The sequence below is a fragment of the Rutidosis leptorrhynchoides genome, chromosome 3 (genome assembly GCF_046630445.1).
Source record: "Rutidosis leptorrhynchoides isolate AG116_Rl617_1_P2 chromosome 3, CSIRO_AGI_Rlap_v1, whole genome shotgun sequence".
Classification (NCBI taxonomy): domain Eukaryota; kingdom Viridiplantae; phylum Streptophyta; class Magnoliopsida; order Asterales; family Asteraceae; genus Rutidosis; species Rutidosis leptorrhynchoides.
In genome coordinates this window covers 593,752,884-593,824,972 of record NC_092335.1, presented here as the reverse complement: position 1 = coordinate 593,824,972, position 72,089 = coordinate 593,752,884, and the positions used below count along the sequence as shown (strand labels likewise).

Genomic DNA, 72,089 nt, shown 5'->3' with positions numbered 1-72,089 from the left:
AATATTAACAGATTTAATTAACAAATTTACATTATTAATTTATATTACAGAATTTAATATAATAGATAAATAAATAAATAATATATATACGTAAACATTAATTCAGATATATATAAAAATTGATTTAAAACGCGTGCTAAACTAATCCCTATCACTATCTGAGCAATTCCATTAAGCAAACAATTTGCAAATTCTATTTAGGGTCGTTTTCCATCTGTTTATGATTGATAAATTCGTATGATTCAATTCCGATAAGTCACAATAACATCCAAAAGCTGTTAGAGATCGTTATCAATTTTTTTCCTTCTGTTCTTAACAGTAAAATCTGTCGACTGCAATCCATATATAATCTAATCAACTTCAGTATTATTCAATAAATAGGACCTCCTATCATCCATAAAAAAATTATACATTTCAATTATTTGCTTTCACATGGGCGAATTTAATCAGAAAAGAAAGAAGAACAAGTAGCAGCTCTGTTCTTGTTCCAACTGTAGTGACCTGAACTTTTCCATGTTTATATATATATAATGAAATTGATATTTACATGATTAAGTGTTTCCAACATGTTAAGCAATCAAACTTGTTAAGACTTGATTAATTGAAATAGGTTTTATATAGACAATTGACCACCCAAGTTGACTGGCGATTCACGAACGTTAAAACTTGTAAAAACTATATGATGACATAGATATGGATATATATATATATATATATATATATATATATATATATATATATATATATATATATATATATATATATATATAGTTATCATGATATTATGATAAGTATGTATCTCATTAAGTATTTTAACAATGAGTTATATACATAAAAATGAGACTATTGAATTAAGAAACTTGAAAACGGTATATACAACGATTATCGTTATAACAACGTCTTACTAATTACATATGAATCATTTTAAGATATTGACATACTATATATAAACATGTTAAATGATATGTAAACATATCATTAAGTATAATAACAATGATCTACGTATGTAAAAACAAGACTACTAACTTAAGGATTTCGAAACGAGTCATATATGTAACGATTATCGTTGTAACGACATTTAACTGTATATATATATCATATTAAGTTATATTGATACATCATTATATCATGATAATGTAATAATTTAACATCTCATTAGATATAATAAACATTGTGTTAACAACATTTAATAAGATCGTTAGCTTAAAGGTTTCAAAACAACACTTACATGTAACGACTAACGATGACTTAACGACTCAGTTAACATGTATATACATGTAGTGTTTTAATATGTATTCGTACACTTTTGAAAGACTTCAAGACACTTATCAAAGTACTTCTACTTAACAAAAATGCTTACAATTACATCCTCATTCATTTTCATCAACAATTCTACTCGTATGCACTCGTATTTGTACTCGTACAATACACAGCTTCTAAATGTATTTACTATTGGTATATACACTCTAATGATCAGCTCTTAGCTTCCCATGTGAGTCACCTAACTCATGTAGGAACCATTATTTGGCAACTAGCATGACTTATGAGCAAGGAAACAAAACTAGAACTCCTTTTAACCCCACTCACCCTTCACCACTCACCACCTACTCCATTTCACTTCCAATTCTCTTTCTAATTCTCTCTCAACACCTACATACACTTATGAACGAATTTTTACAGTAACTAATCATCATCTTCATCAAAAATTACTTCAAGAATCAAGCTATAATCATCATAGGAAGAACACTTCAAGAACACTTCAAAAATCCTTTCAAGTTTACTAGTTTACTTCCAAGCTTTCTAATCCATTCCAAGTAATCATCTAAGATCAAGAAACCTTTGTTATTTACAGTAGGTTATCTTTCTTATTCAAGGTAATATTCATATTCAAACTTTGATTCGATTTCTATAACTATAAACTATCTTAATTCGAGTAAAAAATCTTACTTGAACTTGTTTTTGTGTCATGATCCTACTTCAAGAACTTTCAAGCCATCCAAGATCCTTTGAAGCTAGATCATTTCTTATCACTTCCAGTAGGTTTACCTACTAAACTTGAGGTAGTAATTATGTTCATAACATCATTCAATTCATATATATATATATATATATATATATATATATATATATATATATATATATATATATATATATATATAAAACTATCTTATTCGAAGATTTGAACATGTAATCACTAGAACATAGTTTAGTTAATTCTAAATTTGTTCGCAAATAAGGTTAATACTTCTAACTTAAAGTCAACTAAACACATGTTCTATATCTATATGATATTCTAACTTAATGATTTAAGACCTGAAAACACGAAAAATACCGTAAAACTGGATATACGCCGTCGTAGTAACACCGCGAGCTGTTTTGGGTTACTTAATTAAAAACTATGATAAACTTTGATTTAAAAGTTTTTCTTCTGAAAAAATGATTTTTCTTATGAACATGAAACTTTATCCAAAAATCATGGTTAAACTCAAAGTGGAAGTATGTTTTCCAAAATGGTCATCTAGACGTCGTTCTTTCGACTGAAATGACTACCTTTATAAAAATGACTTGTAACCTATATTTATGACTATAAACTTATACTTTTTCTGTTTAGATTCATAAACTTAAGTTCAATATGAAACCATAGCAACTTGATTCACTCAAAACGGATTTAAAATGAAGAAGTTATGGGTAAAACAAGATTGGATATTTTTGCTTGTTGTAGCTACGTGAAATTTGTAACAAATCTATACAAATCATATCCTAGCTAACTCATATTGTATTATACATGTATTCTAATATATTATGTAATCTTGGGATACCATAGACACGTATGCAAATGTTTTGACATATCATATCGACCCATTTATATATATTATTTGGAACAACCATAGACACTCTATATGCAGTAATGTTAGAGTTAGCTATACAGGGTTGAGGTTGATTCCAAAAATATATATACTTTGAGTTGTGATCTAGCCTGAGACGTGTATACACTAGGTCATGGATTGATTCAAGATAATATATATCGATTTATTTTCTGTACATCTAACTGTGGACAACTAGTTGTAGATTACTAACGAGGACAACTGACTTAATAAACTTAAAACAGTAAAACATATTAAAAATGTTGTAAATATATTTTGAACATACTTTGATATATATGTACATATTTGTTATAGGTTCGTGAATCGACCAGTAGCCAAGTCTTACTTCCCGACGAAGTAAAAATCTATGAAAGTGAGTTATAGTCCCATTTTTAAAATCTAATATTTTTGGGATGAGAATACATGCAGCTTTATGAATGTTTTACAAAATAGACACAAGTATGTGAAACTACATTCTATGGTTGGATTATTAAACCGAATATTTCCCCTTCAAGTATGGTAGCCTAAGAATTAGGGAAATAACCCCTAATTGACGCGAATCCTAAATATAGATCTATGGGCCTAACAAACCCCATTCTGGAATTTGAAATGCTTTAATACTTCGATTTATATGGTGATTGCGATTGCCAATTTATGACATACTTGCGAGTATGCGGGGAATATTCTATATGCATTATGTTAATGTCGGTTACCAGGTGTTCATCATAGAATGATTTTTATACACTTGCGAGTGTAGGATTATTGAATAAATAAAATCTTGTAGTCTATTATATTAATTTGATAATATATAGGTTAAACCTATAACTCACCAATATTTTTGTTGATGTTTAAAGCATGTTTATTCTCAGGTGATTATTAAGAGCTTCCACTGTTACATGCTAATATATGGACAAGACTTGGTGTCAGCATGCTTGTATAATATTGTTTAAAACTGCATTCGAGATTTACTTTGTTGTAACATATTAATATTGTAAACCAATATGTATTGGTAGTGTGTAAGTGTGATATTTTTAGATTATCATTTCTGATAATCTAGGTGGTGTCCTTTTAACCTTGTCGATAAAATAAAGGTTATGGTTTGTTTTAAAAACGAATGCAGTCTTTTAAAAATGTCTCATATAGAGGTCAAAACCTCGCAACGAAATCAATTAATATGGAACGTTTATAAGCAATATGAACGGGACATTTCACCAATTTTGCAAAACTTCGAATTCTTGTTTCATTTAAAAATATATTAATGCAGTTCTGTTCAAAATCTTTTATTTAAACTTCCTGGAAAGATTCAAATCCCAATTGTTCGTATCGGGTTCCGATTTTAGGGTCAAAGTTTTGGTTTTCAAAAGTCAACCGAAGTGTTCATGTTTAAATTGGAATCTGTTTTAATGTTTCTGTTGAAGTTAATGATTCCTAAAGTTTGTATACACGATTTGAAAACTAATTCGTATATAAATTTTTATTTAAAACAGTCTCCATGTCGAAATCGAATTCCTTATTCTTCATTTTTTTTGTTAAACAGCAACTGCTGTTTTGTTGTTATTTTTTTTTTCATTGTTGCTATTAATTTGGAAATCAATGAGAGTCGTATAAGTCCAATTAACATACCTAAAGCCAACAAATTACTGCACGTATTGATTATTGGTTGATCGAATTGAAACTGATGAAGGAGAAGAAGGGTAATTGACTGGTAACGGGTTATATAAAATTCGGTTATGATTTAAAACAGAAAAACAATAGCAGAGCAACTGGTTGGGTGTTTGTCGGGTGAACGAGAGGTCGGGGGTTCGAGCCGGGGCAAGGGCAATTCTTTTTAGAAACGTTTTTTTGAAGGGTATACACTTTTACTCTTACTTCTATTATTATTATTATTATTATTATTATTATTATTATTATTATTATTATTATTATTATTATTATTATTATTATTATTATTATTATTATTATTATTATTATTATTATTATTATTATTATTATTATTGTTGTTGTTGTTGTTAATATTGTTAGTATTAAAATGATTACAAGTGTTATTATCATTTCCAACACAAGTAGTAAATATCATTGTTATTATTATTATGATTATGATTACAAAAATAAATATTATTATTATTATTGTTAAGATAAGTATTATTATAACTATCATACTACGATTTATTATTATTATCATTAAAAATTAATATTATCATCATATTTACAATTGTTAGTAACATTACTATCATTATAAATATGATAAGTGTTATTATTAATATTACAATTATTATTATTAAAATGATTATTATTATCAAAATGGTTATTAATATTATTATGGTTAATTTAATTATTAGTATTACTATAATAAAGCAATTACATATTATTATCATGTAAATAGTTGTTATTATCATAACTAAAATTATTGTCATTTTTACCAAAAATTGTTATTTTGATATCATTACAACTACATAATTATTATTATTATTATTATTATTATTATTATTATTATTATTATTATTATTATTATTATTATTATTATTATTATTATTATTATTATTATTATTATTATCATAACCTTAATTACAATTATAATATAATAATAATTATTATTGTTGTTATTACTAATATTATTATCAATATAAGTATTATTTTTAAGTAATATGATTATTAATATTATCATTATTAATATCAAAAACTACCCTTTTAAGCAAATAAATATTTTGTACATAAAATATACTTATTACATATACTATAATTATATTAAAATTTCACATAACTATATCTATCAAACCTACTAAAATTATTTATATAAATACTTACAGATAACAAACTATCGATTTTTAAATATAACATTAAACAAGTATGTATATAACTATGGATATATTAATATAACTATGGATATATTAATATAACTATATATATTAATCATTTTGAATAGATACACAAATTAAATATACATAAAATATACATTAAGAATATAATAAATAAATTTGTTCAGTTACGATTATATGTTTTAATATATATACAAATGATATAGGTTCGTGAATCCGAGGCCAACCCTGCACTGTTCAATGTCGTCATATATATTTTTACTACAAAATATAGTATTATGAGTTTCATTTACTCCCTTTTTAAATGCTTTTGAAATTATATATTTTTGGGACTGAGAATACATGCGTTGATTTTATAAATGTTTGACGAAATAGCCACAAGTACTTAAAATTACATTCTATGGTTGGATTATCGAATCAAATATCACCCCTTTTAGCTTGGTAGCCTAAGAATTAGGGAACATACACCCTAATTGACGCGAATTCTAAAGGTAGATCTACGGGCACTAACTCCCCCCATACTGGAAAATGGTATGCTTTAGTACTTCGAGTTTATATTATAAAGATGAATTTATGTTTTGGGGATATTCTATATGCATGATGTTAATGTCGGTTACCAGGTATTCAATCTATATGAATGATTTTTAAACACTTGCGAGTGTATGATTATTGAATAAAGAAAATCTTGTGGTCTATTAAAATAATGGAAATGATTGTTTATGATAAACTAATGAACTCACCAACCTTTTGGTTGACACTTTAAAGCATGTTTATTCTCAGGTATGAAAGAAATCTTCCGCTGTGCATTTTGTGACGACCCGAGAATTTCCGACCAAATTTAAACTCTAACTTTATATTATTCCGTGTAACAACCCGTCAAAATCTCTATTGACGCGGCACGTTAATCATTGATTTCACAATGAGGTTTTGACCTCCATATGATACGTTTTTATAAAATATTGCATTCATTAAAATAAGTGACTTTCTAAACATAGAAAGTTATAAACATGTGGGTGAGTGCTTAGGTATAAGCAAATCCCCAAAATACATAAGTTTTTATCATACAGTTTGACATCACAGTCAAATTATTTATTACACAACGCAGTTTTATTTCGAATGCAATAAACTTTATACAAAGCATGAGAGACTTCATGCAGGCAACAAGCACATCACAGCGGAAGCAGTCTAAGGACCTGAGAATAAAACATGCTAAAAGTCAACACGAATGTTGGTGAGTTATAGGTTTAATTGCTCGAGTCATAAATATATATAAAGATAGACCACAAGATTTCATCAAAAGTTTATCAATAGATTCTACGTAATAGAGCACCCTGGTAACTAAAATTTAACGTTATAATGATAATTACCCCATTCGTTTTAATACACGTAAACCAACGTGTCATAAACTCAAATAACATACGTCCGTTAAAAGGCTAGCGCTCTACCTCGGACGGGGATGTCAAGCCCCATGGATCCATATACAATTATTCGCGCCTACCAGTCCATATCCTATGTACTGGCAGCTACTAGTTACCAAAGCTAAGGGATTTTTGGTTTAACTCAGTGTAGAATTTAGTATGTACTTGTGTCTTATTGCGTTTAAAATAAATTGCATGTATTCTCAGCCCAAAAATATTTAAAGTATTTAAAAAGGGAGACTATAAACTCACAGTTCAATATTGAGACTCAATATTGTAGGCAAATTGTGTAGACGTAATGATGGTAGACTACTGTATGGTTGGACTTGGATTCAAGAACAATACCCCGAACAATACCCAATATTTCCTTAGCTTAAAGCGGTTTGAAACCCGAATTAAAACACCCTCGAATATACCTTATTATTATTAAACTTAAATTATAATTAAAATTATAATTATAAATATAATTACTGATTACAGAGAAAATAAAGTGTATATATTTCGTCAAACAAACTGGCCTTTTATAGGCACATTTCTTGAATTTGGTCCCCATGCGATCGCATGGGTTTTCAGTGCTTTTGTCATGCAATCGCATGGCTAGGCTGGACAGCTCATTTTTGCTTTGTTTTCTAGTTCGTCGACATCAAATACCGTTTACTGTAGCAAATAGTGTTTACTGTAGCAAATAGTGTTTACTGTAGCAAAGTCGTTTTCACTGTAGCAATTCACTGTAGCTACTGTAGCAAAGTCGTTTTCACTGTAGCAATTCACTATAGCGTTTTCACTGTAGCTACTGTAGCAAAATCGTTTTCACTGTAGCAAATAGTGTTTTACTGTACAAAGTCGTTTTTACTGTAGCAAAGTCGTTTTTACAGTAGCAATTAGTGTTTTACTTGTACATCTTATAATATATATATGTAGCGACCCCGACAAATCGTCAAATGACGGCGTCATCTACGTATGGTCCCAATACATGGTTGTAAGTCTTTATAACGAAGTTTGATCGAAAAATATGTCGCATTCATTTCATAAATAAGGATGTTTCAAAGTTTACAAAAGTAGTTTCCATAACAAGTACATAATAATGTTTAAAGTTTGTATGAAACACGTGCGACACAATTAAAAGTAGTCAAAAAGACGCTCCACGTATGCAAGTATACTCGACATCCAATGCAAGTATCAAAAAGTATGAGCGGAAGCATGTATCACCTAAGTTCAAGGACCTGAGAAAAACATAGAGAATCTGTCAACGAAAACGTTGGTGAAATCATAGGTTTAAATAAGTAAGTGAGTAATAGTAAGTTGAACCACAAGATTTGCAACATCGATAAAGTCATAGTACATTCTAAAAGTTAATATTCACGAGCACTCAATTATCAAAGCTTAACATTCCGTCCGTTGAACCCCGTAATAATAGTGTTAGAACATACACTGTTTCCCGAAAATATATTTCACCCGTAGACGGTAGCGAACCGTCCGAAGTGAGGGTTTGTCAAACCCATATGGCCATATAACATAAGTTCTCGCTTACACCATCTGATGTAACTAATGATAATCGAATTGAGGATTTGTGTTCAAACTCGTATGTAGAATGTTTGTTTTCCCTGTACTTGTGTTCACGTAGTTTAAAAGAACGTTTATGTTTTCTCATCCCAAAAGTAAGTTCAAAAAGAGTAAAAGTGGGACTATGATCTCACCTTGTATGCACGAATCAAAAAGTACTTCGACAAGTAACGTGTGCAAAGAACAATGCTAGTCTTGACCTAAAAAAATAGGTTGTATCAATAACGATAGTCACGAAGGGTCAAAGATGTTCAATTAGTCCTATGGCTCAATACAACTCGATTAATATAGCATGTGAATCAAATCATCAAGTTTTATGCAAGACACAAGTATAAAAGCATGTTAGAAAGATTGCATAATTAATTGGTTAAGTTTGAAAAAAAGTCAAACTTGGTCGGTCAAAGTCAACGAAAAAGTCAACATGCTCGGGTCGGGTCCCGAACAAATTTTCTATGCTAATTATTCATATATAAGCATGTTAGAACAAATTGCATGTGAATTGGAGGTCTAGAACGTGCCAAACATTTTTCACATTTGGGACAAGGAGGTCAGAACCTGGCCCCCTTATATGTCGCGCCGCGACAGGAAGGGGCCGCGCCGCGGCAAAGGCCGGGTGCTGGTGCCTGGCCAGTCCCAAATGTTCAAGTCTCAATCCAAAACCTTTTTGTGCATAAAACACAAACCGCTAACACTTAGGACTCGCACCTTATATCGTTGGAAAGCTCTTCTGACGTAGAATGCAACTAAACACAATTCATCAATCAAAAACCTCATTTGTAACAACCGAGTTTTCAAACCAAGTGATCATTCAATGCACACATTAATGCTTCAAACTCACCAATGCACATTTAATGATTCGGGCATTCAATGCATACATATGACATGCCATTTTGTAGGTAATTGAGCATACAACACAACCTAACACTTACAATTAGCATTTCGTGTCATTTAAAGCATCAAAAGTCCATTTCTGGTTCATGAAACCCTAACTCAAATTCACCAAATTTCATAATCAAGTTTAGAAGGTTTCTTTAACCAAACCATACATCATAACGAAGCTAGTAACACTAGGAATAAGATTAAAACATGAACTCTTAGCATCAAACAACATATGAACACTCAAAATTCAAGATTAAGCATGTGAACTTTCAATATGAACTAGTTACATCAAAATAGCAAGAACAAGCATACAAAACACATAATCATACTAGACTTGAGCCATAGACACTAATTAACAACTTTATAACTCAAAAATCTCAAGAACACATAAAATTAGTGATTTTAGAAAGTTACCCAAAATTGATGAAATCGGTATGGAATCGAAGAGGAGATCACGAGGAGTTCAAATATGTAATTTGTTTTGATTGAATCCTTCTTGAACGAATTTGGATGATGATTTCCTTTTGATGAAATTAGAGAAAAATATGGAAGTATTTTAGAAAAAGAGAAATGAATGGATAATGGTGAGGAGGTGGTTGACTTAGTCAAAAGCTAGTCACCACTTTGGTGTTTTGGCGAAACTAGTCCCTCGAGTTCGGTTGCGGGTGCGTTAAATTACCTAAACATGATAATTTAAAACGCGTATTAACGAGATGTGTTATAAACATATAACGGAACTTAAATAGTTAAACGTAAAATTGACGGAAAAAGGCGGGATGTTACATTACCTACACCTTAAAAGAAATTTCGTCCCGAAATTTAGGTAGGCGTAGTGGTCGTTGTTTCTTCCTCGGAATCTGACGTTTCCGGAACCGGGAATAGATGAGGGTGTTTCTTTCGCATTTGATCTTCTCTTTCCCAAGTAAACTCGGGTCCCCTTTTAGCGTTCCAACGGACCTTAACAATCGGGATCCGGCTTTGTTTTAATTCCTTCTCGACGTAGTCCACAATTTCAACCGGTTCCTCCACAAAATGGAGTTTGTCATTAATAGTAAGTTCCTCGAGAGGGACGACGATATCGGGCTCGGCAAGACATTTCTTCAAGTTAGATACATGAAATGTAGGGTGGACGGAGCTTAGTTGAGGCGGAAGATCTAAACGATACGCAACGGTTCCAACACGCTCTAAGATTTCGAAGGACCAACGTACCGCGGATTTAGTTTTCCACGTTTCCCAAAACGGATGACACCTTTCCAAGGTGCGACTTTTAACATGACACGGTCACCGACTTGAAATTCGAGGTCTTTGCGTCTTTTGTCGGTATAGCATTTTTGGCGACTCCGGGCCGTCCGAAGCCTATCTCGGATTTGAAGAATCTTCTCGGTGGTTTCGTGAATGAGTTCGGGCCCGGAAATTTGCACGTCACCCACTTCGGCCCAACAAAGGGGAGAGCGACATTTTTGACCATATAACGCTTCAAAAGGTGCGGCCTTAATACTCGCGTGATAACTATTGTTGTAAGAGAATTCGGCGAGAGGTAAGTGATTGTCCCAAGCTTTTCCAAAATCAACAACGCAGGCTCGTAACATATCCTCTAAGGTTTGTATTGTACGTTCACTTTGCCCATCGGTTTGGGGATGATATGCGGTGCTCATGTCCAAACGCGTTCCCAACGCTTCTTGTAACGTACGCCAAAATCTAGAAACGAAACGACCATCTCGGTCGGAGATAATCGATAACGGTACTCCGTGTCGGGCTACAATCTCTTTAATGTAAAGTCTTGCAAGTTTCTCCATTTTGTCGGTTTCTTTCATGGCGAGAAAGTGCGCGGATTTGGTGAGACGGTCAACAATGACCCAAATTGTATCATAACCGCCCGACGTTTTCGGTAGTTTGGTGATAAAATCCATCGTGATCCTTTCCCACTTCCATTGCGGGATCTCGGGTTGTTGAAGTAACCCGGACGGTCTTTGGTGTTCGGCTTTGACTTTAGCGCAAGTCAAACATTTGGCGACGTATCTAGCAACCTCCTTTTTGATGTTCGGCCACCAATATTGTTCTTTAAGGTCATGGTACATCTTATTGGCACCGGGATGAATCGAGTATCGCGATTTGTGGGCTTCGTCTAGGATGAGGTTTCGTAGATCGCCATATCTAGGCACCCAAATTTTTCCGGCGTAATATCGAAGTCCGGTCTCCTTAACTTCGAATCGGGAGACGAGAATGTTTAAAAGTTCGCGTGCGATGTTGTTGTCCTTAAGAGCTTCATCTTGGGCTACCCGAATTTGGCTATTAAGGTTGGAGTGGATGGTGATATTCAAAGCTCGGACACGAAGAGGCACCGCTCTTTCCTTTCGACTTAAGGCATCGGCCACTACATTTGCCTTCCCGGGGTGGTAACGAAGCTCGCAATTATAATCGTTCAAGGTCTCAATCCACCTTCGTTGTCTCATGTTTAGTTGCTTTTGATCGAAGATATGTTGGAGACTTTTGTGATCGGTAAAGATGGTACTTTTGGTACCAAGAAGATGATGTCTCCATAACTTAAGTGCAAAGATGACGGCACCGAGTTCAAGATCATGTGTCGTGTAGTTTCGTTCGTAGACTTTGAGTTGTCGAGAGGCATAAGCAATGACTTTCTTTCGTTGCATTAATACGCATCCATAACCGTTTTTCGAGGCATCACAATATACAACAAAATCATCATTTCCTTCGGGAAGTGACAAGATAGGAGCGGTGGTTAGCTTAGTTTTCAAGATTTGAAAAGCGGTTTCTTGTTCGGATGACCAAATGAACTTTCGTTCCTTGTGAGTTAAAGCGGTTAGAGGGCGAGCGATTAAGGAGAAATCCTTGATGAATTTACGATAGTATCCGGCGAGACCTAAGAATTGACGAATTTGAGTAGGAGTAGTAGGAGTCTCCCATTTACTAATGGCTTCGATTTTTGCGGGATCGACTTTAATGCCTTGATCACTTACAACGTGACCGAGGAATTGAACTTCCTTCAACCAAAATTCACACTTGGAGAACTTGGCATAGAGTTGTTCTTTTCTCAAGAGTTCAAGCATGAGTCGGAGATGTTCTTTGTGTTCCTCTTCGTTTTTAGAATAGATCAAAATATCATCGATGAACACGATAACAAATTTGTCGAGGTAAGGTTTGCACACGCGGTTCATGAGATCCATGAACACCGCCGGTGCGTTAGTGAGACCGAAAGGCATGACAAGGAACTCATAACTACCATAACGAGTCCGGAAGGCGGTTTTGGAGACATCTTCCCCTTTAACCCTTAGTTGATGATAACCCGAACGGAGATCGATTTTTGAGTATACACGAGAACCTTGTAGTTGATCAAAGAGGTCATCAATGCGAGGAAGAGGATATCGGTTCTTAACCGTCAATTTGTTTAGTTCACGATAATCAATGCACATTCGTAGGGATCCGTCTTTCTTCTTAACGAACAAAATCGAAGCGCCCCATGGTGAATGGCTAGGTTGAATGAAACCACGGTCAAGTAGCTCTTGGATTTGACTTTGTAATTCTTGTAATTCGGATGGAGCGAGTCTATACGGTGCACGCGCTACGGGTGCGGCTCCTGGAATAAGATCGATTTGAAATTCAACCGGTCGATGAGGTGGAAGACCCGGTAATTCGTCGGGAAATACATCGGAAAAGTCACTAACAATTGGCACATCTTCGATGCGCTTTTCGTCGACCTCGACTTTCTTAACGTGAGCAAGAATCGCGAAACAACCCTTGCGAAGTAGCTTTCGAACTTTAAGGCACGAAACGAGATTGAGTCCGGTGCAATTTTTGTCGCCATAGACAATCAATGGTTCACCATTCTCGATAGGAATTCGGATTGCGTGAAGATCGCAAAGAATGTGAGATTTATTTTTGACCATCCAATTCATACCGATTATTACATCAAAACTCCCTAATTCCATGGGTATCAAGTCAATTTCAAATTCCTTACCCAAAATGTTCAAAGTACACCCCCGGTAATATGTGTCGGCACTTAAGAGTTTTCCGTCGGCCACTTCGATGGAATAAGTAGTATCTAAAGGGTGTGGTGGAGTGCAAAGGGTAGGAGCCAAAGTCTTAGACACAAAACATTTATCGGCACCCGAATCGAATAAGCAAGTAACATAAGAGTTGTTGAGAAGAAACGTACCCGTGACTAGTTCATTGTCATCTCGGGCTTCCTCGGTGTTGATGTTAAAGGCTCGGCCTCGGTTGTTGGGGTTGGCTTTCTTTTTCGGGCATTCGTTCTTATAATGGCCCGTTTGGCCACATTCGTAACAAGTGACCGTTTTTGGAGGATTGGGCCCCTTTCGAGCAGCGGGGGCGGCGCTTGTGCAATTGTTGGCCCTATGACCAACACCTTGGCAACGGTGACAAACTAGCTTGTTACATTCGCCGTGATGATGCTTGTGGCATTTGTTGCAAAAAGGTAAGTTTCCGACATAACCCTTCTTGCCGTCGTTGTTGAAAGGCTTTTTGGTGAAGGTGTTGTTGTTGTAGTTGGTTGATGGAGTGGCTTCCCATTTCCTTTTGTTGCCACCCGACTTGTCCTCGGCCTTAGGAGCCGGCACTACGATTTCGTCAACCGTTTCGATTAATTGGCGGGCCATGTTCATAGCGGCTTGATGAGTAGCGGGTTTGGATGACATCACCCCTTGTTTGATGCTTTTTGGAAGTCCGAGCATGTAGAGCTCAATCCTTTGAGATTCGGGGTTAACAAGATTAGGACACATCAAGAATAGTTCGGCGAAGCGTTGATTATAAGCTTTAAGATCGTTTCCGACCGCTTTCAAAGCTCTTAGTTCTTCCTCAAGCTTTCGGGTTTCTTCGCGCGGAAAATATTCAACAATCATCTTTTCCCTTAGATCGGCCCAAGAGAGGGCATGAGCTTCATCGGTACCCACCGATTGAACATAGGTGTTCCACCATGTTAGAGCAATTCCGGAGAAAGTGTGGGTGGAGTATTTGACCTTGTCTTGATCCCGACAACCGTTTATGCTAAAGACGGCCTCGGTTTGTTCAAACCAACGAGTAAGCACAACCGGTCCCCCGGTTCCATCATAAGTGTGAGGTTTGCACCCCATGAAAGCTTTGTAGGAGCACCCTTCGCTAGAGTTACCGGCTCCTTGGTTGTTGTTGTTGTTATTATTATTGTTGTTGTTGGACGAGTGACCGGCCATGGCCGCATCCACGGCGGTGGCTATCATGCGTTGCAAAGCTTGTTCGGGAGTTTCATTGCGTCGTACACGGCGAGGAGGCATTGTTCCTTCAAAACAAAAGAATACCGTTGGTTAGTATTCTAAATAATACTAACCGTGATATGGAATAAAGATAAAGAGAAAATTATCCTTGACTCGCCTTAAATTCTTTATGTCATAATGTCGGTATGTTCATATGAGTCACCGTAATATAATTTCCGGGAATTATATTACCCTAATTCATATGTGCATTCGACATTACATCATATAGTCAAGGTGGCGTGTCAATTAAATTATACAACGCAAGATTTTAGATAGAATAAGAGTAGATATGAGTAAGAGAGCTCGAGTATAAATGCACATGTAGTCAAGTAATTCCTATGTCAAGTCTATATGCCGGTTGTAGTCTAGACCCACCAATGTACCCTATGACTCGGGGTTGACACCAATGAACTCTAAATCCCTACAACCAAGGCTCTGATACCACTTGTAGCGACCCCGAAAAATCGTCAAATGACGGCGTCATCTACGTATGGTCCCAATACATGGTCGTAAGTCTTTATAATGAAGTTTGATCGAAAAATATGTCGCATTCATTTCATAAATAAGGATGTTTCAAAGTTTACAAAAGTAGTTTCCATAACAAGTACATAACAATGTTTAAAGTTTGTATGAAACACATGAGACACAATTAAAAGTAGTCAAAAAGACGCTCCACGTATGCAAGTATACTCGACATCCAATGCAAGTATCAAAAAGTATGAGCGGAAGCATGTATCACCTAAGTTCAAGGACCTGAGAAAAACATAGAGAATCTGTCAACGAAAACGTTGGTGAAATCATAGGTTTAAATAAGTAAGTGAGTAATAGTAAGTTGAACCACAAGATTTGCAACATCGATAAAGTCATAGTACATTCTAAATGTTAATATTCACGAGCACTCAATTATCAAAGCTTAACATTCTGTCCGTTGAACCCCGTAATAATAGTGTTAGAACATACACTGTTTCCCGAAAATATATTTCACCCGTAGACGGTAGCGAACCGTCCGAAGTGAGGGTTTGTCAAACCCATATGGCCATATAACATAAGTTCTCGCTTACACCATCTGATGTAACTAATGATAATCGAATTGAGGATTTGTGTTCAAACTCGTATGTAGAATGTTTGTTTTCCCTGTACTTGTGTTCACGTAGTTTAAAAGAACGTTTATGTTTTCTCATCCCAAAAGTAAGTTCAAAAAGAGTAAAAGTGGGACTATGATCTCACCTTGTATGCACGAATCAAAAAGTACTTCGACAAGTAACGTGTGCAAAGAACAATGCTAGTCTTGACCTAAACAAATAGGTTGTATCAATAACGATAGTCACGAAGGGTCAAAGATGTTCAATTAGTCCTATGGCTCAAAACGACTCGATTAATATAGTATGTGAATCAAATCATCAAGTTTTATGCAAGACACAAGTATAAAAGCATGTTAGAAAGATTGCATAATTAATTGGTTAAGTTTGACAAAAAGTCAAACTTGGTCGGTCAAAGTCAACGAAAAAGTCAACATGTTCGGGTCGGGTCCCGAACAAATTTTCTATGCTAATTATTCATATATAAGCATGTTAGAACAAATTGCATGTGAATTGGAGGTCTAGAACGTGCCAAACATTTTTCACATTTGGGACAAGGAGGTCAGAACCTGGCCCCCTTATATGTCGCGCCGCGACAGGAAGGGGCCGCGCCGCGGCAAAGGCCGGGTGCTGGTGCCTGGCCAGTCCCAAATGTTCAAGTCTCAATCCAAAACCTTTTTGTGCATAAAACACAAACCGCTAACACTTAGGACTCGCACCTTATATCGTTGGAAAGCTCTTCTGACGTAGAATGCAACTAAACACAATTCATCAATCAAAAACCTCATTTGTAACAACCGAGTTTTCAAACCAAGTGATCATTCAATGCACACATTAATGCTTCAAACTCACCAATGCACATTTAATGATTCGGGCATTCAATGCATACATATGACATGCCATTTTGTAGGTAATTGAGCATACAACACAACCTAACACTTACAATTAGCATTTCGTGTCATTTAAAGCATCAAAAGTCCATTTCTGGTTCATGAAACCCTAACTCAAATTCACCAAATTTCATAATCAAGTTTAGAAGGTTTCTTTAACCAAACCATACATCATAACGAAGCTAGTAACACTAGGAATAAGATTAAAACATGAACTCTTAGCATCAAACAACATATGAACACTCAAAATTCAAGATTAAGCATGTGAACTTTCAATATGAACTAGTTACATCAAAATAGCAAGAACAAGCATACAAAACACATAATCATACTAGACTTGAGCCATAGACACTAATTAACAACTTTATAACTCAAAAATCTCAAGAACACATAAAATTAGTGATTTTAGAAAGTTACCCAAAATTGATGAAATCGGTATGGAATCGAAGAGGAGATCACGAGGAGTTCAAATATGTAATTTGTTTTGATTGAATCCTTCTTGAACGAATTTGGATGATGATTTCCTTTTGATGAAATTAGAGAAAAATATGGAAGTATTTTAGAAAAAGAGAAATGAATGGATAATGGTGAGGAGGTGGTTGACTTAGTCAAAAGCTAGTCACCACTTTGGTGTTTTGGCGAAACTAGTCCCTCGAGTTCGGTTGCGGGTGCGTTAAATTACCTAAACATGATAATTTAAAACGCGTATTAACGAGATGTGTTATAAACATATAACGGAACTTAAATAGTTAAACGGAAAATTGACGGAAAAAGGCGGGATGTTACAATATATATATATATATATATATATATATATATATATATATATATATATATATATATATATATATATATATATATACCGGTTTACATAATATTAAATCATATAGAGAATTGGTTTAAATTAGTCGAAATTTTCCGGGTCATCACATTCCGACACGATAAGCAAAGTCTGTTAAGTTAAATCTCAAACATTTTGAACTATATTCATGTAATCATTTAACCTTTGACTATTTCCCGACGATTCACGAACCATTGTGTGTATATATATATATATATATATATATATATATATATATATATATATATATATATATATATATATATATATATATATATATATATATATATAACGTAATTGTATATATATAATATGTTGAGTTAATAAGATACACTTTAAATTACTTGAATTATAAATAATATACAGATTAACTAAGTATTATCAAAATAAATAAATATATATATGAGATTCTTATTAATAATCAGGATTATATGGTAATATATATATATATAATGTATAAATAATAGATATTCAACATATATTATCATATAATATACATAACAATAATAATTAAAAGTAATCACAAGTTTAAGCATAGTTGTTATATTAGTATCATTAATAATATTAATATCAGTATTATTAATATTATTATGTAACGCATAAATATGAGATTTGATACATTTGATTTGTTATATTATTAATACTATTGTTATCATTGTTAATATCATTATTATTATTACAACTAGTAGTAAGATTATAATCTTAGTTATTATGATTAATATTAGTATTATTATTAGATATTATTATCATTAAGAATTATTATTATTGTTATTGGAAAATAATACAATTATTTATTATTAATAATATTATTAATATCATTTTTTTTATGATTGTTGGTTAATATTAATATTATTATTATTAATTTTATTATTAATATAATTAGAATTTTAATTATTATTAATATAATTATATTTATTATTTATAAAAATCGTACGTATCAAATGGAAGCAATTCAAGTGTGAATTTTAATCATGCTGTAGTAATTTTGTTTTTAAGTCTCCAATTCAGTACCAATTGATTCCATCTAACCAAACACAGACAAAATTTGTTAAAGGTCTTTATCTGCTTTATTCTATTTGTGTTTTGTTACCCTTTGTTTTTTCCCCTGGCTTAATCATCCATCAACATATTTAGCTGTAAAATAAATCTGTTCTCTGACAAGTGATTAATAAAATCGTTATTTTCTTCTCTATAATTAGTTACAGCTAATTTTCCTACAGAATCGAAATCGTTAGTATTTTTCTCTCTCTTTCTTTGATAGTCTCTGTACGTACCCTTTTTACCCATAAATTGAAATTGAATCCTACTTCAAAATCAATAAATGAGAAGTTGTTAGGAATCTTCAAAGCAAACTTCCTGCAAAATTTGGCATTCCAATTCTTCTTATCAAGCATCAATTTTGGAGTCAAAGTTTAATGTTTAAAAGTCATATGTGTCGTTCATTGTTAAATTCGAAGTCGTGTTATTGTATTTGGATCAATTGATGATTTGAAAAGCTTCAAGGAAGGATTTCCAACCTATCTTATGTTATAACATTTGTCTAAAACGATATCAAAATGGAAATCATTTTTTTTCTTCAAAAAGTCACGACGGCAGCAGAGTCTGTCAAGGAATATATATATATATATATATATTTTTATAAATTGATTCAGTATACATACTGTTATTACCGAACGTTTTTAAATCTTATATAAAAAAAACTGTTATTTAGCTGAGTTTGGTTAACTGAGAATTCGTTTGGGTCGGTTCTGGAGGAAGAGGATGACAGAAAGTATAAGTTAAATACAAACGGGTTGAGTTAATTATCAGAAAGACAGAAACAGCGGGATGGTGAAGGGTGTTAGCGTTATTCAAGAGGTCTCGGGTTCGAGACCCGGCGGAGCCATTTTTTTTATCCAATTAACATGAGGTAGTTTTCATTACCATTATTATTATTATTATTATTATTATTATTATTATTATTATTATTATTATTATTATTATTATTATTATTATTATTATTATTATTATTATTATTACTATTATTATTAGTTATCATTTATTATTATTATTATTATTATTATTATTATTATTATTATTATTATTATTATTATGATTATTATGATTATTGTTATTATTAGTTATTGTAATTATTGTTATAGTATTAATATATGTACCATGAATATTATTACCATATTAGTACCATCCTTAAGCATTATTATTATTGTTATTATCATAAATTATTATAAGTATTATTAATATTACTATTATTATTAATGTTATCATTTTAATATTATTATCATTATTATGATTATGATTATTATTATGAGGATAATAAAATCTATTATTATTTCATTAAAGGTAGTATTAGTATTAATCTATAAACATTGGAATTGTTATTATAAACATAAGTATTATTATCAAAATAGTTATTTTCTTTACCATCAATACTAAATTTTTCATTTTATTAAAAACTATTATTGTCAATATTATAAGATTTATCATTAAAACTATCATTAACAGTAAAATTAATATTTTTTATTAATATCATTATAGTTGTCACTAATAAAATTATTAACATTTTTATTTTTATCAGTACTATTAAGTATTATCATTTTACCATTACAAATATTATTTAGTATTAGTAATTACTAATTTCAACAGACAAATGTTATATATACAAAAACATATTTAATATATATATATATATATATATATATATATATATATATATATATATATATATATATATATATATATATATATATATATATATATATATATATATATATAACCTAACTATATCAATAATTCTATATATAAATTGAAAATATATATAATGAAACTTATTAATTTTTTTATATATATATAAATTACATCACTAATAATGACAATATATATATATATATATACTTGTTCGATTACAATTATGTGTATTAACAAATATACAATTGATATAGGTTCGTGAATCCAAGGCCAACCCTATACTTGTTCAATATTGTTATATGTATTTATACTACAAAATACGTTAGGTGAGTTCATTTGATTCCCTTTTACTCTTTACATTTTGGGGACTGAGAATACATGCGCTACTTTTACAACTGCTTTATTAAATGCTTTTGAAATACATTTTGAATTGCGAATACATGAAATGCTTTTATAAATGTTTGACGAGATAGACACAAGCAAAACATTCCTCAAATGAATTATGTGGACGTGATAATAATTGCCACCATTGAATTATGTGGACGTGATAATTGCCACAATTGATATGAATATTTTTCCCCTGATTATTATTGCTTGGTAACCTAAGAATTAGAGAACATCACTAATTTTGAGAATTAGTGCACGCCTAATTGACGCGAATCCTAAAGGTAGCTACCGGGTTTAACACTCCCACCCAGAATGTTCACTAGACGGAAGGGCTAGTGGGCGTGGTGTTTAGTACTTCGAAGTTTATATGATTATTATACAGACAAGATGTTCTGTTTTTGGGGATATTATTTATGCGCATTATATGTTAAGGTCGGTTACCAAGCCAAGCTATGAAAGCAATGAAAGGTGAATGTTATGTATCGAGAGAATGATTTTATACACAGGTTATGTGTATGTTATTTTTGTGCACGAGATATGTGTACGGTTACTAAGATTTATGAAAGATGATTTCGTACACGAGAAAGGTGTACTGTATTTAAAAGATATCGCATGTACATTACAGGTGGGTATAGGATTCGGGCCCATTTGTACCATGCAGCATTTAAATCTTGTGGTCTATCAAAATGATGAATTTTATTGTTTTAAGATAAACCTATGAACTCACCAACCTTTTGGTTGACACTTGAAAGCATGTTTATTCTCAGGTATGAAAGAAATCTTCCGCTGTACATTTGCTCATATTAGAGATATTACTTGAAGTCATTCATGACATATTTCAAAAGACGTTGCATTCGAGTCGTCGAGTTCATCAAGATTATAATTAAGTCAATTATATTTGGAGGTATTATGAAATAGTATGCTTGCCGTCAACTTTCGATGTAAAGAAAGTTTGTCGTTTAAAAACGAATGCAATGTTTGTAAAATGTATCATATAGAGGTCAATTACCTCGCGATGTAATCAACTATTGTGAATCGTTTATATTGTATATGAACGGGGCATTTCAGTTGGTATCAGAGCGGTGGTCTTAGCGAACCAGGTCTTGCATTAGTGTGTCTAACTGATAGTTGTTTAGATGCATTAGTGAGTCTGGACTTCGGCCGTGTCTGCATGTTAAAAGTTTTGCTTATCGTTTCGTGTCGAAAATTACCTGCTTATCATCCTTAGAAAATTATCTGCTTATCATTCTTAGTCTAGACATGTTTTGCTGCATTGATTGCATGAATAGTGTATAGACAAAATTTATATCTTAGCGTATCTGCTAAATCACATCTTATCGTATCTATTACTGTAAACTTTGCCTGACATATCCCGTAAATTCCGCCGTAATCTACGAAACCTTTTGCTCTATATATATAGATATTCTATATAGTTAGAATACCATTCAATATTCAAAAATCAATCCCTTATTCAAATCGTATGAAATGGAATTCGTCATTAGTTCAAGTCCCTCGGATTCCGAAATGGAATCTCACTCAAGCTCCGAAAGCAGTGTGACCGGAATGGATCAACCAATTAGCCATCATCTATTCTGGATGAATTGGGGATGGGTTCGTAGCCTCCTTAATCATTGGAGAAAAGAAGAAGGCGATCCTTTCCATCCATCGCATTGCCCTCTCGGCGAAGAACCTAAAGCACTTACCGGCGAACCTGTCCGAAACACCATCTTTTCTCTCATTTCCAGAGTATCTCGTCACGATTATATACTATACCAAATTTTAGATTTTATTTATCCGCTCGTCCGAACCGACAATCACCCCGGTGTAATAGAAGAAGTTAACGAACTTTGCGCCCGGGTAATGGCTTTGGAGAATATGGTGCAAAGGTTACAAACACCAGCAGCATAAACAGTACCATCATCAGCAATATCAACAGTACCACCACCAACCAACAACAGCAACATCTGCATCTCACACCTTAAATTCACAATTTGTCCCACGAACATCAACATCATACGCACCATGGATACCAAGGTGTACCAACAACAATAATCGATGAAGTATTGACCCATAACTTCATTAATATTCTGCGAAGAATATGTGGTTCCTAATAGTCTTAAAGATTACTTATTCTAGCTCAAACCGAAAAGCAAATGAGATTAATATCATATTAACTCATTAAATCTATGATTACATCTGAGGAAAATATATATGTATATATGTTTTCATAAAGATTGTAATTAAAAATTCTTTCGTACAAACTATTAATGGTGAAAATATTTTAACGGGTAGGTAATACCCGAGGAATATTTAGATTTCACATTAATAAGTTACATTGTATATTCTTCGAATCTGGTTCAACAGTTATTTACTATCCTACTTACATTCACCGATATACGAATCTGGTCACCACAAAATAACCATTTTCATTCAATTTCATATTTGGATTTTGACTTCTCAAAATCCAACAAGTGGCATAATGAAGAAAACATTGGACAAATAAAATTTGTTATAAACAAACAATTTAATTATGAGAAGAATTTTGTTAAGAATCCACGCTAACTGTTCCTAGCTAACTGGTTACATTTTATTTATCGCAATTTAATTATCGCAATTTACATTCTCGCAGTTTACATTCTCGCAATTTTATTTATCGTCATTTAATTTCTGTTATTTATTTTACGCACTTTAAATATCGGGACACGTATACAAAGTTTTGACATATCATATCGACGCATTTATATATATTATTTGGAATAACCATAGACACTCTATATGCTGTAATGCTTGAGTTCGCTATACAGGGTTGAGGTTGATTATACAATAATATATATACTTTGAGTTGTGATCGAGTCTGAGACATGTACACGGGTCACGATATGTATTATTTAATTCGAATATATTAAACTATATATGAATTATTGAATTACTAACTGGGGACTATCAACTGAGGACCAACATTGGACAATTAAAATAAATTAAAATATTAATTATAACATATGAAACTAAATAATTCTTCAAGTTTGCCACTTGATTTAATCTTAAACCTCATTTGTATCTTCACGATTACAATTTGCGTTCAAACCTTTCATGATTCTTGAAAACACCTCAATCTAGAAGATGAACCAACCGCACTTCATTTTACAGAAGAAAAGATTGATGCATATAGTTATGCACCTGAAAACACTCGGAACCTGAGTAAACGCTTAACACGTATATGTGCTAACTCCTTTAGCGTTGTTATTACCAAAAATAACTTTGCAACTCTCTTTCCAAATTAGTCAATTTTTTCACAGCTCCAGCAAGACAACTTCGACTTTTCATTCAAAACAACCTTATTATAATCTTGATATATCTGCGTGCTCTTTTATTGTTACCGGGGAACCTTTCATATTCCACCATATTACCATCAGCGTTTAATCATCTAAAAACACAATTCTCCTGAAACCTCCTCGGATTGATAACCGATGATTCAGATATCGTAACGTTGAATGCAGATGAAACAAAAAAATAATAGATGGTCTAAACGGCCAAAGGTTTGATGATAAAGAAAGGAGTGTTGGGAACGCTCGATAGAAAATTTGGTACAGAAAAATAGATTGAGCTAACCATGAAGGAGACCAAGGACAAATACATGGACCAAGCCCTATATTCAAAGAATCCAGATAAATCTGGATCCAATGAAATCTTTAGAAAATATCTTGCTCCGAAGTCATGTTAAAATCTTGCGAAAAATTTTCCTTCATCAACCCTCGAACTTAGAAATTCTAAAATATCATCACAATATCTTCGATATTTCTGAAGATATTTTCATAAATATTCTCGTCCGAAAATATATACCTCTTCGTGCTATCTGTATTCCATTATATTGGGAACTTCTGTAAAATTTAAGTATAAATTATGAATGAATTGTGGAGAAGTGTTGGGAATTGAAGCATGGGTTAGTATAATATAATGACGCTTGGCCAACGTGATTATATTACAGTAAGTCATGCTGAGTTTCTAATAAAATGTGATGATGGTTCACAGTAGATCATACCATCATCATGTGTCATGTTACATAACTCTATTATTCTACTTAACCTATGAACATATCAAGAAAATGTATTCTTGATGGTTCTACCTTTCGTGATGTTGATAAATTTGAAAATTAAATCGTGCTATCACGTTCCTTCCTGCTTAGAACATTATAATCATTCAAAACTCTATATCTACGAATTCTAGACCATTATTCGCTTGATTTAGAATCGGGAAGAGAAAACAAGAGCATGGAGCTCCGAAATATAAGGGAAAATATAAAGACCAACAACACCGAAATTACAAACTGTGAATATCAATGCGTATAGCAATATAAAGACACGGGAGAATTATTAATACAATAATCCCTAGAGCATAGTAGAAATAAACAGATTCTTCTGGGGAGAGTTGGAAAAGAAGGACGATCATTGTGATAGTCAGAATGAGAACAAGGATTAGAACCGGATTAAGCATTATTATAATCTTTTGAGATATGAACTGAGAAAGAAGGTATAGAAGTAGTGAAAACTAATGGAACGGAAAAGGGTAAATTTATAATGGAAACATCAGGCGTAGTAATCGGGACAGATCATCGCATTTAATTAAAGAAATCCTAATTTCCTTAAATCTCGAAGAACCAGATCTTATAGATTTACAAGATTTTTTTTTTTTTAAAAATCCCTTGAATTCCGGAATTCAAACGTGACTACGTCAAAAAGTAAAGACGAATATCTATCACCTTATCTCAATCTTTTGTGATAGTTTCACTCATACGCTTTGAGTAATCGCATCGTTTTATCTAAATTATTCAATAGTGATAAAACTCTATTTATCAACTCATATTCGTCATGAAAATATTTTTATTGTTAGCCATGACCATCCCAATCAAATTTCAGGACGAAATTTCTTTAACAGGTAGGTACTGTGACGACCCGAGAATTTTCGACCAAATTTAAACTCTAACTTTATATTATTCTGACACGATAAACAAAGTCTGTTAAGTTAAATCTAAAATATTTTGAACTATATTCATGTAATCATTTAACCTTTGACTATTTTCCGACGATTCACGAACCATTGTGTGTAAATAAGTGTGTAAATAAGTAAATATAGATATATATATATATATATATATATATATATATATATATATATATATATATATATATATATATATATATATATATATATATATATAAATGTAAGTGTATATATATAATATGTTGAGTTAATAAGATACACTTTAAATTACTTGAATTATAAATAATATATAGATTAACTAAGTATTATCAAAATAAATAAATAAATATATGAGATTCTTATTAATAATCAGGATTATATGGTAATATATATATATATATATATATATATATATATATATATATAATAGATATTCAACATATATTATCATATTAATATACATAACAATAATAATTAAAAGTAATCACAAGTTTAAGCATAGTTGTTATATTATTATCATTAATAATATTAATATCAGTATTATTAATATTATTATGTAACGCATAAATATGAGATTTGATACATTTGTTTTGTTATATTATTAATACTATTGTTATCATTGTTAATATCATTATTATTATTACAACTAGTAGTAAGATTATAATCTTAGTTATTATGATTAATATTAGTATTATTATTAGATATTATTATCATTAAGAATTATTATTATTGTTATTAGAAAATAATACAATTATTTATTATTATTAATATTATTAATATCATTTTTTTTATGATTGTTGGTTAATATTAATATTATTATTATTAATTTTATTATTAAAAAAATAGGAATTTAATTATTATTAATATAATTATAGTTATAATTTATAAAAATCGTACGTATCAAATGGAAGCGATTCAAGTGTGCATTTTAATCATGCTGTAGTAATTTTGTTTTTAAGTCTCCAATTCAGTACCAATTGATTCCATCCAACCAAACACAGACAAAATTTGTTAAAGGTCTTTATCTGCTTTATTCTATTTGTGTTTTGTTACCCTTTGTTTTTTCCCCTGGCTTAATCATCCATCGACATATTTAGCTGTAAAATAAATCTGTTCTCTGACAAGTGATTAATAAAATTGTTATTTTCTTCTCTATAATTAGTTACAGCTAATTTTCCTACAGAATCGAAATCGTTAGTATTTTTTTTCTCTTTCTTTGATAGTCTCCGTACGTACCCTTTTTACCCATAAATTGAAATTGAATCCTACTTCAAAATCAATAAATGAGAAGTTGTTAGGAATCTTTAAAGCAAACTTCCTGCAAAATTTAGCATTCCAATTCTTCTTATCAAGCATCAATTTTGGAGTCAAAGTTTAAGGTTTAAAAGTCAAATGCATCGTTCATTGTAAAATTCGAAGTCGTGTTATTGTATTTGGATCAATTGATGATTTGAAAAGCTTCAAGGAAGTATTTCCAACCTATCTTATGTTATAACATTTGTCTAAAACGATATCAAAATGGAAATCATTTTTTTCTTCTTCAAAAAGTCACGACGGCAGCAGAGTCTGTCAAGGAATATATATATATATATATATATATATATATATATATATATATATATATATATATATATATATATATTTTATAAATTGATTTAGTATACATACTATTATTACCGTACGTTTTTAAATCTTATATTAAAAAATTGTTATTTAGCTATAACAACCCTCATATTTCCATACCTGAATTGACTAATTTGACTATAGGGTTGTTATCCATACGTAATATATAATTAAATTTGACATTGATCAAATATTTATTTTTAGTCGACACTTTTTGTTAACTAAAGTTTACACTAATTATATAAAATAACTTAAGTTAATATTAATATTAATGCGTATTATATTTAAAACTATATGAAACATAATTATTAATTAAATGATAAGTTATTTTAATCATTATATATATATTTTTAGCTTATAAAAAAAATAGATTTTTTTATAAATTAAATAATGAGCCCATGAATTTTGACTAAATATTTCCAAAAACAAAAACTTATTAAAAACATTTTTAACATGTTTTTATTTTTTTTTGTCAAAATTGGCACCTTTGTTTTATTTATATTTTTTCTTTTCACCAATCATTTTTTTCCTATAAATACCCACTTCCATTTCATAAAAACTTGTATCAAATCTTTGGAAAAACTCTCTCACAAACTTGAGAAAGTACTTGAGGTATTTTCTATTTTTTTTATCAAATTGCTTTAATTTTTTTGTATATTCTTTAAAAATTTGAATTTAATATATATAAATTATTTTTACATGTTATAATTAGTATTATAAGTATTATGATGTATAAAAATAATTTTGATAATTTATGGAATATTATTTATAATTAAATACGAATTATGTAGTATTTAAACCTAAAAACAATATAAAATTCGTAATAAAATATTAAACAGTAATAAAAATAATTATAATTTTTTTTGAGATTATTATACTTTTATAAACAAGCAAAAATTATAAAAATTAAATAAATGGGAAAATTAGTATTTAAAAAGAATTTACTTTTGCATTATTCTAAACCGAGAGAAATAATAAAGAAAATACAAAATAAATACAAACGTGTATTAAATATTTTTATAAAATTTTTATATGATTAGTAGCATCACTAGATACTTTAAAAAAATATAAAAAATAATTTTAAATTATTTTTCCTATTTATTTAATTATAGGCCGATTACAATGGTTAAATAATTAGAAAACATTAAATAAATAATATTTTGATATAAAATTTGATTTAATAATTTTTATAACATTTTTACATAATATAGAACCTATAAAAAATATAAAATTATTTATTTAGGTCAATTTAATATTTATTATTTAATTAAATTTGATTAATATAAACCGAGTATATATATAAAGAAAAGTGGGAAATAAATACAAAAACTTGATAAAATTATTTTTATAAAATATCCTACTGAATTGTATAATTAACTAAGTTTATAAAAATTATAAATATAATATTTAATGAATTAATATTCAAATTAACATATATTAGTATGATTTTCGATTAACATAAGTATATTACATATACTAAATTAATATTATTATTATAACTTACGGTTAATAACTAAGTATACTATATAATAAAGTATAATGCTTATAATGTAAGTTAATAATAATACATTATTAATAAACACTTATTTTATAACTATACTAATTTAATAATAATAACTTATAGTATATAATATAAGATAATCAAATTGTTAATACATTAATAAATATAATATAACATATATAATAACATATAAACCTAAAGTGAAGGTTAATCAATGATAATGTACAATTCATGTGAACTTCATCGCTACTCACGGTCGTAAGTGAATGATGTCTAGGTTGCAATTTATGGGTAAGCTTGTGGATCTCGAATGCCATGACTTAGATTCTGGTCAAGAGTCCTGGGCCCCCGGTTACATCTGGTCATTCCTGACTTATTTGATAGCAACGAAGTTTGAGTAAAGTTATACAACTTCTTGCTAAAGATTAACCCGAACTTTCTAAAATTGAAAAATTACTATAAGTGGAAACTTTCCATAAATAGTAACCTTCCAAAAATAGAAATTCTTTAGTGAACCATTACTATCAATATAGTACTATATACTATTTTCTGTTAGGCAATGTCTGATCATACGTTCTATCTCTAGGTTGAGATCTCGGTCACGTCCTTCCGTTCAATTCTTTCGTGGAATACTCTTTTGTGCTACTAAGGTGATTTTCATAGCCCCACTTTTACTGTTTACTTAACTATTTATAACTTTTGGGGTGAGACACATGCTTGCTTTATAACTGTTTTACACTTAGACACAAGTACTAAATTGTTAACTATGCTGTCATGCTTTGATTCATGCTAAATCCCTACCGTAATATCGTCAATTGCTACGTTTAAATACAAACTTAATTATTGTGAGTAGGCCTATTGAGAGTAACGTCTCTAACCATTCGACTGTTGGTCTTTGGTTACATAATAATGATTCCACGACACTGACAGTACAAGGTGTCATAGGGTAAACTTGTTTAGTAGCGATATTACAAAATGCAGCAACACTTTTAGATTGATATTTCTATATCAATCAACTTTAAACTAAATCTTGTGGTCTAAAACTTTAGATATTATTTATAAACCTGTGAATTTCACTCAACCTTTTTGGTTGACACTTTAAGCATGTTTTGTCTCAGGTGATGATTGAGCTAGCTGTTTGCAACTTTGTGATGATAGATTTGATGCTTGCATGGAGTCCACATCGCATATTATATTTTAGTTCATAAACATTTTATTTTACATTTTAATAATAATGTAAACATGTATTACTGCTTCCGCTATTTTATTAACAAAGGTTTTATTTAAAAAGTCTCATATAGAGTCGTTCTCGTTTATACAACTGTGTTATGATATGATTGGTCATAATTACCCCTGGTCCATTTTGGGGGGTGTGACAGATTGGTATCAGATCAGGCTGTTGTAGAGAACCCGGATTGCATTTTATGTGTGTCTTATACAATTAGGTACCTTAGCAATGTAGAACTACAACTTCCTTTGACTATAGTGCCTTTAATTGTTGCCTTTAACTGTTAAATGCTACACTATACTTTAGAAACTTTACTTATCTTAGAATGCCGAGCCAATCTAAGAACTCTGCTCATTCTCCTAAGTACTATTCAATTCCGCCACCACATTTAAATGCGACACCGTTCTCGACATTCCTATGTCATCTATCATGGTTTTGTGTATTACATATGTAATACATGAAATATTATCCATGATTTTTGAAACTCCAATGTTTGTTACTATTCATACTCAAACGTATATAACCTCCTTGTTATACCACGTACCTATATGCTTTATGCCTTTATGCATTGGTTTGCGAACCAGAAAATGTCATTGAGTTATCGAGAATCTCAAAGATATTATAATGTCATCACTACTCATATTCGTTACTTTTAAATCTTTGTTTTCTCGTTATTTTTGATCATTGAATTTTCTTGACGGATGGCGTCTACGAAACTCTAGAATGGAAGGGTTTGGATTACCAATTTAAAGGATCCTATAGCTCAAGCCCTAGACCTGAATAGGCCATTACGAATTGAAAGTCTTTAATCATTATCTGATTACATACTTATCATTTTTAATCTAGACACGTCATACTGCAATTATTGCATAAATGGAGTATAGACAAATCATATCTTATCATATCTATCCCAATAGACTTTGTCTAACACTTTTCCTAAATTTCCTCCGTAAATTACGAAAATCTTTTTCTATATATACGTATTCAAGGAGACGAATATATCATTCAATATTTAACACCCATTTCATATCAAACCTTATTCCAAACACATAATATGGATTTCTCACCTGATTCCTCAAGTTCCTCTAGCTCCGAAGATAGCGTGACGGGAGCACACCCACCGATCAATTACCGAGATTTCTTCAGAAAATGGGGATGGGTTCGCGAAATACTCACCCTATGGAGAAATGAAGAAGGTACTCCTTATCACGAGCCAAACTTACCACCAAACATCGGAGTACTCGATCCACTTATCGGCAAACCTGTTCGCAATACCACTTTCACTCTTTTCGCAAGGATTTTCCGCCTCGAAGGTCGACTCGATGTAGCCCAAGACAGTATTCGTCCTCTACTCTCGAATTCTAACCAGATAGGGTTATTAGAAGAAGTTAGAAGACTTCGAACTAAATATCAAGAATTGATAAACGTTACGGAGGAATGGGTAGAACAAATCCATAGACTCGAGCAAAAAGTAGAAACCCTGGAGGAAACAGTGCACTATTTGGAAGCTAGGCTCACACCTACTACCCAAGTACCACAAGCAACACTAGCAACATAAACAGCACCAGTAGTACCAACAATACCACCAACATCACCAACACCATATGTGACGACACGGAAATTTCCTACCAAATTTAAACTTTGATCTTTATATGTTTCCGACACGATAAACAAAGTTTGTTAAGTTAAATCTTAAGAATTTTAAACTATGTTCATACATCCATTTAACCTCGACCAATTCTCGATGATTCACGAACCATTAAATGAACATATATGATTAAGTATGTATATGTGTATATATATTATAACTTGAAAACGTCAACAAAATAGTTAAACGAATAATACTTTACATGAACGTACTTTGTTTCAATACAAGTTATTATAGTTATCAACAAGATTAAAAGATAATATCAAATGATTGATTAATCAGATACATTGAATTATGATTACGAGTCCCTGTTATGAGGTCCACATTGATTTGAGAAATCTTTCCATTTTAACGATATTCGAAAAATGATAAAGTAATTTGTATGTAAGAACAAAGGTGTCTATTATCGAAAATTAGACAAAAGTTAGTGGAAGACTAAATTACATAATAATTGATTTAGTTCAAAATGCTTTACGATATAATAGAATTCGATTATTTAAGATGTCTTTGATTAAATAACGTAAGATGGAATATTGGTTGTAGATAACTTACAACGTGTATTTAAAACGTGTTTACAAATATTGAAGATACATATATAGATTCAAATTAAGTAACACTTGATTGATAATTAGATACGTCATCTAGGACGTTTGATAAACGTAGGCGCATAGATGGAGTACGCCAAAACAAGTTTTAAAGTATAAACGACAAGTATTATTTTATTTTCTAAATAAAATTTAAAACACACTTTGAAATATAATTGATTTTTAAAGACTAAATATTATATTATTAAATAAATGTTTCAAACATATATATTAAAAATTCTAAATAAATATATATATAAATATATATTTTAACTTAGTCATAAAACGTCTCGAATTAAAATAATATATTTTGATAAACAACGAACCCCTGATTTATAGGAGCAAATGACCACAACACTCAAAAATATAAGTTACATTTCTTATAATATGATTCATTGACATTTAAGTCTAATTTTTGTAAAAGGTACACGTCGCGTAACGTAAAAGGCTAGTTTTCTAAACGTACGAAAGTGCGCTCGAAAAACCGAAAGTGGTACATGAGTCGTGAGACCACGACCGCGTCATTTTTGTAAAAATTATATTTTTACCATGATCGTAAATATAATATAACATTTAATTAATTCTAAAGATTAAATATAATAAATATTAAATAACATATAAAAGTTATGTATGTGTTATATAAACGTGAGTGTCGGCAGGAGAAAAGAGAAAAGAAGTGCATATGAGCTGTATTACTAACTCATGCAATCGCATGACTATTTGGGACACGACCAATCTATAAAATCCAATTCATTTCACTCGGATTACACACACATATATCTTATTACTCCGTATACATTTATATTATTATTATTAATAGTAATATTAATATTAATTTTAAGATTGTTATTAATCTTAACTAGTAATATTAAGGTTATTATTCTTAGTGTTATACATAAAATACTACGACGAGGTTCTGCTCGCGTGTTTTCCAAAACGGTTTTTATGAGCGGGATAGAGCTAAGGAAATTATGGGTTATAGCTATGGAGGTTATTATGGATCATGGGTATGCTCATGAGGTCAATCTAGTGTTTATCATCTTCGTCGCGTCTACGTACCTTTCCTGCAATATTGAATCTCAATATTGATACGTGAGCACTCATAACTTAACTTATATATATTAATAGTGTATCCCTGACTAGTGCTCGAGTATTTAGGATTATGCATGCTTGTACTTTTGATATTACCCTTAGTTAGGTTATGTTGAATCTCGAATTAGTTACACCTACGGTTGAGATAAGGTATAAGATATGCATATCATTGGAAAGCTAGCGGAAAATTAAGAACTTTTCCTTTAGATGTCGAATAGTTTCGATGAACGGATTAGAAGTTATAGCCAATTGAATTTTTGATATTATTGTAAGATATTGATTAAAAGTAAGATATTGATATTATAGCCAATGAGTATAAGTATCATGATGAAATTAAAATATTGTAAGATATTGATTTAGATAAAAATTAGCGTTCTTATTATTTTTATCATTTTATTATTATTAAAAGTATTATTAATATTTTTACTAAAAATATCATTTATAATAGAAATGTCATTATTATTATAAAATATCATTAATATTACCATTTTTAAATAAAATTATTATTTTAAAGTTAATATTAAAAAGTATCATAAATATTAAAGTTATCATAATCAGAATTATCGTTTTATCATAATATCACTTTTAGTAAATAAAAATATTGATATCTTTATTAATAGAATAATAAGAATTATTATTACAAAATAAATACAACTTTTACTTAATATTATTATCAATGATATTTTACCAAATAAATATGTAACACAAAGATATTTTATTACGTATAATATAATTACCTTATTAAAACCTATCATAATATTTTTATGATATTAAATGAACTTTATAATTTTTATTATTTAAGATATATAAAAGTATATTATTATATAAAATTTTATTTATTAATAAATCAAATATATTATTTACTCTAATAAATTTTTTAAAAATATTTAAAAATATAAAACGATGATATTTAAACTATATAATAATCATGTATAAATTTTGGAAATCATTTGAGTTAAATTGACTTTTAGTGACTTTTGCATATTAGACTCGAGCATTAGGATTGTGGTACACTATGACATAACCTAAATTGTTAGACAAATTTTAACCAACATATAAATATATATAATTAATATAGGTTCGTGAATCCAAGGCCAACCCTACACTTGTTCAATGATGTTATATGTATTTTTACTGCAAAATACAGTATGGTGAGTTTCATTTGCCTTTTTACCCTTTATATTTTTGGGCTGAGAATACATGCGCAATTTTTATAACTGCTTTACGAAATAGACACAAGTAATCGAAACTGCATTCTATGATAGAATTATCTGGGATTGGGATTGGTTATTATGACACGTATTATCACCGGTTTATTTGGTTAGAGCGAATGAGCTCCCGAGCCGGGTGGATGGTTTATTACTTATGATATTTTGGCACCGGTTGTCCTATATTTTATATACATGTGTTCAGCCGTGGGGGAGTAAAGACCGGCACAGAGGTTCTATATTTTGAAGGCACATGTATTCAGCCGTGGGGTGTAAGACCGGCACAGATGGTTACTATTATATTTTGAATCTCCACCAGGTGTTCTTCATATGAATGATATTTTTGTACAGTTGGAATGGGACTTCTGTACATTGTATTATAATATTTAAAATCTTGTGGTCTATTAAAATGATGGAAATGAATGATTTAGATAAACTAATGAACTCACCAACCTTTTGGTTGACACTTTTAAGCATGTTTATTCTCAGGTTTGAAAGAAATATTCCGTTGTGCATTAACTCATATTAAGGATATTACTTGGAGTCCTTCATGACATATTTCAAAAGACGTTGCATTCGAGTCCTTGAAATTCATTAGAGATTATTAATAAGTAAATGACAGTTTAGGTCATTTATAGTTTGGATATTATGAAATGGTATGCACACCTGTCAACCTTCGATGAAATGAAAGTTTGTATTTTAAAAACGAATGCAATGTTTGTAAAATGTATCATATAGAGGTCAAATACCTCGCAATGTAATCAACTATTGTGATTCATTTGTAATCGATATGGACTTCGTCCGGATGGATTAGAAAGGGTCCTTTCAGTTGGTATCAGAGCGGTGGTCTTAGCGAACCAGGTCTGCATTAGTGTGTCTAACTGATAAGTCGTTAGGATGCATTAGTGAGTCTGGACTTCGACCGTGTCTGCATGTCAAAAGTTTTGCTTATCATTTTGTGTCGAAAATCATCTACTTACCATCCTTAGGAAACTATCTGCTTATCATTCTTAGTCTAGACACGTCTTGCTGCATTAATTGCATGACTAGTGTATAGACAAAATTCATATCTTAGCGTATCTGTTACTGTATACTTTGCCTGACGTACTCCGTAAATTCCTCCGTGATTTACGAAATCTTCTGTTCTATATATATGGATATTCTATGTAATTAGAATACCATTCAATATTTGAAAATCAATTCACATCGAAAAATCCTTTATTCAATCGTACGAAATGGAATTCGTCATTAGTTCAAGTTCCTCAGATTCCGAAATGGAATCCCACTCAAACTCCGAAAGTAGCGTGACCGGAATGGATCAACCAATCAGTCATCACCTATTCTGGATGAATTGGGGATGGATTCGTAGCCTCCTCAATCATTGGAGATAAGAGGAAGGCGATCCTTTCCATTCACCACATTGCCCTCTTGGAGAAGAACCTGAAGCACTTACCGGCGAATCAGTCCGAAACACCATTTTCTCTCTCATTTCCAGAGTATCTCGTCACGATTATATACTACATCAAATTTTAGATTTTATTTATCCACTCGTTCGAACCGACAATCATCCCGGTGTAATAGAAGAAGTCAACGAGCTTCGCGCTCGGGTAGTTGCTTTAGAGAACATGGTGCAAAGGTTACAAACACCAGCAACAGCATCAGCAGCATAACCAGTACCACCATCATCAACGCCAACAGTACCATTACCTCCCCCAACCACAACCGCGTCGTAAACCTGAACTTCACAATCTGTTCCACGGGCATCAACGTCATAAGCTCTATAGATAACAAGGAAAACCAACAGCAACAAACGACGAAGTTTTGATTCATAACTTCATTGGAAAAGCATTCTGCAGCTATTATATGATCTCTAAAGTCTTAGAGATTATCCATTCTAGCCCTAACCATAAATCAGATGAGTGAACCAAAATGATAGAAGGAAGAGTAGAAACCCTGACAAGAAGGAGGCATGATTTTCAAGCTAGATTTGCTTTACCAACAGCATCAACAGTACCGGCACAGTCAGTGCCATCAGCATCGTCAGAATCAGCAGCACCTATGACATCACAAGCTCCGCTAGTTCAAGAATCACTGTGGACATTGTTACGAATCAACAACGAGTATGTTATATCAACGAGTTATGAAGAATTAACTCCTTTCCACTGAAGGATTTATATGTATATCTTATATCTTATATATATATAAATCTTTAAATCAAAACAAATCTTTCCGTACTAAGCTATCGTGTGTGAATCTTAACTACTCGGTTAATTCATATTACTAATATGCAATGATGTTCATCCTTCACGACTTAACCATCATTAGTTACAATCTCTGTTTTAATTCAATGAATTCCAGTTCATAATAAATCAAGTGTATTATTCAAATATATATTTGATTTTGCACTTTCATCATCGATGTACTTGAAATTTTTCCGATAACATCATTCGTACCTTGTGAAATTCACAAGAATTTCACGAACGCCAATATCATGCAAAGTATTGATTCATAATTTCAATTACATTGAAGAAATACTAAATTGGTAGGGATTATTCAAATCTAAATTCAACCAAAAATCGAATGAGTTTATTTTAGTATTAACTCATTAAAATCTATATTACATCTGAAGAAAATATACACATAAATATTTTCATAAAGATTGTAATAAAATTCTTGTGTACAAAATATTAATTGTGAAATTTTTTTAACGGGTAGGTAATACCCGAGAGATATATATATGAATTCACAATTAAAATGTTACATTCTTCGAATCTGATTCAGCAAATTATCCATTATACTCCCTATTTTCACAACGATATGCATTCTTTCGTAAGGATCAAAGCAACCATTCGCATCCAATTTAGATTACATATTCTGATTTTGACAAATCAAAATCCAAGTCGAGATATAACCGATATCATCATTCTTAGATTCCTATATCTTTCGAAGCTATACTTTGACTTCAAAACTGTGCTAGAACATCATATGTATATCAACGATTACAAACTGTGTTCAAACCCTCTGAAATTCCTGAAGATACTTCAAATAATGAGCAATTGAGATGATGATGCAACCACATATTACCCACAGTTATATACCTGAAAAACTCTCGAAACCAAAGTCATAGTTTAACATGTACCCACGGCATATCCTTTGGCATTTATTAGCAAAAATAACCTTACGATTTCTTTTCAAAATAGCAAATTTTGTCACAGCTCCAACAAGTCAACTTCGATTTTTCGGTCAGACTAACCTTATTATAACCTTGTGATATACGTTATCGTTACCGGGGAACCATTTATGTTCCACCACATTATCAGCAGATGTACCAACAACTTCATTATCCTCTAACTTCAGTCTCTCCGAAAAGTCATTATATTTATTTATTAAAACCCTATCATATACTCATCCGCGTCTTGTAACAAGAATTGCCACGCCAATTACCGGGAATCAGCAATCAGTATTTTGAAATCTCGCAGTGTTCTACTTCAACAGTTATATATACACATATAACGTCTACCTTCAAGACTTGCAGATTGCGAATGTGAAGTTTCTGAAAAACACCCCAAATCTACGAATCATATCTCCGAATTTTGGAAAAGCTGAATGAAACAGCAAAAACTGTTGACGATAGTAACAGTAAAAAGTTTGATGATAAAGAATAGTGTGTTGGTAGAGCTCAGAAAAAGAGAAGAATTGGAACTGGAAAACGAATTGAGCCAAGTATGAAGAAGGCTGTAGACAAATCACAAAGACGGAACCTACCTTCAAAGAATCCAAATGATTCAGTGTTTGCTGAAGTTATGATCGAATACCTTGCCCTGACTCTATAACCTTGTGGATGATATTCTTCATCATCCTCTGATCTTAGATATTGTAAGATATCATCATATCTTTCATTATAAATATCCTCCATATTTCTGAAGATATTTTCATAGCCATTCTTATCTGAAATCATTTATCTCTTCGCGTTATCTGTGTTACATTATAAAAGAAACTATTTTAGTTTCTAAATCCTGAAACTTTTGAGTTTAAAATAGGAATATTTTTGAAGTAGTGTTGGAAGCTGATGCATGAGTTAGTATAATATAATGACACTTGATCAACGTCATTATATTACAGTAATTCATGCTGAGTTTCTAAATGGAATGTGATGATTCACATATCCTAACGTCATCAGGTGCCATGTTACACGACTCTTATATTCTATTTAACCTCTATCATATCAAGAAAAAAAAATATTTTCTTGATGATTCGGTCTTTTCCAGGGTATTCTGGTAATTTAACAAATCAAGATCGTGCCATTACCATTCCCTTCTTAGAACATTAACAAATGTTCATTCTGAAACTTATATCTGAGAATTCTGGACCATTACAAGAGATGCTTAATCGTAAGAAGAAGAAACGGAGGGACAAGGTTCCGAAACAGAAATTAGAGTATAAATCGCAGCAAATAGGGGGGAGTGTTAACTGTGGATGACAGTGATTATAGGAGACAGGAATAGGGACATTGAAATATAAGGGAGAATATAAAGCCCGATAACAACACATAAATTACAAACCGTGTATATCAATGTTTATCGCAACATAAAGACACGGGAGAATTATAAGTACTATAACTCCAAAGGCAAAGTAGAAGTAAGCAGATTCCTCTGATGGAAGTTGGAAAAGGAGAACAATTGTTGCGATAGTAAGGATAAGGACAAGGATTAGAACTGGATTAAGCATTTTCATAATCTTTTGAATTTAGGAATTGAGTATAGGAATGATAAAAATAATGGAAGGTGTAAGTTAAAAGGAAACGAAGGAGGTAGATTTATAGTAACATACCCGACAAAGAAATCGAGATGTATTATCGCATTAAATTGAAGCGGATCCTAATTTCCGTAATTGCCGAAAAATCAAATCTTGTGTAGATTACAAAGATTTTCTTTAATTCAAAGATCAATCGGGATGACGTCAAAAGATAAGGCAAATCTCTATTATCTCATTTCATTCTTTTACGATAGCTTCATTCATACGCTTCAAGAAATTAAATTATTCTATCCGTATTTCCAAATCATGAATAAAACTCTATGTATCAGCTTATAATCGTCATAATAACATTCTCATTGTTAACCATGACGACCTCTATCAAATTTCGGGGACAAAATTTCTTTAACGGGTAGGTACTGTGACGACACGGAAATTTCCTACCAAATTTAAACTTTGATCTTTATATATTTCCGACACGATAAACAAAGTTTGTTAAGTTAAATCTTAAGAATTTTAAACTATGTTCATACATCCATTTAACCTCGACCAATTCTCGATGATTCACGAACCATTAAATGAACATATATGATTAAGTATGTATATGTGTATATATATTATAACTTGAAAACGTCAACAAAATAGTTAAACGAATAATACTTTACATGAACGTACTTTGTTTCAATACAAGTTATTATAGTTATCAACAAGATTAAAAGATAATATCAAATGATTGATTAATCAGATACATTGAATTATGATTACGAGTCCCTGTTATGAGGTCCACATTGATTTGAGAAATCTTTCCATTTTAACGATATTCGAAAAATGATAAAGTAATTTGTATGTAAGAACAAAGGTGTCTATTATCGAAAATTAGACAAAAGTTAGTGGAAGACTAAATTACATAATAATTGATTTAGTTCAAAATGCTTTACGATATAATAGAATTCGATTATTTAAGATGTCTTTGATTAAATAACGTAAGATGGAATATTGGTTGTAGATAACTTACAACGTGTATTTAAAACGTGTTTACAAATATTGAAGATACATATATAGATTCAAATTAAGTAACACTTGATTGATAATTAGATACGTCATCTAGGACGTTTGATAAACGTAGGCGCATAGATGGAGTACGCCAAAACAAGTTTTAAAGTATAAACGACAAGTATTATTTTATTTTCTAAATAAAATTTAAAACGCACTTTGAAATATAATTGATTTTTAAAGACTAAATATTATATTATTAAATAAATGTTTCAAACATATATATTAAAAATTCTAAATAAATATATATATAAATATATATTTTAACTTAGTCATAAAACGTCTCGAATTAAAATAATATATTTTGATAAACAACGAACCCCTGATTTATAGAAGCAAATGACCACAACACTCAAAAATATAAGTTACATTTCTTATAATATGATTCATTGACATTTAAGTCTAATTTTTGTAAAAGGTACACGTCGCGTAACGTAAAAGGCTAGTTTTCTAAACGTACGAAAGTGCGCTCGAAAAACCGAAAGTGGTACATGAGTCGTGAGACCACGACCGCGTCATTTTTGTAAAAATTATATTTTTACCATGATCGTAAATATAATATAATATTTAATTAATTCTAAAGATTAAATATAATAAATATTAAATAACATATAAAAGTTATGTATGTGTAATATAAACGTGAGTGTCGGCAGGAGAAAAGAGAAAAGAAGTGCATATGAGCTGTATTACTAACTCATGCAATTGCATGACTATTTGGGACACGACCAATCTATAAAATCCAATTCATTTCACTCGGATTACACACACATATATCTTATTACTCCGTATACATTTATATTTATATTATTATTATTAATAGTAATATTAATATTAATTTTAAGATTGTTATTAATCTTAACTAGTAATATTAAGGTTATTATTCTTAGTGTTATACATAAAATACTACGACGAGGTTCTGCTCGCGTGTTTTCCAAAACGGTTTTTATGAGCGGGATAGACTAAGGAAATTATGGGTTATAGCTATGGAGGTTATTATGGATCATGGGTATGCTCATGAGGTCAATCTAGTGTTTATCATCTTCGTCGCGTCTACGTACCTTTCCTGCAATATAGAATCTCAATATTGATACGTGAGCACTCATAACTTAACTTATATATATTAATAGTGTATCCCTGACTAGTGCTCGAGTATTTAGGATTATGCATGCTTGTACTTTTGATATTACCCTTAGTTAGGTTATGTTGAATCTCGAATTAGTTACACCTACGGTTGAGATAAGGTATAAGATATGCATATCATTGGAAAACTAGCGGAAAATTAAGAACTTTTCCTTTAGATGTCGAATAGTTTCGATGAACGGATTAGAAGTTATAGCCAATTGAATTTTTGATATTATTTTAAGATATTGATTAAAAGTAAGATATTGATATTATAGCCAATGAGTATAAGTATCATGATGAAATTAAAATATTGTAAGATGTTGATTTAGATAAAAATTAGCGTTCTTATTATTTTTATCATTTTATTATTATTAAAAGTATTATTAACATTTTTACTAAAAATATCATTTATAATAGAAATGTCATTATTATTATAAAATATCATTAATATTACCATTTTTAAATAAAATTATTATTTTAAAGTTAATATTAAAAAGTATCATAAATATTAAAGTTATCATAATCAGAATTATCGTTTTATCATAATATCACTTTTAGTAAATAAAAATATTGATATCTTTATTAATAGAATAATAAGAATTATTATTACAAAATAAATACAACTTTTACTTAATATTATTATCAATGATATTTTACCAAATAAATATGTAACACAAAGATATTTTATTACGTATAATATAATTACCTTATTAAAACCTATCATAATATTTTTATGATATTAAATGAACTTTATAATTTTTATTATTTAAGATATATAAAAGTATATTATTATATAAAATTTTATTTATTAATAAATCAAATATATTATTTACTCTAATAAATTTTTTAAAAATATTTAAAAATATAAAACGACGATATTTAAACTATATAATAATCATGTATAAATTTTGGAAATCATTTGAGTTAAATTGACTTTTAGTGACTTTTGCATATTAGACTCGAGCATTAGGATTGTGGTACACTATGACATAACCTAAATTGTTAGACAAATTTTAACCAACATATAAATATATATAATTAATATAGGTTCGTGAATCCAAGGCCAACCCTACACTTGTTCAATGATGTTATATGTATTTTTACTGCAAAATACAGTATGGTGAGTTTCATTTACCTTTTTACCCTTTATATTTTTGGGCTGAGAATATATGCGCAATTTTTATAACTGCTTTACGAAATAGACACAAGTAATCGAAACTGCATTCTATGATAGAATTATCTGGGATTGGGATTGGTTATTATGACACGTATTATCACCAGTTTATTTGGTTAGAGCGAATGAGCTCCCGAGCCGGGTGGATGGTTTATTACTTATGATATTTTGGCACCGATTGTCCTATATTTTATATACATGTGTTCAGCCGTGGGGGAGTAAAGACCGGCACAGAGGTTCTATATTTTGAAGGCACATGTATTCAGCCGTGGGGTGTAAGACCGGCACAGATGGTTACTATTATATTTTGAATCTCCACCAGGTGTTCTTCATATGAATGATATTTTTGTACAGTTGGAATGGGACTTCTGTACATTGTATTATAATATTTAAAATCTTGTGGTCTATTAAAATGATGGAAATGAATGATTTAGATAAACTAATGAACTCACCAACCTTTTGGTTGACACTTTTAAGCATGTTTATTCTCAGGTTTGAAAGAAATATTGCGTTGTGCATTAACTCATATTAAGGATATTACTTGGAGTCCTTCATGACATATTTCAAAAGACGTTGCATTCGAGTCCTTGAAGTTCATTAGAGATTATTAATAAGTAAATGACAGTTTAGGTCATTTATAGTTTGGATATTATGAAATGGTATGCACACCTGTCAACCTTCGATGAAATGAAAGTTTGTATTTTAAAAACGAATGCAATGTTTGTAAAATGTATCATATAGAGGTCAAATACCTCGTAATGTAATCAACTATTGTGATTCATTTGTAATCGATATGGACTTCGTCCGGATGGATTAGAAAGGGTCCTTTCACCATAAGCATTGTAAGCACCATCAGCATCACCACCAACAGCATCAGCATCACCAACAACAACATCTGCATTTCACGCCTCAACATCACACTCAGTACCTCGGATATCAACATCATACGCCCCATAGATACCAAGGAATATTAGTAATAATGAGTTAAGATGTATTGACTCATTCTTCCTGAAGAATTATATATGTATACTTTATATATATATGGTTTGAAACAATAATAAATCTTTTCGTACTAAGCTATTACGTGTAAATCTTAACTAGTATGTACTACTTGGTTAATTCATATCACTAATATACTATAATGTACATCCTTCGTTAATGACTTAATGATCGTTAATCACTGCTTCAGCACAATAAACTCCATTTCATAATAAATCAAGTGTATTATTCAAATACATGTCTGATTTTACACTTCCATTTTTGATGTACTCGAAACTTTTTAGAAAACATTATTCGTGTCTTGTGAATTTCACAAGAATTCCACGAGCACCAACATCATATACCGAGGTATATCAATAACAATGAACGATGAAGTATTGATTCAACTCCATTAAAGAAATATTTCGCGACGATTATGTAATCTCTCAAGTTTTGAAGATTATTTATTCTTGTTCCAACCGCAAATCAAATGATTTTAATATTATATTAACTCATTAAATCTATATTATATTTGAAGAATACATATATGAACGTATATCTCCATAAAGATTGTAATTAAAGTTCTTTTGTACAAACTGTTAATTGTGAAAATATTTTAACGGGTAGGTAATACTCGAGAAATATTTATATCTCACATTAATATGTTGCATTGTACATTCTTCAATTCTGATTCAATAATCAGTAACTATACTACTTACGTTCACAAGATATATGTATCCGTTCACTAAAGAACAACCATTTTCGTACAAATTCAATTACATATTCTAATTTTGACATATCAAAATCCAAGTAAAGCTTTAGCAGGTGTTATCTTCCTAAAGATTACTAAATTCATATATATATTCATTCGTATTTTGTGATGAATTATCACGTCAAAGCACCAAAATTAGAACCATTGATGGTTACATCCTACGCTTAAACACTTCAAATTCAAAATTCTTGAAAACACCTCGGATTGATAATTAATGATTCAGATTCGTTAACCTTAAGAATGCTGACGAAGCAGCAAAAGCTATAGGTGGTCTTAATGACCAAAAGTTTGATGATAAAGAATGACATATCGAAAAAGCTCAGATTTAGAACTGAAAAACGGATTGAGCTAACCATGAAGGAGACCATGGACAAATCACAAGGACTAAACCTGTAATCAAAGAATCTAGATGATTCGAATTCTGATGAAAACCATAAAAGATCTCCTTACGCATTCTAAATCCTTACAGAAGAATTTTCCTCATTATCATTGGATCTTAGAAAATTCTAAGATATCATCGTATCTTTCATTATAAATATCCTCTATATTTCTGAAGATACCTTCATAACTATTCTTGTCCGAAATTATTTATCACTTCGCACTATCTGTGTTACATAATAAAGGAAACTGTTTTAGTTTCTATATTTCTATAACATACAAGTTTAAATTTTGAATGATTTGAGGTAGTGTTGGGAATTGAAACATGAGTTAGTATAATATAATGACGCCAGGCCAACGTGATTATATTACAGCAAGTCATGCTAAATTTTTAATGGAAGATGATGATTCATAGACTTTATAATCATCATTTGCCATGTTACATAACTTTTACATTCTACTTAACCTCTGAACATATCAAGAACATATATTCTTGATAGTTCTATCCTTAGTAATTCTAGTAATTTGACAAATCAAATCGTGCTATTACCTTTCCTTCTGCTTTGTATATTATGATCATTCGAAACTCCATACCTACGAGTTTTAGACCATTATTCGCTTGACTTGAAGTCGGGAAGGAAAAACAAGAGCATAGAGCTCCGACATATAAGGGAAAATATAAAGCCCGATAACAACACGGAAATTACAAACCGTGTATATCAATGCGTATAGCAACATAAAGACACTGGAGAATTAAAAACACTATAACCCCAAGGTAATTATAGAAGTAAACAGATTCCTCTGGGGGTAAATGAAAAAGAAGAATGACAGAAACGATAGTCAGAAAAATATCCAGGATAAGAACTGGATGGAGCATTTTCACAATCTTTGGAAGAATGAATCGAGAAAGAAAGTATAGAAGTGGTGAAGATAATGAAACAGAAGAAGCTAATTTATAGCAAAATTCTAGACACAACAATCAAGGCAATTTTAATTTCCTTAATTACCGGAGAATCAAATCTTATACAGATTATAAAGATTTCCTTTAAATCCCTTGAATTCCGGAAATCACCTTTAATTATGTCAAAAGTTAAGGCAAACTGATATTTCCTTATTTCAAACTTTTAAGATAACTTCATTTATACTCTTCCTATAATCGAATAGTTTTATTCATATTACCCGATGTTGATAAAACAATATTTTCAACTCATATTCATCATTCTTGTTGTAAAGAATGACAATCTCTATCAAATTTCACGACTATGATTTTCATGAACTCCTCTCTATTTTGTCTACCCTAGCGTGGTGGCATAAACGCTCAAGGTTTAAATGAGCTCGATATTATTCATAACACATTTTATATATTCAATTTACTAAAATGACTTGTATAACATCATCATTTTGAATGATCTCCGCATTAATAATAAAATGCACTTCGTAGAAGAACTTGTAGAAATTATGGTTTGTATGATTTTAATTCTTGAAACAGAACAATATTCTATCCGTTGAAATTCATGCAAGGCCCCGAGCATACCTGGGAACGTGAAAACCAAATAAAACGTAAATATCCTCGTCTATGTACGAACAACACCGATTAATGGCAACAACTAAATTTCGGGACGAAATTTCTTTTAACGGGTAGGTACTATAACAACCCTCATATTTCCATACCTGAATTGACTAATTTGACTATAGGGTTGTTATCCATACGTAATATATAATTAAATTTGACATTGATCAAATATTTATTTTTAGTCGACACTTTTTGTTAACTAAAGTTTACACTAATTATATAAAATAACTTTAGTTAATATTAATATTAATGCGTATTATATTTAAAACTATATGAAACATAATTATTAATTAAATGATAAGTTATTTTAATTATTATATATATTTTTTTAGCTTATAAAAAAAAGCGATTTTTTTTATAAATTAAATAATGAGCCTATGAATTTTGACTAAATATTTTCAAAAACAAAAACTTATTAAAAACATTTTTAACATGTTTTTATTTTTTTATCAAAATTGGCACATTTATTTTATTTATGTTTTTTCTTTTCACCAACCATTTTTTTTCTATAAATACCCACTTCCATTTCATAAAAACTTGTATCAAATCTTTGAAAAAACTCTCTCACAAACTTGGGAAAGTACTTGAGGTATTTTCTATATTTTTTATCGAATTGCTTTTATTTTTTTTGTATATTCTTTAAAAATTCGAATTTAATATATATAAATTATTTTTACATGTTATAATTAGTATTATAAGTATTATGATGTATAAAAATAATTTTTATAATTTATGGAATATTATTTATAATTAAATACGAATTATATAGTATTTAAACATAAAAAATATAAAATTTGTAATAAAATATTAAACAGTAATAAAAATAATTATAATTTTTTTTTGAGATTATTATACTTTTATAAACAAGCAAAAATTATAAAAATTAAATAAATAGGAGGATTAATATTTAAAAAGAATTTACTTTTGCATTATTCTAAACCGAGAGAAATAATAAAGAAAATACAAAATAAATACAAATGTGTATTAAATATTTTTATAAAATTTTTATATGATTAGTAGCATCACTGGATACTTTAAAAAAATAAAAAATTAATTTTAAATTAATTTTCCTATTTATTTAATTATAGGCCGATTACAATGCTTAAATAATTAGAAAACATTAAATAAATAATATTTTGATATAAAATTTGATTTAATAACTTTTATAACATTTTTACATAATATAGAACCTGTAAAAAATATAAAATTATTTATTTAGGTCGATTTAATATTTATTACCTAATTAAATTTGATTAATATAAATCGAGTATATATATATATAAAGGAAAGTGGGAAATAAATACAAAAACTTGATAAAATTATTTTATAAAATATCCAACTAAATTGTATAATTAACTAAGTTTATAAAAATTATAAATATAATATTTAATGAATTAATATTCGAATTAACATATATTAGTATGATTTTCGATTAACATAAGTATATTACATATACTAAATTAATATTATTATTATAACTTACGGTTAATAACTAAGTATACTATATAATAAAGTATAATGCTTATAATGTAAGTTAATTACAATACATTATTAATAAACACTTATTTTATAACTATACTAATTTAATAATAATAACTTATAGTATATAATATAAGATAATCAAATTGTTAATACATTAATAAATATAATATAACATATATAATAACATATAAACCTAAATTGAAGGTTAATCAAAGATAATGTATAATTCATGTGAACTTCATTGCTACTCACGGTCGTAAGTGAATGATTTCTAGGTTACCATTTATGGGTAAGCTTGTGGATCTCGAATGCCATGACTTAGATTATGGTCAAGAGTCCTGGGCCCCCGGTTACATCTGGTCATTCCTGACTTATTTGATAGTAACGAAGTTTGAGTAAAGTTATACAACGTCTTGCTAAAGATTAACCCGAACTTTCTAAAATTGGAAAATTACTGATTGTTAAAGCTAAGAGGTATAAAATACTATTAATTTTTACAAGAAAATACTATTAAATACGATACAATTTTTTACACAAGATATTTATTTATTTATAGAATGGATATACTTAAACCTTGCTACAACACTTATAGGCAGTGTACCTAATCGTACAGTAGTGTAGTTTTTAGTAAGTCCGGTTCGTTCTACAGGGAATCTTTTTCACAAAGCTTAACGCTATATTAGTTTAAATTTATAAAAATACAAATATATATATATATAAGTAATATTATTATTATAAAGGGGGGTTTTTATCGTTTAATGACCGGTTTGTCGATTTTAAAACTTTAGTCGCAGTTAAAACCAAATGTAAAATAATAAATAAATACAAGACTTAATTTAAAGCGTAAAGTAAATAACGATAATGAAATTGCGAATAATAAAAGTGCGATACAATAAACTTGCGATAATTAAAAAGTACGATAATTAAAAGTGCAATTAAATACAATAATAAAAATGCGATAATTAGAAGTGCAATTAAATATAAAATAAAGGAAATTAAATATGAAATAAAAGAATTATGCTTATTTAAACTTCCGTAATCATGATGTTTGACGTGTTGATTTTAGTTTTATGCCCATGGGTTAATTGTCCTTTGTCCTGGATTATTTAATATGTCCGTCTGGTTTTTGTCCATAACAGTCCATCAGTCATAAATATAAAGTGCGAGTGTCCTCGTCAAATTATCCTTATACCCGAAGTTAAATATTCCAACTAATTGGGGACTTAAACTGTAACAAGATTTTAATACTTTGTTTAATAATTACACCAGGATGTCGACTGAGTGTAACCCAAGGTTTTAATATTTTGTTATCAATTATACCAAGTGTCCTTGTACATAATTTCACCCCTGTTTTAATTATTCTAGTGGCTATTAATCCATTCCCGTGTCCGGTTAAATGAACGATTATTCGTACATATAAATACCCCGCCCATCGTGTCCAATCGAGTGTATATGGTAATTGAGTGCAGGTGAGCTCCGCGACTCGCGGCATTTTTGCTCTTCAAACTCCGCGAGTCGCGGAGTTTGAAATTCCAGCTCACTCCAAATTGGATCTTAGTCTGCCGACGGTTTATTATATAATATAATATATATATAATTTATATAATTAATTATATATTATATTATATTTATATACATAGTTAACTTGTAATTTTTAGTCCGTTGCGTCAAGCGTTGAGAGTTGACTCTGGTCCAGGTTCCGAATTTTCGAACGTCCTTGCGTACTATTTTATATCTTGTACTTTGTTTTTTGAATCTTGTACTCTTGTAATTTTGAGACGTTTCTTATCAATAATTGGAACCTCTTTGATTGTCTTTTGTACTTTTAAGCTTTTTGGTCGTTTGAGTCTTCAATTCGTCGAATCTATCTTTTGTCTTCACCTTTTATTATTTAAACGAATATCACTTGTAAATAGAACAATTGCAACTAAAAGCTTGTCTTTCTTGAGGAATAATGCTATGAAATATATGTTCGTTTTTAGCATTATCAAATATTCTAACACTTGAGCGTTGCTTGTCCTCAAGCAATATCGTCTTGAAATACTAGAATCACTTCTTTATTCTTCACACTTTGTACATCAGTGATTTCTATACGGCGGTATAAACAATGGTAGTAACGATATGGTTTACAGTCCCACATGACTATAAAAATTTAGATCCATTAAGGAAATTGGATCTTTATGAAAACATTTGATCTTTTAAAAATTAAATCTAGTTTTTACCCTAGATAAGTTTTCCGGAATAACCCTTCACCGGTGTTTGCAAAATATTTTTGTGGGTTTGGTGGGTTTCAGATTTGAAAATTTTAGCTCAAAACTTATGGTTTTGTGTCACCCACTTGCTAACCTTGTATTTGGAAAGCAACACGTCCAGTTTACTTGTCCCGTATATTACCTTTCGGTAAACTACCGTCCGGTTGTAAAGGAAAGCGTTGAACAAGCAACTGTTAAGGCAATGTCCCCTGACATGCTTTTAATTATGGTCTATAACGTGTCGGACGCAATTACTATTCTTGGTAGGAGCAATAGTAAAGCTCACCCTTATGATTTTTTGGTCTGGCACAAGGTCCTGTCTTTGACCATGCTATGCAACCACCGTTCTTACGGTTGACACCCGATTTAGTTCAGGTGACCTAATGAATTCCAGGTGAATTCCTAGGATTTTACGTTCAATGGTAATGAACGCATTGAAAATAGGGTTTTCAGAAAACAAATCGGTTTGTAATTTTGATCAAAATATTTTCTCGTTCAAGCTCGAGTTTAGATATCATCGAATTCCATGAGTTTGAATTCTCAATCTTTAAGGTCAATCTCTAGGATTGAGTAATATCAGGCTTAAAAGCTAATTTTTGATCTTTTAAGGAGATTATCCTTTCTGGGGATCTGATTCATTAGTCTTATCCAGCTAATTTGCATGGTGCCCCCCATTGTACGCGATAAATCCTTCTCATGGTTAGGATAAATCTGACCACTTGGCGACCCTGTTTAATGCTGAGGTCCGTGGATTTCCTGCTGATTTTTGTGATGACTTTTCTAGATTTTTCGTCAACCTACAGCTTGTCTGGACGACAACTTCATGACCTAAATCAAGAAGCGCGTTTCTTTTTCGGAAGACTTTACTTCCTTTTAATGATGGAATTGATTCATCGTGTAGATCCATCTCTTCTTTTCTTTCATCGGGTAAAACAGTTTAGTTTAGTCCAAAGCAAAAGTATTTTCAGTTATTTGTACAAAAATATGTGACATATGTTTTGAATAATTTGGAGAATTTTTCCACACTTGGCTTTTATTTTCCTTTTTATTGTCCTCTATTCCATTTTAAATGAATTTTAACATTTTGGTTTGTTTATCAATTTATGTCCTTTCCGAGGTAACAATAATTTCGGTGTTAAAACCTAGTTTTATCGTTCATAAATATGTATAAACATGATTTTGAGTTCATTTAATTAAAAATTTTGAAAATTTTTACTAGAATTGGGTAGTCAGTATATAAGACTAGGGCTGTTCTTTATTATCAGAGAGCACTAGATTCTAATACAACTACTACTTTACTAGTATTTCTAATGGTAACCAAGTGTATAAAGTAAAAATTTTAAAATCCGAAAGAATTTAACCCCTTCCCACACTTAAGATCTTGCAATGCCCTCATTTGCAAGAAATCAGTAACAATTTAAATTATTGAGGGTGATTTGTGTGAAAATGATTAAATTTTACCAAAGTTTCCAAACATATTTGTGTTTGCTTGCTGAATGATAAATGGTGCATATCATTTGTTCATTCCGTCTTGTTGTTATTTCACATATATTTTGCATCTTGTCGTCAAAATAAGTTGCTTTTGCTGAACTTAATGCCAGTCTTTGAAAATGCGTTGTTTTACCCTGTTGTGTACATAAGATAAACTGCAAACATATATACATATTTTTGAAGTTTGGTATATTACCCCACATTCAAAAATTATTAAAATCTAAGAATAAAAGTTAGAAAATTATAAAAACTATTACAATATTAACATAAGTATTAAACGTATCAACATTACAAATTACAAAATAAATAAAACTAAGTAGACTAGGGATGATACTGATACCAGTAGGGGTTCCATGCATAACCATAGGTGCTATAAAATGCTTCGGCTGGGTTATACGTAGGATATGGTGGTTGAATCTCTATAGACCAGGGAGGGAATATGGGCTTTGTAGTAGGAATATAGTTTCTACCTATATGTTGGCAATAAGCTATGATTTGGTTTCGATGAACTTTCCAATCTTCAAATGCTCTATGTCTAGCATTTTCGTACTCCTGTGAAGCTATAAACCTTTGCATTTCTTGCATTTCATTTCCCCCTCCTATATTACCTTGCTGTTGGTTTCTCTCAACATGTGGATGTCTACCATGGTATTGTACTGCGGCGTTATTTCGCCTCTTCAAAACTTTCGCACCATGGTATACATTTAAACCTATTTTATCGCGGGGTTCTGGTTCTTTGACTAATAATCCCCCCGACTTATATCCACACCGAGATATTCAGCAATCAAAGTAATAAATATACCACCTCCTATTATGCTATGCGGTCTCATCCCCCTAACCATAGCTGATAAATAATAACCCACACAATAAGGTATACTTACAGCGCTTTGTGGGTCTCGAATACACATATGGCAAAACAAATCCTGTTCATTTACCTTTTCCTTGTTCTTACCTCTTTGTGTAATCGAATTAGCTAAAACCTATGAATTACTCTTAATTTAGCTCTATCTATATCCAAATAAGAGTAATTTCCCCCTTTGAATCGGTGATGGCTTGTCATTTGACTCCATACACCATGTGTATCAAAATTTTCATCTATCTTTCTACCATTTAGTATCAACCTTCTATAATCGGCAGATGCTAACTCCTCAGGCATATATATACGTAAAGCCTGAGCCATGTCTAGTAAAGACATGTGGCGCATCGAACCTCCTAACAAAAATCTAATAAAAGATCAATCGGTTAAACTAGCTACCCGATCATTTAATTCTATACTACACAACAATTCTTCACACCATACTTTATATACAGGTCTACGCATGGTGAATAAACGTACCCAGTCGTTAAAAGTAGAATTACCATACCTCTGTGCAAGTAATTCTCTAATTGGCCCAGCTAATTCTACAGCTTCTAATGGTCCCTATTCTATGACCCTAGGTACCTCAACAACTTTAGAATGAAGAGTATGCAAACCCCTTTGGTATTTTGGATAATCTATCCAAAGTCTGTCAAATCTCAGGTTCGGGTGCAAATCTTCCAAGTGCATATCAGAAAATGTCATGACTGGATGAGGTATATCTTGTTTGTAGTAGTTATCCACCTCCTGTTGTTCCGCATTTTCAGCAGAAGCATTGCGAGCTTGGGATGAAGATTCACCCCTTTCTGTCTGCAAAATACATCAAACACAATTTTTGTGCATCTAAATATGCATTAGTGTCAGCAAAATCATCAGTCAAAATAATTACAATGACATGATCAATTTATATCAAACTTAAGCTCATTTTCATATTTTCATCAAATCTACACTTTTTCAAATAAGCATATACGAAAATGTTCGCCAAGTTCATAAGCATTTAACTCAAATAACATGTCAAAATAATCATTACTAGCAATTAAACAAGTTTCAAATGGCATTATCTTTCAAAAATCAAGTTCATGAATTTTAGACTTGAAAAAGTCCACTTTAATTCTCAAAATCATGTTTAGGCTCAAAGTTTGGATCATTTAACTACCTAAACATGTTACACTACTTAATTTAGCAACAATTCATGATAAAAATCGGCCATAAACTGTTTATATCAAAAAGCCCCAAATTGCTCAAGAACACAAACCCTAGATTACTCAAAATTTGAAGTTTAAGGCTTCTAATCATGTTAAATAGCATCAATCTAGGTTATACAAGCATAATACATAAACAATTTAAGCATAATTACACTAAAAAGCATCAAAATCAAATTGGGTATAAAATTGCTCAAGAACACTAATTTTCGGATTAAATGGTGTTTAGAAATTTACCATTTTTCTTAAGTAATTCCTTGATAGCATCCTTCTTAACATGATTTTAGTAAAAGATTTGATGATTAACGGTGAAAAATTGTGAATTTGGGAGGTTTTTTTTTGGGTTTTTTCGGGTTTATTTTTGCAGTGTTTTCGTGGGTGTTGGGTCGGGGACTGATCAGTTCGTCCCTTATATTTTTTTTCTGGATTTTAGGAACTCCGCGAGTCACGGTATTTTACCCTTCAAACTCCGCGAGTCGCGGAGTTTGTAATTTTTTTTTATATATATATCTTAACTAATTAAAACAATTAAGTAATTAATTTTAAAATTTTGTTTCCCTTGTTATTTAGGATGAGGTCGTTTCGGATCGATGTCCTAGTCCGTCCTTCGACAAAATTTTAAAATATGTCTTTTTGTAGCGATTGTTTTAAAAGCTAAGATTTTTTTTTTATTTTTTTTTTAAATGTTTTTGTTATACTTTAATTCAATAAGATTAAAAATAATGATAATAAAAGTTCTCGTCCCACCCTCGGGTAAAGCAATTCCGGTTCAACGACCTAGTCTTCAACTTACGACGAATTTTAAAAATCATATTTTTAACTTAATGAGATAAAGTAAATTTTTTTTTTTAAATTCACACCAAACTTAAAATTTAAAATGCATAAAATTAAAAATTCATATTTTAAAAATTAAAAATTCACACTAAACTTAATTTAAAAATTCATATTATAAAATCACACCAAACTTATATTATATTTTTCAAATATTTACAATTTTAAATATATTATTTTTACAAAGTTTACAATATTAATTTAAGATTTATATATTAATTTTAAAAACATGGTAAAAATAAAATTAAAAATCTTTTTGGCTTTTTATCCCACTTTAATCAATCAAATATTATTAAAAATATGCGCCCCTCTTTTCGGTAAAGTAATTTCGGTTCCATGACCTAATTTAACTCATGACAAATTTTTGAAATATTTTGGGTTGATTGATTAAAGATATTTATACCTTAAGAATAAACGTTAAATTTCGCAGTGATGTAATAAATTTTTGAATGATATCAATAATTTCGGTCGCCAAACCTAATTTTATTCAATACCAATTTAATACTTTATAGTGAACAAATTAGCGTTTATTATCAAAAGGTTAAAAATAAAAATAAAAAAAATAAAAACTGTACAAACATACCTGTGAAATAGATTTCTTAGTTATATGATCTATCCCATTCATAAGATAGTCGGTTTAATTGGTTTTCCATGGCTACATAGGCGTAACCTCGAGCATACAGTGTCTTTTCTTCTAAACATATGAACGGTCCGTCTCTGCATAAAGTAACAAATTCGGTGTTTGAATAGGTTTGATTATTTGAACATTTACCTCCATGTGACCATTTTCCGCATTTGTGACATCTTTCTAGGTGTCGTGCTCTTCTTTTCGCTGCGGATTTTGATTTTCCTTTACCAAATTGTAACTTATTATCTTCGCATCTGGATTCTTTTCTAACTCCGTCCAATCTTTCTCTGATTACTGATACTATTTCACTTGGTAGTGTGTCATTATTACGTTTAGTGATCAAAGCGTGTAGCATTAGACCATGGTTTAGTTCACAGGCAGTCTTCATTTCCTAAAAAAATAAAAATTCAGAATGGGGGGAGAAGACTAGTTCTTTAGGGTCTGCTAGGGAAAGACTGTTCGGGTTCCATTTTCGAGAACTACACAAAAACAGACAATCTAACTCTAACAAAAATACATATTATCCTTTAAAGACTTGATTCTCTCCACACTTAGTTAGCTGTGGTATCAAAATTGTGATTAACTTCGTTGTCGAATTCCATTGGACTATCTATGTAGTGTTTAACTCTGTGACCATTAACTTTAAATTCAATCCCATTTGAATTTATTAATTCTATCATTCCGTATGGGAAAACTCTTTTGACTATGAATGGTCCAGACCATCTTGATTTCAATTTTCCAGGAAATAGCTTGAATCGTGAATTGAAAAGAAGAACTCTGTCTCCTTCTTTAAATTCTTTTAAACTTCTGATTCTTTTATCATGTCATTTCTTCGTTCTTTCCTTATAGATTAACGAATTATCGTATGCTTCATGTCTTAATTCTTCTAATTCGTTTAGTTGACTTAACCGTAGACGTCCAACTTCATGTAAATCAAGATTACATGTCTTCAAAGCCCAAAATGCTTTGTGTTCAATTTCTACTGGAAGATGACATGCTTTTCCATAAACAAGTCTAAAAGGTGTGGTTCCAATTGGAGTTTTGTAGGCTGTTCTAAAAGCCCAGAGTGCATCCTCCAATTTAATGGACCATTCCTTCGGATTTGATCCTACGGTTTTTTCTAGAATACGTTTTAAAGCTCGGTTGGTATTTTCAACTTGTCCACTTGTTTGTGGATGATATGCGGTGGAGATTTTATGAGTTACTCCATATCTTTTAAGAACTTTCTCAAGTTGATTATTACAGAAATGAGTACCCCGATCACTTATTAAAGCTTTCGGTGTTCCAAACCTTACAAAAAGACGTTTTAAAAAGTTGACTACAACTCGTGCATCGTTAGTTGGGAGAGCTTGTGCTTCCGCCCATTTAGATACATAATCAATGGCTACGAGTATATATAGATTATTATGAGATTTTGGAAATGGACCCATAAAGTCAATACCCCAAATGTCAAATACTTCACATACTTGTATGACATTTTGTGGCATTTCATCAAGTTGACTTATTTTTCCGGCCCTTTGACAAGCATCACAGGATTTGCAAAGAAGGTGTGCCTCTTTGTAAATTGTAGGCCAATAAAATCCAGCATCATAAACTTTTCTTGCTGTTAGTTGAGGCCCATAATGCCCTTCTGTTGGTCCTGTGTGACAATGGTTTAAAATTTTACTAGCTTCATCTCCAAATACACATCGGCGTATTATTCCATCGGGACAACTTTTAAATAGATGTGGATCTTCCCAGAAATAGTGTTTTATATCACTGAAGAATTTCTTTCATTTTTGGTACGATAATCCTTTTTCAAGGAATCCACATACTAAATAGTTTGCATAGTCTGCAAACCATGGGATTTCATTATAATCTATCTTCAATAGATATTCATCAGGAAAGTTGTCTTGTATGGCCGATTCATTTAGAACTTCTAATTCGGGATTTTCAAGACGAGAAAGATGATCAGCGGCGAGATTTTCTGCTCCTCTTTTATCTCGGATTTCAATATCAAACTCTTGTAAGAGTAAGATCCAACGGATTAATCTTGGTTTAGCATCTTGTTTCGAAAATAGGTATCTAAGAGCAGAATGGTCGGTATAAACCACCGTTTTTGCTAGAACGAGATATGATCGAAATTTGTCAAAAGCAAAGACAATAGCAAGGAGTTCTTTTTCAGTAGTTGTATAGTTCGTTTGTGCTCCTTGTAACGTCTTACTAGCATAATATATAGGTTGAAATCGTTTTTCAATCCTTTGTCCTAAAACGGCTCCCATTGCAAAATCACTTGCATCGCACATTAGTTCAAATGGTAGATTCCAATTTGGTGTTATCATGATCGGCGCATTAGTGAATTTCTCTTTAAGAATATTAAAAGATTTGATACACTCATCTGAAAAGATGAATGGAGCATCCTTTTCTAGGAGTTTATTCATAGGAGTGGCAATTTTAGAAAAATCTTTTATGAAACGTTGGTAAAAATCGGCATGCCCTAGAAAACTCCTAACTCCTCTAACATTGGTGGGATGTGGAAGTTTAGCAATTACATCTACTTTAGCTCTATCCACTTCAATTCCTTCTTTTGAAATTTTATGTCCAAGAACGATGCCCTCTTTAACCATGAAATGGCATTTCTCCCAATTAAGTACTAGATTTGATTGTTCGCATCTATTAAGCATTCGTTCCAGATTAACTAGACATGATTCAAATGTATCACCGAAGACTGAAAAGTCATCCATGAAAACTTCCATGCATTCTTCTATCATGTCGTGAAAAATCGTCATCATACACCTTTGAAAGGTTGCAGGGGCGTTACAAAGTCCAAATGGCATGCGTTTGTAAGCAAAAGTACCATAAGGGCACGTGAATGTGGTTTTCTCTTGATCTTCGGGTGCTATTGGAATTTGAAAATATCCGGAAAATCCATCTAGAAAATAATAGTAACTATTTTCGGCTAATCTTTCCAACATTTGATCTATGAAAGGTAAGGGAAAGTGATCTTTTCTGGTGGCGTCATTTAATTTTCTATAATCAATACACACACGCCATCCTGTTACAGTCCTAGTAGGAATAAGCTCATTTTTCTCATTTGTAATGACAGTCATGCCACCCTTCTTAGGCACGCATTGAACTGGGCTTACCCATGGACTATCAGAGATTGGATATATCAAACCTGCATCTAGCAGTTTAATAATCTCTTTCTTAACTACATCTTGCATATTAGGATTTAGTCTTCGTTGGCGTTGCACATACGTTTTATGACCTTCTTCCATAAGGATTTTATGTGTGCAATACGAAGGACTTATTCCTTTAATATCATGAATCTTCCCTGTAATGGCTGGTTTATGAGCTTTCAACACATAAATGAGTTGTGATTTCTCATTTTTAGTAAGAGAAGACGATATTATTACAGGTAATTCAGATTCACCATGTAAATAAGCGTATTCCAAATGGTTTGCAAGTGGCTTTAACTCTAATTTCGGAGGTTCTTCTATCGATGATTTATATCGATATCTGTCTTCTTCTTTTAGCATTTGAATTTCTTCTGTTGTTGGTTCATATCCATTAGCTATAAGTGTAGCTAACATTTCAGCTTCATCAATTGGTTCATTACCTTCTCCTAAAGAACATTCTCCTGTTCCTTGTAATTCTGGAAATTCTTCTAATAATTCTGCATGTGCATCTATAGTTTGAATATAATAACATGTATCATCTGCAGATTGTGGTTGTTGCATTGCTCTATCAACTGAAAAGGTAACACTCTCATCCTCTATACTTAGGGTCAATTTCTTACCGAACACGTCTATCATTGCTTTAGCCGTGTTTAAGAATGGTCTTCCTAATATGAGAGGAACTTGAGAATCTTCTTCCATGTCCAGAACAACAAAATCTACTGGAAATACTAAAGTACCAACTTTAACTAGCATGTTCTCCATTATCCCTCTAGGATATTTTATTGATCTATCGGCTAGTTGTATGCTTATTCTGGTTGGTTTCAATTCTCCAAGGTCTAGTTTAGCGTATAGTGAATATGGCATTAGATTTATACTAGCACCTAAGTCTACCAATGCTTCTATTGAACTAAGACTACCCAGAAAATATGGAATTGTGAAACTTCCTGGATCAGATAATTTTTCTGGTATCTTATTCAACAGTACTGCTGAACAATTAACATTCATGGTAACAGCCGAGAGTTCTTCCATTTTCTTTCTATTTGAGATTAGATCTTTCAAGAATTTAGCTTATCTAGGCATTCCTGAAATCACATCAATGAAAGGAAGATTTACATTTATCTGTTTAAACATATCCAAGAATTTGGATTGCTCGGCTTCAAGTTTCTCTTTCTTCATTTTACTCGGGTAAGGAAGTGGTGGTTGGTATGGTTTAACATAAGGTTTAGCCTTAACTGTGTTATCTTCATTAACCTTTTCAACTACCGGTTCTTTTTCCTTATCTTGATCAGGTTGTGGTTCTTGTGGAGTAGGAATAGCTTCATCAGAAGTTACAGGTATTTCAGGTGGTTTAAGTGTTGTACCACTTCTTGTGGTAATGGCTTTAGCTGTTTCATTCCGGGGGTTAGCATTTGTATCACTAGGTAGACTTTCCGGTTTTCTTTCACCTATTAACCTTGCTAGGTTACTTACTTCTTGTTCCAGATTTTGAATAGAAGCTTGTTGATTTCTAAATGCTTGAGCATTTTGTTCATTAGTTTGTTTTTGAGATGTGAAAAACTGCGTTTGAGTTTCAACTAGCTTCGTCATCATATCTTCTAAATTCGGCTTTTTATCATCGGTTTGTTGTGGTGGTTTGTTTTGAAAATTAGGTCTTTGCTGATTGTAAGTATTGTTGGATACTTGTTGATTGCTAGGACCTTGTTGGTTGTTGTATGGAATATTTCGGCTATAATTCTGGTTTTGATTGTAAATTGGTCTTGGCGGTTGATAATTATTCTGATAATTATTTCCAGGCCTTTGGTTTATGTATGAAATATTCTCTCTTTGTTCCATTGTTAGTTCAATACTGAGACAATCTTTTATCAAATGTGGTCCTCCACACTGCTCACAACTAATTCGTATTGAGTGAATATCTTTAGTCATCTTTTCCATTCGTCTCTCGACAGCATCTATCTTTGCGGAAATGGAATCTAAGTCATGGCTAGAATCGGCTCTAGCTGCTTTAGATGATCTAACGATATCTTTTTCTTTGTGCCACTCATGTGAGTGGGAAGCAGTGTTATCAATAATTTTGTAAGCATCAGTTTCGGTTTTCTTCATAATAGAACCACCAGCTGCTATATCTATGTCTTTCCTTGTAGTGATGTCACATCCTTGGTAGAATATTTGTACTATTTGACAGGTGTCTAAACCATGTTGCGGACATCCTCTTAACAACTTTCCAAATCTAGTCCACGCCTCATATAGAGTTTCATTCGGCTTCTGTGTGAATGTAACAATTTCTCCTCGAAGTCTTACGGCTTTAGATGCAGGAAAGAATTGTTTAAGAAATTTTTCAACTAAAACGTCCCATGTATCAATCGCCCCTTCAGGTAACGATTCCAACCAATCTTTGGCTTCTCCCTTTAAAGTCCAGGGAAATAACATGAGATATATCTGTTCATCCTCCACTTCTCGGATTTTAAATAGTGTGCAGATCCTATTAAAGGTACGAAGATGTTCATTTGGATCTTCCTTTGGCGCACCACTAAATTGGCATTGATTAGTCACCATGTGTAGAATTTGTAATTTGATTTCATAATCTGGCGCATTAATGTCTGGATGAGTAATTGCGTGACCTTGGCCAGTGTGTTTAGCTCTCATTCGGTCTTCCATACTTAATGGTTCTGTTACTTCCATAATTGAATTTGTTGAATCGGAATCACTAGAGGATTCTGATTTAATGGTTCGTTCCTCAACAATCTCTGTTTGAATGATTGGTGGTTCCGGAGGAAAATTTAGTGGTTCAGGATCTATGAATCGTCCCTAAATATTCTCCGGATTCTCAATTGTGAGGTCGGGTTCAAAAAATGGATTATCAACGGCGACAATATTAGTTAGATGTCTTGATCTAGTTACAGGTGGTGAACTTACAAAAGGTGATGAACGTCTTGCTCGGTGCATTCACTGAATATCCTATTAGTTTTTAAAAGGAAAGAAAAATTATAATAAGTTATCCAATCAATAGACTTTTCTGATTTTGCCCACGTTTCGAATAGCCAAAAGATGCAGCAGAGGGGCAGGATTCGTTTGGTCTCAATATAATTGAGGACTGTTTGGCTCCAATAACCCGGTCCACGTACAAATCCAACTATTACTACGAACCAGAAAATTTTGATGTCTATCAATTTAACCACTTAAAATAAATTTTCGTAATTTTAAGAAATTTAGATAAGAAGTAGAATAAAAATCTATGTCCTAAAACTAGAATAACGAGAAATAAGAAAGAAAAAGAGCGCGTCGAAAAAGGTCGAAAAAGAAAAATGGTTGAAAAATAAAAGGTGACGGAAAAATAAAAAAAACTTATAAAACTTAAAAACACTTGACTAACCTAACCTTATTACTACAACTAACTTAAAATTATAATCGCAAATTGAGATTACTAATTGGAATGATAATTGATACATAGGTAAAAGTCGTCTAAAAATATTAAAGCTTACAAGAAAAACTAAATCCCAAATGGAAATAACTTAAAAAGAAACTAAAACTTAAAAAGGCGTCGCAAAATTCTAAAGTACCTAAATCTTAGTCTAAAGAAAAAGCATTTAAGAGATTTTACGGCAAGGCCTAAAAATCTAGAAGTAAAAATAACTATGGCAAAAACTATGAGTTAAAAATAAATACGAGCTAAAAATACAAATATTACGCTAAAACTATTAAAAAGGGACAAAATATAAAAATATACAAAAAGTTGTAAAAAGTTACAAATTTTTATAAAAATATTATTTTTATATTATTTATTTATTAAAACTATTAATTTTATATTTTATTTAAACTAATTTAACTAAATAAAACAAATAAATAAAAACTAAACTAAACAATATAATATAAATAAACTAATTAGGGTTTAAAATTAATTAAAATTAATAAAACCCGTAATTAATGCGAATTAGGGTTCCTGTGTACCCGTGTCAGGTCTGCTCCGCGAGTCGCGGTATTCGATGCTTCAAACTCCGCGAGTCGCGGGGTTTCAAAATTCAACTCAGGTACAGTTTTGAAATTCGACGCGTTTTTATTTTTTTTTATTTTTTATTTTATATTTTCTATTTTATATTTTCTGTTTTAAAATCTAAAATATTTATGTAATAAAAACTTATATTTTAAAAACTAGAATAAAAATAGAAAAAATCTTAAAACTAGATTTATATATATATTTTTTTCGGTTTTTTTTATGTTTTAAATAAAAACAAAATACTTAAATAAAACTTATATAAAAATAAAAAAACTTTATAAAACTTAAATATTTAACAAAATCTTAAAAATACTTATATTTTTGTTTTCTTTTTTATATTTTCGAATAATTAAAAACGTATTTTTATAAAAACGAATTTTAATAAAAGTAAACTAAAAATCTTTTTTTTTTATATTAGCGTTGCGCTTCCGGCTTTTAAGCGAGTTCCCCGGCAGCGGCGCCAAAAATACTTGATTGTTAAAGCTAAGGGGTATAAAATACTATTAATTTTTACAAGAAAATACTATTAAATACGATACAATTTTTTACACAAGATATTTATTTATTTATAGAATGGATATACTTAAACCTTGCTACAACACTTATAGGCAGTGTACCTAATCGTACAGTAGTGTAGTTTTTAGTAAGTCCGGTTCGTTCCACAGGGAATCTTTTTCACAAAGCTTAACGCTATATTAGTTTAAATTTATAAAAATACAAATATATATATAAGTAATATTATTATTATAAAGGGGGTTTTTACCGTTTAATGACCGGTTTGTCGATTTTAAAACTTTAGTCGCAGTTAAAACCAAATGTAAAATAATAAATAAATACAAGACTTAATTTAAAGCGTAAAGTAAATAACGATAGTGAAATTGCGAATAATAAAAGTGCGATAAAATAAACTTGCGATAATTAAAAAGTACGATAATTAAAAGTGCAATTAAATACAATAATAAAAATGCTATAATTAGAAGTGCAATTAAATATAAAATAAAGGAAATTAAATATGAAATAAAAGAATTATGCTTATTTAAACTTCCGTAATCATGATGTTTGACGTGTTGATTTTAGTTTTATGCACATGGGTTAATTGTCCTTTGTCCTGGATTATTTAATATGTCCGTCTGGTTTTTGTCCATAACAGTCCATCAGTCATAAATATAAAGTGCGAGTGTCCTCGTCAAATTATCCTTATACTCGAAGTTAAATATTTCAACTAATTGGGGACTTAAACTGTAACAAGATTTTAATACTTTGTTTAATAATTACACCAGGATGTCGACTGAGTGTAACCCAAGGTTTTAATATTTTGTTATCAATTATACCAAGTGTCCTTGTACATAATTTCACCCCTGTTTTAATTATTCTAGTGGCTATTAATCCATTCCCGTGTCCGATTAAATGAACGATTATTCGTACATATAAATACCCCGCCCATCGTGTCCGATCGAGTGTATATGGTAATTTATAGGGACGCCCAATTGTAAATCTTTATATTAACATTAACAAACTATCATTTAGTTAAACAAATATAAAGCCCATTAATAGCCCATAGTCTAATTTCCACAAGTGTCGTTCTTTTGTCCAAACCCCAATTATGGTACAAAGCCCAATTACCCAATTTTAATAATTAGCCCAACATCATGATTACTTCGGATTAAATAAGCATAATAATAACTTAGCTACGAGACATTAAATTAAAAAGGTTGAACATAACTTACAATGATTAAAAATAGCGTAGCGTTACACGGACAGAATTTCGACTTACACCCTTACAACATTCGCTAACATACCCTTATTATTAGAATTATAATTAAAATTAAAATTAAAATATAAATTATAAATATAAATATTACGTATATAGATAGAGAGATTGATGGATATATTTGGATGGTTTTTGCGATCAAACTGCGTTTGCTTTTATAGGGAATTGAGTCCAGGTGAGCTCCGCGACTCGCGGCATTTTTGCTCTTCAAACTCCGCGAGTCGCGGAGTTTGAAATTCCAGCTCACTCCAAATTGGATCTTAGTCTGCCGACGGTTTATTATATAATATAATATATATATATAATTTATATAATTAATTATATATTATATTATATTTATATACATAGTTAACTTGTAATTTTTAGTCCGTTGCGTCGAGCGTTGAGAGTTGACTCTGGTCCCGGTTCTGAATTTTCGAACGTCCTTGCGTACTATTTTATATCTTGTACTTTGCGTTTTGAATCTTGTACTCTTGTAATTTCGAGACGTTTCTTATCAATAATTGGAACCTCTTTGATTGTCTTTTGTACTTTTGAGCTTTTTGGTCGTTTGCGTCTTCAATTCGTCGAATCTGTCTTTTATCTTCACCTTTTATTATTTAAACGAATATCACTTGTAAATAGAACAATTGCAACTAAAAGCTTGTCTTTCTTGAGGAATAATGCTATGAAATATATGTTCGTTTTTAGCATTATCAATTACTATAAGTGGAAACTTTCCATAAATAGTAACCTTCCGAAAATGGAAATTATTTAGTGAACCATTAATATCAATATAGTACTATATACTATTGTCTGTTAGGCAATGTCTGATCATACGTTCTATCTCTAGGTTGAGATCTCAGTCACGTCCTTCCGTTCAATTCTTTCGTGGAATACTCTTTTGTGCTACTAAGGTGATTTTCATAGCCCCACTTTTACTGTTTACTTAACTATTTATAACTTTTGGGGTGAGACACATGCTTGCTTTATAACTGTTTTACACTTAGACACAAGTACTAAATTGTTAACTATGCTGTCTTGCTTTGATTCATGCTAAATCTCTACCGTAATATCGTCAATTGCTACGTTTAAATGCAAACTTAATTATTGTGAGTAGGCCTATTGAGAGTAACGTCTCTAACCATTCGACCGTTGGTCTTTGGTTACATAATAATGATTCCACGACACTGACAGTACAAGGTGTCATAGGGTAAACTTGTTTAGTAGCGATATTACAAAATGCAGCAACACTTTTAGATTGATATTTTTATATCAATCAACTTTAAACGAAATCTTGTAGTCTAAAACTTTAGATATTATTTATAAACCTGTGAATTTCACTCAACCTTTTTGGTTGACACTTTAAGCATGTTTTGTCTAAGGTGATGATTGAGCTAGCTGTTTGCAACTTTGTGATGATAGATTTGATGTTTGCATGGAGTCCACATCGCATATTATATTTTAGTTCATAAACATTTATTTTACGTTTTAATAATAATGTAAACATGTATTATTGCTTCCGCTGTTTTATTAACAAAGGTTTTATTTAAAAAGTCTCATATAGAGTCGTTCTCGTTTATACAACTGTGTTATGATATGATTGGTCACAATTACCCCTGGTCCATTTTGGGGGGTGTGACATTAGCTGAGTTTGGTTAACTGAGAATTCGTTTGGGTCGGTTCTGGAGGAAGAGGATGACAGAAAGTATAAGTTAAATACAAACGGGTTGAGTTAATTATCAGAAAGATAGAAACAGCGGGATGGTGAAGGGTGTTAGCGTTATTCAAGAGGTCTCGGGTTCGAGACCCGGCGGAGCCATTTTTTTTTTTATCCAATTAACATGAGGTAGTTTTCATTACCATTATTATTATTATTATTATTATTATTATTATTATTATTATTATTATTATTATTATTATTATTATTATTATTATTATTATTATTATTATTATTATTATTATTATTATTATTAATATTATTACTATTATTATTAGTTATCATTTATTATTATTATTATGATTATTGTTATTATTAGTTATTGTAATTATTGTTATAGTATTAATATATGTACTATGAATATTATTACCATATTAGTACCATCCTTAAGCATTATTATTATTGTTATTATAAATTATTATAAGTATTATTAATATTACTATTATTATTAATGTTATCATTTTAATATTATTATCATTATTATGATTATGATTATTATTATGAGGATAATAAAATCTATTATTATTTTCATTAATGGTAGTATTAGTATTATTCTATAAACATTGGAATTGTTATTATAAACATAAGTATTATTATTAAAATAATTATTTTCTTTACCATCAATACTAAATTTTTCATTTTATTAAAAACTATTATTGTCAATATTATAAGATTTATCATTAAAACTATCATTAACAGTAAAACTAATATTTTTATTAATAACATTATAGTTGTTACTGATAAAATTATTAACATTTTTATTTTTATCAGTACTATTAAGTGTTATCATTTTACCATTACAAATATTATTTAGTATTAGTAATTACTAATTTCAACAGACAAATGTTATATATACAAAAACATATTTAATATATATATATAACCTAACTATATCAATAATTCTATATATAGATTGAAAATATATATAATGAAACTTATTAATTTATATATATATATATATATATATATATATATATATATATATATATATATAAATTACATCACTAATAATGACAATATATATATACTTGTTCGATTACAATTATGTGTATTAATAAATATACAATTGATATAGGTTCGTAAATCCAAGGCCAACCCTATACTTGTTCAATATCGTTATATGTATTTTTACTACAAAATACGTTAGGTGAGTTCATTTGATTCCCTTTTACTCTTTACATTTTTGGGACTGAGAATACATGCGCTACTTTTACAACTGCTTTATTAAATGCTTTTGAAATACATTTTGAACTGCAAATACATGAAATGCTTTTATAAATATTTGACGAGATAGACACAAGCAAAACATTCCTCGAATGAATTATGTGGACGTGATAATTGCCACCATTGAATTATGTGGACGTGATAATTGCCACAATTGATATGAATATTTTTTCCCTGATTATTATTGCTTGGTAACCTAAGAATTAGGGAACATCACTAATTTTGAGAATTAGTGCATGCCTAATTGACGCGAATCCTAAAGGTAGCTACCGGGTTTAACACCCCCACCCAGAATGTTCACTAGACGGAAGGGCTAGTAGGCGTGGTGTTTAGTACTTCGAAGTTTATATGATTATTATACAGACAAGATGTTCTGTTTTTGGGGATATTATTTATGCGCATTATATGTTAAGGTTGGTTACCAAGCCATGCTATGAAAGCAATGAAAAGTGAATGTTATGTATCGAGAGAATGATTTTATACACAGGTTATGTGTATGTTATTTTTGTGCACGAGATATATGTACGGTTACTAAGATTTATGAAAGATGATTTCGTACACGAGAAATGTGTACTGTATTTAAAAGATATCGCATGTACATTACATGTGGGTATAGGATTCGGGCCCATTTGTACCATGCAGCATTTAAATCTTGTGGTCTATCAAAATGATGAATTTTATTGTTTTAAGATAAACCTATGAACTCACCAACCTTTTGGTTGACACTTGAAAGCATGTTTATTCTCATGTATGAAAGAAATCTTCCGCTGTGCATTTGCTCATATTAGAGATATTACTTGAAGTCATTCATGACATATTTCAAAAAACGTTGCATTCGAGTCGTCGAGTTCATCAAGATTATTATTAAGTCAATTATAGTTGGAGGTATTATGAAATAGTATGCTTGCCGTCAACTTTCGATGCAAAGAAAGTTTGTCTTTTAAAAACGAATGCAATGTTTGTAAAATGTATCATATAGAGGTCAATTACCTCGCGATGTAATCAACTATTGTGAATCGTTTTATATTGTATATGAACGGGGCATTTCACATTTGCTCATTTTAGATATATTACTTGGAGTCATTCATGACATATTTCAAAAGACGTTGCATTCGAGTCGTCGAGTTCATCAAGATTATTATTAAGTCAATTATAGTTGGATATATTATGAACCGCTATGCATGTTGTCAACTTTCGATGAAATGAAAGTTTGTCTTCTAAAAACGAATGCAATATTTGTAAAATGTATCATATAGAGGTCAAGTACCTCGCAATGAAATCAACTATTGTGAATCGTTTATAATCGGTATAGACGGGTCATTAGACACTTCATTAAGATTTTATTGTTGTCATATAATATTTTTCTTCAATTTTTGTAATTATTTATCTTCTATGATAATAATTATGTAGAGTTCATTTATAAATGTATAAATTTTTATACGATATATTTTATAGTTATGTAGATGTTATTATTGTTCGTAATGAATTTCTTCAATTTTTGTAATTGTTTATCTTCAATGTGTAATTCATCATCATTATTTTGTAGGTTCCTTTGCTCTTTTATTTCAATTTTATCAATCACATAAACATCAAATGTATATTACAATATCAGTTTATTAAGATGTTATTATTTTTCATATTATGTTTTTTTTTTCAATTTTTGTAATTGTTTATCTTTTACGATTATTATCTAAAATTCATTTATATATGTATAATTTTTTGTACAATTTATTTTATAGTTAAATAAATAATATGCTTTCTTACATTTTATTGTAATATTATCAACATACAATATTATTATTTTTGATATTATATTATATTATAGTTATTTTTTTTAGAAAAAACTATTTTGATTTGGTGTAATTGTGGTTAGTTATCAATACTAAATGTTAAATGATAATGTAGTCAAGTGGTAAAAAAAAAAGATAGAAAGATCATAATTACGCACCATTCATTATGGATAGATAATAAGTAATAAATAATAATAATAATAAATAATATAATAATAATAATAATAGAAATGTACGAAGAAAAATTTATTTACTTAACATAATGGTTAAGATTGTAATTATAAGTTATATAATAATAAGAAATAATTTAAAAGTCGAGTTCTAAGATAATAAAGTCTTGAAGAATCATAATTTTTTTCATAATAGTAATGTTTAATATTTAATATTATTATCATCAATTTTGAGGTTAATTTTGATGATCTAATCATACAATAAAAAATTAGTTGTCGAAATAGTTAATATTTAAGTTAATGAGAATTTTTTATAATGACTCGGTTCATTCCCCATTTATATCACGTTTCTTCCAAAAGTAAATTAATTCTTTATGCAATTGTCATCCGTTTGGGAGTAAGCTAAACTCATTAACATAATATAGTACCTGTACCGATGACCAATTAGCACATCAAACAATCTCACTTACAAGTGCGCTACAACAACCATTACCATCTTCGTACAACACACGGGCAATACGCCTAGTTCTAATAAATGATTATAGTAGCAAACAATATATTTAATAATTAATAATTAATAATAATATAATATATTGTCATTAGCAAAATCTTAATAAATAACAATAGTACTAGACAATATATTTAATAATTCATAATATAATATTTTAATTATAGTATTAACTAATGTAATACTTAATAAGTGTAAATTATAATGATAGTTCTTATAATTTTCATACTATTACATCATTGTCGATCTTATTTTATATCACAATGATCAGTGATTGATTTTGTTGTGCACCCCATTAATCCTTATGTTTTTCATAAAATTTCACAAACTTCACTATCATGTGAAAATTATTACATCAATCGTTATTGACTTAATTTTTAATGCTTGTTAATCGTCTCTGGCATGTTTAAAAATATAGATTGATTGTTGTCTCTCTCTCGTGAAAGAGTGCTAAATTCCTCGTTAAATTTGGTCATGTAATCGTTCCATACATCCTGGGGCGGACTTATGAAAGGCAGGGTGGGGCGCCCGCCCCAAGTAGATTTGCAATTTTTAGTGCAAATTTTTTCAATTTTTCGACTATTTCCTCGGTGGATTTTTTTTTGCCCCAAACCCATCATATTTTTCCCAAAACCTTTATATTTTACCCCAAAACCTTCGTATTTTGCCCAAAAATCTCCAAATTTTGCTAAAAAAATATATTCTATTTTGACCCAAAACCTCTATACTTTGCCAAAATATATCCCTACGTTCTAAATTTTTTATTTTTTTTTTACCTTCGCTGAAAAAGTTTCCTGACTCCGCCACTGCATAGATGATGGAATTTATAATTGCAAGTTACTAATCACCCCCATTGGCGACTGAAGATGATGGTAAGGTTTGTAGATATTGATCACACCGAAGTTGTAGGTTTTATATGAAGATTTGAACCGCGATAAGTTTGTAATGTACTATACCGCTTGATTTTTTTATAGAACAATCCAAACTTATTATGTTTAATGACCATGTATTGTTTGCGTGTTTTCTCAATAAAAATCTTAAATAAATCTCATTTTTTTTTTTTTGAGGTAAAGGGTGTTCACCCGGTGAATTTTATAGATAAAAATATACATAAGGTACAAAGAACGGCGGAGGCAAAATGACTAACCGCCAAGAAGCCACGGTAAATACTCCACAGTTAGATTACCGCGTGCAACTTTCGACGTCGATACCACTCAACCGTCAAAATTCACCTGTTAGTGAAAGAATGTAGTCATGCACTTTTTAAATCTCGTTAATGGGTGAGATTGTCATATGACCAGATGGTTAGCGTTCTTTAATGCGATGGACGATCAACATCAACTTTTGAGTAAGTCATGAAAGGTTAATGTGCACTTTTAAGGAAGTTATGGACGAAAAATGTAATTTAAAAAGAAAAAGACGACTAGTATACGTGTAATTGAAAATGATAATGTTCATTGTAATAATAATTAATATTTAAAAAAAATTCTTTTGGCAAAAAAACGAAAACTATATAACTAAAGTCCCTTCATCGAAGGATGAAGTAGACAAACAATTATACATCGTCATGACTAAGATCGAAAACAGTAAAACAAACCTAACAAACAAGCTCCCGCTAACTACAACCGATCCTAGCCAACAAAACAACAAAGACACACACAAACCAAACAAACTATAAACAACAAAGAGAACATGAAGCATCAACACACAAAACTAGCAAAAACAAAAAACATACAAAGAACTACCTAACACTACTTACTCTTCTCGATTGTGCAATTGCCTTTCCGGTTCTTAATAACCGGTTTAACTACCACGCCATCAACTATTAGACGATTTGACACCTTTGCGCGAACGATTGACATACGAGTAGGAAAAAACATTTGACGCGCCATTACCAATACGCTTACCCGATGTTGACGACGGAAGAATCACCCCTTCATTCACCAACCCTTCAAAGAAACCAACGTTAATTGAATGTCATTAATGGCACATTTTCCTTCGTCACATTGGGACCCGCTTTAATTGTAAGTTCAAACAATTTGTTTTCTAAAATAAATAACTTTTATTAAAATATAATAACATCACATTAAAATAATATAATATACTTTCTATAAAAAATATTAGATATTAAATTAAACTAAAATAATTTAAATTACTCATAAATAAACTTCTAAATTTTATGTTTATATGGTAACTAGGTTTGAGCCCGTGCGATGCACGGCTGTTCAAAAAACGCTTGAAATAAGTCACTATATATACAATGTGAATTCTAATAAGAACTTGCAAGAGTTAAGTTCACTGGTAGTCACATACAAAAATCAAAGGATAAACTCACCATTTTTAAATTAAGTAACAATCGAAATACTAAACTATAAAATGATTAATGTTATCAATGAAAAATAAATTTAACTCAAACGTACATATAAGCTTAACGATGGATAAACTTGTGGAGGTGATTGATGAAGTAAGTCTATAGATATTGCAAGACTTCTTTGTACACGACGTTTTTTGTTGAATTGCCGAGAGTGTTATCCTTGTTTATAATGAGAACCTTTAAACCGCTCTTGCTCCTGACTCTTGATAGCGCAACATATAGTTGTCCGTGACTAAAAACCGGTCTTTGTAGAAACAAACCAACATGACTTAGGGATTGCCCTTGACTCTTATTTATAGTCATAGCAAAGCAA

The 72,089-nt window shown here is 30.6% G+C and overlaps 1 protein-coding gene and 1 long non-coding RNA gene across 2 annotated transcripts in view; one reads left to right on the top strand and one right to left on the bottom strand.

Annotated features, from left to right (window-relative positions):
• Positions 1-29,371: 29,371 nt before the first annotated feature.
• Positions 29,372-65,394, top strand: LOC139902933 (uncharacterized). The gene is made up of 3 exons (XR_011777809.1): positions 29,372-29,437; positions 64,844-64,907; positions 65,376-65,394. It is a non-coding gene; the product is annotated as an uncharacterized lncRNA (long non-coding RNA).
• Positions 65,395-71,872: 6,478 nt separating this feature from the next.
• LOC139902178 (ATP-dependent DNA helicase pfh1-like) overlaps positions 71,873-72,089 on the bottom strand; it is a 5,037-nt gene continuing 4,820 nt past the window's right edge. The window contains exon 3 of the mRNA XM_071884830.1: positions 71,873-72,089. This exon is cut by the window's right edge and continues 1,438 nt beyond it. Coding sequence (XP_071740931.1) covers positions 71,873-72,089 — 217 coding nt within the window.